This window comes from Thermobia domestica, chromosome 4 (assembly GCF_964235325.1).
Source record: "Thermobia domestica chromosome 4, izTheDome1.hap1.1, whole genome shotgun sequence".
Lineage (NCBI taxonomy): Eukaryota > Metazoa > Arthropoda > Insecta > Zygentoma > Lepismatidae > Thermobia > Thermobia domestica.
In genome coordinates this window covers 34,085,802-34,157,890 of record NC_137457.1, presented here as the reverse complement: position 1 = coordinate 34,157,890, position 72,089 = coordinate 34,085,802, and the positions used below count along the sequence as shown (strand labels likewise).

General features: G+C 36.9%; 4 protein-coding genes across 4 annotated transcripts; all 4 read left to right on the top strand.

The window, feature by feature from the left end:
* Positions 1-24,700: 24,700 nt before the first annotated feature.
* On the top strand, positions 24,701-25,732 carry LOC145682727 (uncharacterized). Its single transcript, XM_081754113.1, has one exon. The coding sequence runs from the start codon at positions 24,701-24,703 to the stop codon at positions 25,730-25,732; it is 1,032 nt and encodes a 343-aa protein (XP_081610239.1).
* A 2,997-nt stretch (positions 25,733-28,729) lies between these two features.
* LOC145682726 (uncharacterized) lies at positions 28,730-29,380 on the top strand. The gene has a single exon (XM_081754112.1). It carries the CDS (start codon positions 28,730-28,732, stop codon positions 29,378-29,380), a length of 651 nt encoding a protein of 216 aa, XP_081610238.1.
* Positions 29,381-43,489: 14,109 nt separating this feature from the next.
* Positions 43,490-44,773, top strand: LOC145682725 (uncharacterized). The gene has a single exon (XM_081754111.1). It carries the CDS (start codon positions 43,490-43,492, stop codon positions 44,771-44,773), a length of 1,284 nt encoding a protein of 427 aa, XP_081610237.1.
* Positions 44,774-45,049: 276 nt separating this feature from the next.
* Positions 45,050-46,393, top strand: LOC145682724 (uncharacterized). Its single transcript, XM_081754110.1, has one exon. The coding sequence runs from the start codon at positions 45,050-45,052 to the stop codon at positions 46,391-46,393; it is 1,344 nt and encodes a 447-aa protein (XP_081610236.1).
* Positions 46,394-72,089: the final 25,696 nt, after the last annotated feature.

Genomic DNA, 72,089 nt, shown 5'->3' with positions numbered 1-72,089 from the left:
GGAAATGGTTCAAATTTACAAAAAACTTTTGTAGCCAGGGTCGTGCACGTTCACTAGTGGGTCAGGACCCATGCGATCATCATCCTTTTATTTACTATACCAAAATTTGTGCTGTAAAATGTTGTGGTATCAATACCACAAGACATAAACGAAATGGTTCACATTATCAAAAACTTTTGTGGCCAGGGCGTGCACGTTCACTAGCGTGTCAGAACCCATGCGTTTACCATCCCTATCATAACTTTAGTTACTATACAAAAATTTGTGCTGTAAAATGTCGTGGTATCAATACCACAAGACAAAGGAAATGGTTCAAATTTAAAAAAAACTTTTGTGGCCAGGGTCATGCACGTTTACTAGCGGGTCATGACCCATGCGATCATCATCCCTATCGTCCCTTTACTTACTATACAAACATTTATGCTGTAAAATGTCATGGTAACAATATCACAACACGTAAACGAAATGGTTCAAATTTACAAAAACTTTTCTGGCCAGGGTCTTGCACGTTCACTAGCGGGCAAGGAACCATGCGATCATCGTCCCTATCGTCCCTTTATTTACTATACAAAAATTTGTACTGTAAAATGTTGTGGTATCTTACCACAAGACATAAAGGAAATGGTTCACATTTTCAAAAACTTTTGTGGCTAGGGTCGTGCACGTTCACTAGCGGGCAAGGACCCATGCGATCCTCATTCTTATCATCCCTTTACTTACTATAGAAAAATTTGTGCTGTAAAATGTTGTGGTATCAATACCACAAGACAAAAGAAATGGTTCACATTTTCAAAAAAATTTGTGGCCAGGGTCGTGCACGTTCACTAGCGGGTCAGGACCCATGCGATTATCATCCTTTCATTTACTATACAAAAATTTGTGCTGTAAAATGTCGTGGTATCAATACCACAAGACATAAAAGAAATGGTTCAAATTTAGAAAACTTTTCTGGCCAGGGTCGTGCACGTTCACTAGCGGGCAAGGACCCATGCGATCATCATTCCTATCATTCCTTTACTTAGTATACAAAAATTTGTGCTGTAAATTTTTTTGTATTAATACCAGAAGCCATAAATGAAGTGGTTCAAATTTAAAAAAAACTTTTGTGGCCAGGGTCGTGCACGTTCACTAGCTATTCAGGACAAATGCGATCATCATCTTTATCATCCCTTTACTTACTATACAAAAATTTGTGCTGTAAAATGTCGTGGTATTAATACCACAAGACATAAAGGAAATGGTTCAAATTAACAAAAAATTTGTAACCAGGGTCGTGCACGTCCACTAGCGTGACAGGTCCCATGTGACCATCATCCCTATCATCCCTTTACTTACTATGCAAAAAATTGTGCTGTAAAATATTGGGGTATGAATACCACAAAACAAAAAGGAAATGGTTCAAATTTACAAAAACTTTTGTGGCCAGGGTCGTGCACGTTCACTAGCCGGACAGGACACATGCGAACATCATACCTATCACACCTTTACTTACTATACAAAAATTTCTGCTGTAAAATGTGGTATCAATACCACTAGGGATAAACGAAACGGTTCACATTTTCAAAAAAATTTTGTGGCCAGGGTCGTGCACGTTCACTTGCGGGTCAGGACCCACGCGATCATCATCCCTATCATCCTTTTACTTACTATACAAAAATTTGTGCTGTAAAATATTGTGGTGTCAATACCACAAGACATAAATTAAATAGTTCAAATTTAAAAATACTTTTGTGGCCAGGGTCGTGCACGTTCACTAATGGTTCAGGAAACATGCGATCATCATCCCTATCATCCGTTTATTTACTATACAAAAAATTGTGCTGTAAAAGTCGTGGTATCAATACCACAAGACATAAAGGAAATGGTTCAAATTTACAAAAACTTTTGTGGCCAGGGTCGTGCAACTTCACTAGCGGAACAGGACCCATGCGATCATAATCCCTATCATCTTTTTACTTACTATACAAAAATTTGTGCTGTAAAATGTCGTGGTATCAATACCACAAGATATAAAGGAAATGGTTCAAATTTACAAAACTTTTGTAGCCAGGGTCGTGCACGTTCACTAGCGGGACAGGACCCATGCGATCATCATCCCTATCATCCCTTTACTTACTATACAAAAATTTGTGCTGTAAAATGTCGTGGTATGAATACCACAAGACATAAAGGAAATGGTTGAAATTTACAAAAACTTTTGTGGCCAGGGTCGTGCACGTTTACTAGTGGGACAGGACTTATGCGATCATCATCCGCATCATTACTTTTTCTTACTATACAAAAATTTGTGCTGTAAAATGTCGTTATATCAATACCAGAAGACAAACGAAATGGTTCACCTTTTCAAAAACTTTTGTGTCCAGGGTCGTGCACGTTCACTAGCGGGTCACGACCCATGCGATCATCATCCCTATCATCCCTTTATTTAATATACAAAAATTTATGCCGTAAAATGTTGTGCTGTCAATACCACAAGACATAAGGGAAATGGTTAAAATTTACAAAAACATTTGTGGCCAGGGACGTGCACGTTCACTAGCGGGACAGGACCCATGCGATCATCATCCCTATCATCTTTTTACTTACTATACAAAAATTTGTACTTTGAAATGTTGTGGTATCAATACCACAGGACTTAAAGTAAATGGTTCAAATTTACAAAATTTTTTGTGGCCAGGGTCGTGCACGTTCACTATTGGTTCAGGAAACATGCGATCATCATCCCTATCATCCCTTTACTTACTATAGAAAAATTTGTGCTGTAAAATGTTGGGGTATCAATACCACAAGACAAAAGAAATGGTTCACATTTTCAAAAAAAATTGTGGCCAGGGTCGTGCACGTTCACTAGCGGGTCAGGAACCATGCGATTATCATCCTTTCATTTACTATACAAAAATTTGTGCTGTAAAATGTCGTGGTATGAATACCACAATACATAAAAGAAATGGTTCAAATTTAAAAAACTTTTCTGGCCAGGGTCGTGCACGTTCACTAACGGGCAAGGACCCATGCGATCATCATCCCTATCATCTTTTTACTTACTATACAAAAAGTTGTGCTGTAAAATGTCGTGGTATCAATACCACAAGACATAAAGGAAATGGTTCAAATTTACAAAAACTTTTGTAGCCAGGGTCGTGCACGTTCACTAGCGGGTCAGGACCCATGCGATCATCATTCCTATCATCCCTTTACTTAGTATACAAAAATTTGTGCTGTAAATTTTTTTGGTATTAATACCAGAAGCCATAAAAGAAATGGTTCAAATTTAAAAAAAAAACTTTTGTGGCCAGGGTCGTGCACGTTCACTAGCGGGAAAGGACCCATGCGATCATTATCCCTATCATCTTTTACTTACTATACAAAAATTTGTGCTGTAAAATGTCGTGGTATCAATACCACAAGACATAAATTAAATGGTTCACATTTTCAAAAACTTTTGTGGCCAGGTTCATGCACGTTCACCACCGGTTGAGGACCCATGCGATCAGCATCCCTATCATCCCTTTACTTACTATACAAAAATTTGTGCTGTAAAATGTCGTGGTATCAATACCACAAAACATAAAGGAAATGGTTCAAATTTACAAAAACTTTTGTAGCCAGGGTCGTGCACGTTCACTAGCTATTCAGGACAAATGCGATCATCATCTTTATCATCCCTACTTACTATACAAAAATTTGTGCTGTAAAATGTCGTGGTATCAATACCACAAGACATAAAGGAAATGGTTCAAATTAACAAAAAAATTGTAGCCAGGGTCGTGCATGTCCACTAGCGTGACAGGTCCCATGCGACCATCATCCCTATCATCCCTTTACTTACTATACAAAAATTTGTGCTGTAAAATATTGGGGTATGAATACCACAAAACAAAAAGAAATGGTTCAAATTTCCAAAACTTTTGTGGCCAGGGTCGTGCACGTTCACTAGCGGGACAGGACCCATGCAATCATCATCCCCGTCATCCCTTTACTTACTATACAAAAATTTTTACTGTAAAATGTCGTTATATCAATACCACAAGACAAACGAAATGGTTCACCTTCTCAAAGACTTTTGTGTCCAGGGTCGTGCAAGTCCACTAGCGTGACAGGTCCCATGCGACCATCATCCCTATCATCCCTTTACTTACTATACAAAAATTTGTGCTGTAAAATGTTGTGCTATAAATACCACAAGACACAAATAAAATGGTTCAAATTTACAAAATCTTTTGTGGCCAGGGTCGTGCACGTTCACTAGTGGTTCAGTAAACATGCGATCATTATCCCTAACATCCCTTTACTTTCTATACAAAAATTTGTGCTGTAAAATGTCGTGGTATCAATACCACAAGACATAAAGGAAATGGTTAAAATTTACAAAAACTTTTGTGGCCAGGGTCGTGCACGTTTACTAGCCGTCAGGACACATGCGAACATCATACCTATCATCCCTTTACTTACTATACAAAAATTTCTGCTGTAAAATGTGGTATGAATACCACTAGGGATAAACGAAACGGTTCACATTTTCAAAAAATTTTGTGGCCAGGGGCGTGCACGTTCACTAGCGGGTCAGGACCCACGCGATAATCATCCCTATCATCCTTTTACTTACTATACAAAAATTTGTGCTGTAAAATGTTGTGGTATCAATACCACAAGACATAAATTAAATGGTTCAAATTTAAAAATACTTTTGTGGCCAGGGTCGTGCACGTTCACTAATGGTTCAGGAAACATGCGATCATCATCCCTATCATCCCTTTACTTACTATACAAAAAATTGTGCTGTAAAAGTCGTGGTATCAATACCACAAGACATAAAGGAAATGGTTCAAATTTACAAAAACTTTTGTGGCCAGGGTCGTGCAACTTCACTAGCGGAACAGGACCCATGCGATCATCATCCCTATCATCTTTTTACTTACTATACAAAAATTTGTACTTTAAAATGTTGTGGTATCAATACCACAAGACTTAAAGTAAATGGTTCAAATTTACAAAATTTTTTGTGGCCAGGGTCGTGCACGTTCACTAATGGTTCAGGAAACATGCGATCATCATCCCCATCATCCCTTTACTTACTATAGAAAAATTTGTGCTGTAAAATGTTGGGGTATCAATACCACAAGAAAAAAAAAATGGTTCACATTTTCAAAAAAAATTTGTGGCCAGGGTCGTGCACGTTCACTAGCGGGTCAGGACCCATGCGATTATCATCCTTTCATTTACTATACAAAAATTTGTGCTGTAAAATGTCGTGGTATCAATACCACAATACATAAAAGAAATGGTTCAAATTTTAAAAACTTTTCTGGCCAGGGTCGTGCACGTTCACTAGCGGGCAAGGACCCATGCGATCATCATCCCTATCATCTTTTTACTTACTATACAAAAATTTGTGCTGTAAAATGTCGTGGTATCAATACCACAAGACATAAAAAAATGGTTCAAATTTACAAAAACTTGTAGCCAGGGTCGTGCACGTTCACTAGCGGGACAGGACCCATGCGATCATCACACCTATCATCCCTTTACATAATATAGAAAAATTTGTGTTGTAAAAATTCGTGGTATGAATACCACTAGACATAAAGTAAATGGTTTAAATTTACGAAAACTTTTGTGGCCAAGTTCGTGCACGTTCACTAGCAAGACAGGACCCACGCGATCATCATCTTTATCATCCCTTTACTTACTATACAAAAATTTGTGCTGTAAAATGTCGTGGTATCAATACCACAAGCCATAAATAAATGGTTCAAATTTACAAAAACTTTTGTAGCCAGGGTCGTGCACGTTCACTATCGGAGCACTACCCATGCGATCATCATCCCTATCATCCCTTTACTTACTATACAAAAATTTGTGCTGTAAAATGTCGTGGTATCAATACCACAAGACATAAATTAAATGGTTCAAATTTAAAAAAAACTTTTGTGGCCAGGGTCGTGCACGTTCACTAGCGGGAAAGGACCCATGTGATCATTATCCCTATCATCTTTTTACTTACTATACAAAAATTTGTGCTGTAAAATGTCGTGGTATCAATACCACAAGACATAAATTAAATGGTTCACATTTTCAAAAACTTTTGTGGCCAGGGTCATGCACGTTCACCACCGGTTGAGGACCCATGCAATCATCATCCCTATCATCCCTTTACTTACTATACAAAAATTTGTGCTGTAAAATGTCGTGGTATCAATACCACAAAACATAAAGGAAATGGTTCAAATTTACAAAAACTTTTGTAGCCAGGGTCGTGCACGTTCACTAGCTATTCAGGACAAATGCGATCATCATCTTTATCATCCCTTTACTTACTATACAAAAATTTGTGGTGTAAAATGTCGTGGTATCAATACCACAAGACATAAAGGAAATGGTACAAATTAACAAAAAATTTGTAGCCAGGGTCTTGCACGTCCACTAGCGTGACAGGTCCCATGCGACCATCATCCCTATCATCCCTTTACTTACTATACAAAAATTTGTGCTGTAAAATATTGGGGTATGAATACCACAAAACAAAAAGGAAATGGTTCAAATTTACAAAAACTTTTGTGGCCAGGGTCGTGCACGTTCACTAGCGGGACAGGAAACATGCGATCATCATCCCTATTATCCCTTTACTTACTATGCAAAAATTTTTACTGTAAAATGTCGTTATATCAATACCACAAGACAAACGAAATGGTTCACCTCCTCAAAAACTTTTGTGTCCAGGGTCGTGCACGTTCACTAGCGGGACAAGACCCATGCGATCATCATCCTTATCATCTTTTTTCTTACTCTACAAAAATTTGTACTGTAAAATGTTGTGGTATAAATACCACAAGACATAAAGGAAACGGTTCACATTTTCAAAAAATTTTCTGGCCAGGGTCTTGCACGTTCACTAGCGGGTCAGGACCCACGTGATCATCATCCCTATCATCCCTTTACTTACTATACAAAAATTTGTGCTGTAAAATGTTGTGGTATCAATACCACAAGACACAAATTAAATGGTTCAAATTTACAAATACTTTTGTGGCCACGGTCGTGCACGTTCACTAGCGGGACAGGACCCACGCGATCATCATCCCTATCATCCCTTTACTTACTATACAAAAATTTGTGCTGTAAAATGTTGTGGTATCAATACCACAAGACATAAAGGAAATGGTTCAAATTTACAAAATCTTTTGTGGCCAGGGTCGTGCACGATCACTAATGGTTCAGGAAACATGCGATCATCATCCCTATCATCCCTTTACTTACTATACAAAAATTTGTGCTGTAAAAGTCGTGGTATCAATACCACAAGACAAAAAGGAAATGGTTCAAATTTACAAAAACATTTGTGGCCAGGGTCGTGCACGATCACTAATGGTTCAGGAAACATGCGATCATCATCCCTATCATCCCTTTACTTACTATACAAAAATTTGTGCTGTAAAAGTCGTGGTATCAATACCACAAGACATAAAGAAATGCTTCAAATTTACAAAAACTTTTGTAGCCAGGGTCGTGCACGTTCACTAACGGGACAGGACCCATGCGATCATCATCCCAATCATACCTTTACTTACTATACAAAAATTTGTGTTGTAAAATGTTGTGGTATCAATACCACACGGCATAAACGAAACGGTTCACATTTTCAAAAAATTTTGTGGCCATGGTCGTGCACGTTCACTAACGGGTCAGGACCCACGCGATCATCATCCCTATCATCCCTTTACTTACTATACAAAAATTTGTGCTCTAAAATGTTGTGGTATCAATACCACAAGAGATAAATTAAATGGTTCAAATTTACAAATACTTTTGTGGCCACGGTCGTGCACGTTCACTAGCGGGACAGGACCCATGCGATAATCATGCCTATCATCTTATTACTTACTATACAAAAATTTGTGTTGTAAAATGTCGTGGTATCAATACCACAAGCCATAAAGGAAATGGTTCAAATTTACAAAAACTTTTTAGCCAGGGTCATGCACGTTCACTAGCGGGACAGGACCCATGCGATCATCATCCCTATCATCCCTTTTCTTACTATAAAAGTATTTGTGCTGTAAAATGTCGTGGTATGAATACCACAAGACATAAAGGAAATGGTTCAAATTTAAAAAAAACTTTTGTGGCCAGGGTCGTGCACGTTTACTAGTGGGACAGGACTTATGCGATCATCATCCCCATCATCCCTTTACTTACTATACAAAAATTTGTGCTGTAAAATGTCGTTATATCAATACCACAAGACAAACGAAATGGTTCACCTTTTCAAAAACTTTTTTGTCCAGGGTCGTGCACGTTCACTAGTGGGTCAGGACCCATGCGATCATCATCCCAATCATCCCTTTATTTAATATACAAATTTTTGTGCCGTAATATGTTGTGCTATCAATACCACAAGACATAAAGGAAATGCTTCAAATTTACAAAAAACTTTTGTGGCCAGGGTCGTGCACGTTCACTAGCGGGACAGAACCCATGCGATCATCATCCCAATCATACCTTTACTTACTATACAAAAGTTTCTGCTGTAAAATGTTGTGGTATCAATACCACACGGCATAAACGAAACAGTTCACATTTTCAAAAAATTTTCTGGCCAGGGTCTTGCACGTTCACTAGCGGGTCAGGACCCACGCGATCATCATCCCTATCATCCCTTTACTTACTATACAAAAATTTGTGCTGTAAAATGTTGTGGTATCAATACCACAAGACACAAATTAAATGGTTCAAATTTACAAATACTTTTGTGGCCACGGTCGTGCACGTTCACTAGCGGGACAGGACCCACGCGATCATCATCCCTATCATCCCTTTACTTACTATACAAAAATTTGTGCTGTAAAATATTGTGGTATCAATACCACAAGACATAAAGGAAATGGTTCAAATTTACAAAATCTTTTGTGGCCAGGGTCGTGCACGATCACTAATGATTCAGGAAACATGCGATCATCATCCCTATCATCCCTTTACTTACTATACAAAAATTTGTGCTGTAAAAGTCGTGGTATCAATTCCACAAGACAAAAAGGAAATGGTTCAAATTTACAAAAACATTTGTGGCCAGGGTCGTGCACGATCACTAATGGTTCGGGAAACATGCGATCATCATCCCTATCATCCCTTTACTTACTATACAAAAATTTGTGCTGTAAAAGTCGTGGTATCAATACCACAAGACAAAAAGGAAATGGTTCAAACTTACAGAAAAATTTGTGGCCAGGGTCGTGCACGTTCACTAGCGGGACAGGACCCATGCGATCATCATCCCTATCATCTTTTTACTTACTATACAAAAATTTGTACTGTAAAATGTTGTGGTATCAATACCACAAGACATAAAGGAAATGGTTCAAATTTACAAAAACTATTGTAGCCAGGGTCGTGCACGTTCACTAGCGGGACAGGACCCATGCGATCATCATACCTATCATCCCCATACTTAATATACAAAGATTTGTGCTGTTAAAATTGGTGGTATGAATACAACAAGACATAAAGTAAATGGTTCAAATTTACAAAAACTTTTGTGGCCAAGTTCGTGCACGTTCACTAGCAAGACAGGACATACGCGATCATCATCTTTATCATCCCTTTACTTACTATACAAAAATTTGTGCTGTAAAATATCGTGGTATCAATACCACAAGACATAAAGGAAATGCTTCAAATTTACAAAAAATTTTGTGGTCAGGGTCGTGCACGTTCACTAGCCGGACAGGACCCATGCGATCATCATCCCAATTATACCTTTACTTACTATACAAAAATTTGTGCTGTAAAATGTTGTGGTATCAATACCACACGGCATAAACGAAACGGTTCACATTTTCAAAAAATTTTGTGGCCAGGGTTGTGCACGTTCACTAGCCGGTCAGGACCCACGCGATCATCATCCCTATCATCCCTTTACTTACTATACAAAAATTTGTGCTCTAAAATGTTGTGGTATCAATGCCACAAGACATAAATTAAATGGTTCAAATTTACAAATACTTTTGTGGCCACGGTCGTGCACGTTCACTAGCGGGACATGACCCATGCTATAATCATGCCTATCATCTTTTTACTTACTATACAAAAATTTGTGCTGTAAAATGTCGTGGTATCAATACCACAAGACGTAAAGGAAATGGTTCAAATTTACAAAAACTTTTGTATCCAGGGTCGTGCACGTTTACTAGCGGGACAGGACCCATGCGATCATCATACCTATCATCCCTTTACTTAATATACAAAAATTTGTGCTGTAAATTTTTTTGGTATTAATACCAGAAGCCATAAATGAAATGGTTCAAATTTAAAAAAACTTTTGTGGCCAGGGTCGGGCACGTTCACTAGCGGGAAAGGACCCATGCGATCATTATCCCTATCATCTTTTTACTTACTATACAAAAATTTGTGCTGTAAAATGTCGTGGTATCAATACCACAAGACGTAAATTAAATGGTTCACATTTTCAAAAACTTTTGTGGCCAGGGTTATGCACGTTCACCACCGGTAGAGGACCCATGCGATCATCATCCCTATCATCCCTCTACTTACTATACAAAAATTTGTGCTGTAAAATGTCGTGGTATCAATACCACAAAACATAAAGGAAATGGTTCAAATTTAAAAAAAACTTTTGTAGCCAGGGTCGTGCACGTTCACTAGCTATTCAGGACAAATGCGATCATCATCTTTATCACCCCTTTACTTACTATACAAAAATTTGTGCTGTAAAATGTCGTGGTATCAATACCACAAGACATAAATTAAACGGTTCAAATTTACAAATACTTTTGTGGCCACGGTCGTGCACGTTCACTAGCGGGACAGGCCCCAAGCGATAATCATGCCTATCATCCCTTTACTTACTATACAAAAATTTGTGCTGTAAAATGTTATGGTATCAATACCACAAGACATAAAGGAAATGGTTCAAATTTACAAAATCTTTTGTGGCCAGGGTCGTGCACGATCACTAATGGTTCAGGAAACATGCGATCATCATCCCTATCATCCCTTTACTTACTATACAAAAATTTGTGCTGTAAAAGTCGTGGTATCAATACCACAAGACAAAAAGGAAATGGTTCAAATTTACAAAAAAAATTGTAGCCAGGGTCGTGCAACTTCACTAGCGGAACAGTACCCATGCGATCATCATCCCTATCATGTTTTTACTTACTATACCAAAATTTGGGCTTTAAAATTTCGTGGTATCAATACCACAAGACATAAAAGAAATGGTTCAAATTTACAAAAACTTTTCTAGCCAGGGTCGTGCACGTTCACTAGCGGGACAGGACCCATGCGATCATCATCCCTATCATCTTTTTACTTACTATACAAAAATTTGTACTGTAAAATGTTGTGGTATCAATACCACAAGACATAAAGGAAATGGTTCAATTTTAATAAATCTTTTGTGGCCAGGGTCGTGCACGTTCACTAATGGTTCAGGAAACATGCGATCATCATCCCTATCATCCCTTTACTTACTATACAAAAATTTGTGCTGTGAAAGTCGTGGTATCAATACAACCAGACATAAAGGAAATGGTTCAAATTTACAAAAACTTTTGTAGCCAGGGTCGTGCACGTTCACAAGCGGGACAGGACCCATGCGATCATCATACCTATCATCCCTTTACTTAATATACAAAAATTTGTGCTGCAAAAATTCGTGGTACGAATACCACAAGACAAAGTAAATGGTTCAAATTTACAAAAACTTTTGTAGCCAGGGTCGTGCTCGTTCACTAGCGGGACAGTACCCATGCGATCATCATCCCTATCATTCGTTTACTTACTATATAAAAATTTGTGCTGTAAAATATCGTGGTATGAATACCACAAGACATAAAGGAAATGGTTCAAATTTACAAATACTTTTGTGGCCAGGGTCGTGCACGTTTACTAGCCGGACAGGACCCATGCGATCATCATCCCCATCATCCCTTTACTTACTATACAAAAATTTGTGCTGTAAAATGTCGTTATATCAATACCACAAGGCGAACGAAATGGTTCACCTTTTCAAAAACTTTTGTGTCCAGGGTCGTGCACGTTCACTAGCGGGTCAGGACCCATGCGATCATCATCCCTATCATCCCATTATTTAATATACAAAAATTTGGGCCGTAAAATGTTGTGGTATCAATACCACAAGACATAAAGAAAATGGTTCACATTTACAAATACATTTGTGGCCAGGGTTGTGCACGTTCACTAGCGGGACAGGACCCATGCAATCATCATCCCTATCATCTTTTTACGTACTACACAAAAATTTGTACTGTAAAATGTTGTGGTATCAATACCACAAGACATAAAGGAAATGGTTCAAATTTAAAAAATCTTTTGTGGCCAGGGTCGTGCACGTTCGCTAATGGTTCAGCCAAAATGCGTTCATCATCCCTATCATCCTATAACCTACTATACAAAAATTTGTGCTGTAAAAGTCGTGGTATCAATACCACAAGACATAAAAGGAATGGTTAAAATTTACCAAAACTTTTGTGGCCAGGGTCGTGCACGTTCACTAGCCTGACAGGACACATGCGATCATCATACCTATCATCCCTTTACTTACTATACAAAAATTTGTGCTGTAAAAGTCGTGGTATCAATACCACAAGACACAAATTAAATGGTTCAAATTTACAAATACTTTTGTGGCCAGGGTCGTGCACGTTCGCTAGTGAGTCAGGACCCATGCGATAATCATGCCTATCATCTTTTTACTTACTATACAAAAATTTGTGCTGTAAAATGTCGTGGTATCAATACCACAAGCCATAAAGGAAATGGTTCAAATTTACAAAAACTTTTTAGCCAGGGTCGTGCACGTTCACTAGCGGGACAGGACCCATGCGATCATCATCCCTATCATCCCTTTTCTTACTATAAAAATATTTGTGCTGTAAAATGTCGTGGTATGAATACCACAAGACATATAGGAAATGGTTCAAATTTGCAAAAACTTTTGTGGCCAGGGTCGTGCACGTTTACTAGTGGGACAGGACTTATGCGATCATCATCCCCATCATCCCTTTACTTACTATACAAAAATTTGTGCTGTAAAATGTCGTTATATCAATACCACAAGACAAACGAAATGGATCACCTTTTCAAAAACTTTTTTGTCCAGGGTCGTGCACGTTCACTAGTGAGTCAGGACCCATGCGATCATCATCCCAATCATCCCTTTATTTAATATACAAAAATTTGTGCCGTAATATGTTGTGCTATCAATACCACAAGACATAAAGGAAATGCTTCAAATTTACAAAAAACTTTTGTGGCCAGGGTCGTGCACGTTCACTAGCGGGACAGGACCCATGCGATCATCATCCCAATCATACCTTTACTTACTATACAAAAGTTTCTGCTGTAAAATGTTGTGGTATCAATACCACACGGCATAAACGAAACGGTTCACATTTTCAAAAAATTTTCTGGCCAGGGTCTTGCACGTTCACTAGCGGGTCAGGACCCACGCGATCATCATCCCTATCATCCCTTTACTTACTATACAAAAATTTGTGCTGTAAAATGTTGTGGTATCAATACCACAAGACACAAATTAAATGGTTCAAATTTACAAATACTTTTGTGGCCACGGTCGTGCACGTTCACTAGCGGGACAGGACCCACGCGATCATCATCCCTATCATCCCTTTACTTACTATACAAAAATTTGTGCTGTAAAATGTTGTGGTATCAATACCACAAGACATAAATGAAATGGTTCAAATTTACAAAATCTTTTGTGGCCAGGGTCGTGCACGATCACTAATGGTTCAGGAAACATGCGATCATCATCCCTATCATCCCTTTACTTACAATACAAAAATTTGTGCTGTAAAAGTCGTGGTATCAATACCACAAGACAAAAAGGAAATGGTTCAAATTTACAAAAACATTTGTGGCCAGGGTCGTGCACGATCACTAATGGTTCAGGAAACATGCGATCATCATACCTATCATCCCTTTACTTACTATACAAAAATTTGTGCTGTAAAAGTCGTGGTATCAATACCACAAGACACAAATTAAATGGTTCAAATTTACAAATATTTTTGTGGCCAGGGTCGTGCACGTTCACTAACGGGACAGGACCCATGCGATCATCATCCCAATCATACCTTTACTTACTATACAAAAATTTGTGTTGTAAAATGTTGTGGTATCAATACCACACGGCATAAACGAAACGGTTCACATTTTCAAAAAATTTTGTGGCCATGGTCGTGCACGTTCACTAACGGGTCAGGACCCACGCGATCATCATCCCTATCATCCCTTTACTTACTATACAAAAATTTGTGCTCTAAAATGTTGTGGTATCAATACCACAAGAGATAAATTAAATGGTTCAAATTTACAAATACTTTTGTGGCCACGGTCGTGCACGTTCACTAGCGGGACAGGACCCATGCGATAATCATGCCTATCATCTTATTACTTACTATACAAAAATTTGTGTTGTAAAATGTCGTGGTATCAATACCACAAGCCATAAAGGAAATGGTTCAAATTTACAAAAACTTTTTAGCCAGGGTCATGCACGTTCACTAGCGGGACAGGACCCATGCGATCATCATCCCTATCATCCCTTTACTTACTATAAAAATATTTGTGCTGTAAAATGTCGTGGTATGAATACCACAAGACATAAAGGAAATGGATCAAATTTACAAAAACTTTTGTGGCCAGGGTCGTGCACGTTTACTAGTGGGACAGGACTTATGCGATCATCATCCCCATCATCCCTTTACTTACTATACAAAAATTTGTGCTGTAAAATGTCGTTATATCAATACCACAAGACAAACGAAATGGTTCACCTTTTCAGAAACTTTTTTGTCCAGGGTCGTGCACGTTCACTAGTGGGTCAGGACCCATGCGATCATCATCCCAATCATCCCTTTATTTAATATACAAATTTTTGTGCCGTAATATGTTGTGCTATGAATACCACAAGGCATAAAGGAAATGCTTCAAATTTACAAAAAACTTTTGTGGCCAGGGTCGTGCACGTTCACTAGCGGGACAGAACCCATGCGTTCATCATCCCAATCATACCTTTACTTACTATACAAAAGTTTCTGCTGTAAAATGTTGTGGTATCAATACCACACGGCATAAACGAAACGGTTCACATTTTCAAAAAATTTTCTGGCCAGGGTCTTGCACGTTCACTAGCGGGTCAGGACCCACGCGATCATCATCCCTATCATCCCTTTACTTACTATACAAAAATTTGTGCTGTAAAATGTTGTGGTATCAATACCACAAGACACAAATTAAATGGTTCAAATTTACAAATACTTTTGTGGCCACGGTCGTGCACGTTCACTAGCGGGACAGGACCCACGCGATCATCATCCCTATCATCCCTTTACTTACTATACAAAAATTTGTGCTGTAAAATATTGTGGTATCAATACCACAAGACATAAAGGAAATGGTTCAAATTTACAAAATCTTTTGTGGCCAGGGTCGTGCACGATCACTAATGATTCAGGAAACATGCGATCATCATCCCTATCATCCCTTTACTTACTATACAAAAATTTGTGCTGTAAAAGTCGTGGTATCAATTCCACAAGACAAAAAGGAAATGGTTCAAATTTACAAAAACATTTGTGGCCAGGGTCGTGCACGATCACTAATGGTTCAGGAAACATGCGATCATCATCCCTATCATCCCTTTACTTACTATACAAAAATTTGTGCTGTAAAAGTCGTGGTATCAATACCACAAGACAAAAAGGAAATGGTTCAAACTTACAAAAACATTTGTGGCCAGGGTCGTGCACGTTCACTAGCGGGACAGGACCCATGCGATCATCATCCCTATCATCTTTTTACTTACTATACTAAAATTTGTACTGTAAAATGTTGTGGTATCAACACCACAAGACATAAAGGAAATGGTTCAAATTTACAAAAACTATTGTAGCCAGGGTCGTGCACGTTCACTAGCGGGACAGGACCCATGCGATCATCATACCTATCATCCCCATACTTAATATACAAAGATTTGTGCTGTTAAAATTGGTGGTATGAATACAACAAGACATAAAGTAAATGGTTCAAATTTACAAAAACTTTTGTGGCCAAGTTCGTGCACGTTCACTAGCAAGACAGGACATACGCGATCATCATCTTTATCATCCCTTTACTTACTATACAAAAATTTGTGCTGTAAAATATCGTGGTATCAATACCACAAGACATAAAGGAAATGCTTCAAATTTACAAAAAATTTTGTGGTCAGGGTCGTGCACGTTCACTAGCGGGACAGGACCCATGCGATCATCATCCCAATTATACCTTTACTTACTATACAAAAATTTGTGCTGTAAAATGTTGTGGTATCAATACCACACGGCATAAACGAAACGGTTCACATTATCAAAAAATTTTGTGGCCAGTGTTGTGCACGTTCACTAGCCGGTCAGGACCCACGCGATCATCATCCCTATCACCCCTTTACTTACTATACAAAAATTTGTGCTCTAAAATGTTGTGGTATCAATACCACAAGACATAAATTAAATGGTTCAAATTTACAAATACTTTTGTGGCCACGGTCGTGCACGTTCACTAGCAGGACATGACCCATGCGATAATCATGCCTATCATCTTTTTACTTACTATACAAAAATTTGTGCTGTAAAATGTCGTGGTATCAATACCACAAGACGTAAAGGAAATGGTTCAAATTTACAAAAACTTTTGTATCCAGGGTCGTGCACGTTTACTAGCGGGACAGGACCCATCCGATCATCATACCTATCATCCCTTTACTTAATATACAAAAATTTGTGCTGTAAATTTTTTTGGTATTAATACCAGAAGCCATAAATGAAATGGTTCAAATTTAAAAAAACTTTTGTGGCCAGGGTCGTGCACGTTCACTAGCGGGAAAGGACCCATGCGATCATTATCCCTATCATCTTTTTACTTACTATACAAAAATTTGTGCTGTAAAATGTCGTGGTATCAATACCACAAGACGTAAATTAAATGGTTCACATTTTCAAAAACTTTTGTGGCCAGGGTTATGCACGTTCACCACCGGTAGAGGACCCATGCGATCATCATCCCTATCATCCCTCTACTTACTATACAAAAATTTGTGCTGTAAAATGTCGTGGTATCAATACCACAAAACATAAAAGAAATGGTTCAAATTTAAAAAAACTTTTGTAGCCACTGTCGTGCACGTTCACTAGCTATTCAGGACAAATGCGATCATCATCTTTATCACCCCTTTACTTACTATACAAAAATTTGTGCTGTAAAATGTCGTGGTATCAATACCACAAGACATAAATGAAATGGTTCAAATTAACAAAAAATTGTAGCCAGGGTCATGTACGTCCACTAGCGTGACAGGTCCCATGCGACCATCATCCCTATCATCCCTTTACTTACTATACAAAAATTTGTGCTGTAAAATATTGGGGTATGAATACCACAAAACAAAAAGGAAATGGCTCAAATTTACAAAATCTTTTGTAGCCAGGGTCGTGCACGTTTACTAGCGGGACAGGACTTTTGCGATCATCATCGACATCATCACTTTACTTACTATACAAAAATTTGTGCTGTAAAATGTCGTGGTATCAATACCACAAGCCATAAAGGAAATGGTTCAAATTTACAAAAACTTTTGTAGCCAGGGTCGTGCACGTTTACTAGCGGGACAGGACCCATGCGATCATCATCCCTATCATCTTTTTACTTACTATACAAAAAATTGTACTTTAAAATGTTGTGGTATCAATACCACAAGACATAAAGTAAATGGTTCAAATTTACAAAATTTTTTGCGGCCAGGGTCGTGCACGTTCACTAATGGTTCAGGAAACAAGCGATCATCATCCCTTTACTTACTATACAAAAATTTGTGCTGTAAAAGTCGTGGTATCAATAACACAAGACCTTACAGGAAATGGTTCAAATTTACCAAAACTTTTGTGGCCAGAGTCCTGCAACTTCACTAGCGGTACAGGACCCATGCGATCATCATCCCTATCATCTTTTTACTTACTATACAAAAATTTGTGCTGTAAAATGTCGTGGTATCAATACCACAAGACATAAAGGAAATGGTTCAAATTTACAAAAACTATTGTAGCCAGGGTCGTGCACGTTCACTAGTGGGACAGGACCCATGCGATCATCATACCTATCATCCCCATACTTAATATACAAAGATTTGTGCTGTAAAAATTCGTGGTATGAATACCACAAGACATAAAGTAAATGGTTCAAATTTACAAAAAACTTTTATGGCCAAGTTCGTGCACGTTCACTAGCAAGACAGGACATACGGAATCATCATCTTTATCATCTTTTTACTTACTATACAAAAATTTGTGCTGTAAAATGTCGTGGTATCAATACCACAAGCCATAAAGGAAATGCTTCAAATTTACAAAAAACATTTGTGGCCAGGGTCGTGCACGTTCACTAGCGGGACAGGACCCATGCGATCATCATCCCAATCATACTTTACTTACTATACAAAAGTTTCTGCTGTAAAATGTTGTGGTATCAATACCACACGGCATAAACGAAACGGTTCACATTTTCAAAAAATTTTCTGGCCAGGGTCGTGCACGTTCACTAGCGGGTCAGGACCCACGCGATCATCATCCCTATCATCCCTTTACTTACTATACAAAAATTTGTGCTGTAAAATGTTGTGGTATCAATACCACAAGACATAAATTAAATGGTTCAAATTTACAAATACTTTTGTGGCCACGGTCGTACACGTTCACTAGCGGGACAGGAACCAATCGATAATCATGCCTATCATCCCTTTACTTACTATACAAAAATTTGTGCTGTAAAATGTTGTGGTATCAATACCACAAGACATAAAGGAAATGGTTCAAATTTACAAAATCTTTTGTGGCCAGGGTCGTGCACGATCACTAATGGTTCAGGAAACATGCGATCATCATCCCTATCATCCCTTTACTTACTATAGAAAAATTTGTGCTGTAAAAGTCGTGGTATCAATACCACAAGACAAAAAGGAAATGGTTCAAATTTACAAAAAAAATTGTGGCCAGGGTCGTGCAACTTCACTAGCGGAACAGGACCCATGCGATCATCATCCCTATCATCTTTTTACTTACTATACCAAAATTTGGGCTGTAAAATTTCGTGGTATCAATACCACAAGACATAAAATAAATGGTTCAAATTTACAAAAACTTTTCTAGCCAGGGTCGTGCACGTTCACTAGCGGGACAGGACCCATGCGATCATCATCCCTATCATCTTTTTACTTACTATACAAAAATTTGTACTGTAAAATGTTGTGGTATCACAAGACATAAAGGAAATGGTTCAAATTTAATAAATCTTTTGTGGCCAGGGTCGTGCACGTTCACTAATGGTTCAGGAAACATGCGATCATCATCCCTATCATCCCTTTACTTACTATACAAAAATTTGTGCTGTGAAAGTCGTGGTATCAATACAACCAGACATAAAGGAAATGGTTCAAATTTACAAAAACTTTTGTAGCCAGGGTCGTGCACGTTCACAAGCGGGACAGGACCCATGCGATCATCATACCTATCATCCCTTTACTTAATATACAAAAATTTGTGCTGCAAAAATTCGTGGTACGAATACCACAAGACAAAGTAAATGGTTCAAATTTACAAAAACTTTTGTAGCCAGGGTCGTGCTCGTTCACTAGCGGGACAGTACCCATGCGATCATCATCCCTATCATTCGTTTACTTACTATATAAAAATTTGTGCTGTAAAATATCGTGGTATTAATACCACAAGACATAAAGGAAATGGTTCAAATTTACAAATACTTTTGTGGCCAGGGTCGTGCACGTTTACTAGCCGGACAGGACCCATGCGATCATCCCCATCATCCCTTTACTTACTATACAAAAATTTGTGCTGTAAAATGTCGTTATATCAATACCACAAGGCGAACGAAATGGTTCACCTTTTCAAAAACTTTTGTGTCCAGGGTCGTGCACGTTCACTAGCGGTTCAGGACCCATGCGATCATCATCCCTATCATCCCATTATTTAATATACAAAAATTTGGGCCGTAAAATGTTGTGGTATCAATACCACAAGACATAAAGAAAATGGTTCACATTTACAAAAACATTTGTGGCCAGGGTTGTGCACGTTCACTAGCGGGACAGGATCCATGCGATCATCATCCCTATCATCTTTTTACGTACTACACAAAAATTTGTACTGTAAAATGTTGTGGTATCAATACCACAAGACATAAAGGAAATGGTTCAAATTTAAAAAATCTTTTGTGGCCAGGGTCGTGCACGTTCGCTAATGGTTCAGCAAAAATGCAATCATCATCCCTATCATCCTATAACCTACTATACAAAAATTTGTGCTGTAAAAGTCGTGGTATCAATACCACAAGACATAAAAGGAATGGTTAAAATTTACCAAAACTTTTGTGGCCAGGGTCGTGCACGTTCACTAGCCTGACAGGACACATGCGATCATCATACCTATCATCCCTTTACTTACTATACAAAAATTTGTGCTGTAAAAGTCGTGGTATCAATACCACAAGACACAAATTAAATGGTTCAAATTTACAAATACTTTTGTGGCCAGGGTCGTGCACGTTCACTAGCGGGACAGGACCCATGCGATAATCATGCCTATCATCCCTTTATTTACTATACAAAATTTGTGCTGTAAAATGTTGTGGTATCAATACCACAAAACATAAAGGAAATGGTTCAAATTTACAAAATCTTTTGTGGCCAGGGTCCTGCACGTTCGCTAATGGTTCAGGAAACATGCGATCATCATCCCTATCATCCCTTTACTTACTATACAAAAATTTGTGCTGTGAAAGTCGTGGTATCAATACAACAAGACATAAAGAAGATGATTCAAATTAGAGAAACTTTTGTGGCAAGGGTCATGCACCTTCACTAGCGGAACAGTACCCATGCGATCATCATCCCTATCATCTTTTTACTTACTATACAAAAATTTGTGCTGTAAAATGTCGTTTATTTCTTGTGGTATTGATACCACGACATTTTACAGCACAAATTTTTGAGCAGTAAGTATACGGATGATAGGGATGATGATCGCATGGGTCCTGACACGCTAGTGAACGTGCACGACCCTAGCCACAAAAGTTTTTTTAAATTTGAACCATTTAGTTTATGTGTTGTGGTATTGTAACCACGACATTTTACAGCACAAATTTTTGTATATTAAATAAGGGATGATAGGAATGATGATCGCATGGGTACCGACCCATTAGCGAATGTGCACGACCCTGGCCAAAAAAGTTTTTGTAAATTTGAACCATTTTGTTTGTCTTGTGATATTGATACCACGACATTTTACAGCGCAAATTTTTGTATAGTAAGTAAAGGGATGATAGGAATGATGATCGCGTGGGTCCTGACCCGCTAGTGAACGTGCACGACCCTGGCCAAAAAAGTTTTTGTAAATTTGAACCATTTTGTTTGTCTTGTGATATTGATACCACGACATTTTACAGCACAAATTTTTGTATAGTAAGTAAAGGGATGATAGGAATGATGATCGCGTGGGTCCTGACCCGCTAGTGAACGTGCACGACCCTGGCCACAAAAGTCTTTGTAGATTCGAACTATTTCGTTTATGTGTTGTGGTATTGATACCACGACATTTTACAGCACAAATTTTTGTATGGTAAGTAAAGGGATGATAGGGTAGATGATCGCATGGGTCCTGACCCGCTAGTAAACGTGCACGACCCTGGCCACAAAATTTTATTTTAAATTTGAACCATTTCGTTTATGTCTTGTGATATTGATACCACGACATTTTACAGCACAAATTTTTGTATAGTATTTAAACGGATGATAGGGATGATGATCGCATGGGTCCTGACCCGCTAGTGAACGTGCACGACCCTGGCCACAAAAGTTTGTGTAAATTTGAACCATTTCCTTTATGTTTTGTGGTATTGATACCACGACATTTTACAGCACAAATTTTTGTATAGTAAGTAAACGGATGATAGGGATGATGATCGCATGGGTCCTGACCAGGTAGTGAACGTTCATGACCCTGTCCACAAAAGTTTTTGGAAATTTGAACCATTTCGTTTATGTCTTGTGGTATTGATACAACGACATTTTACAGCACAAATTTTTGTATAGTAAGTAAACGGATGATAGGGGTGATGATCGCATGGGTACTGACCCGCTAGTGAACGTGCACGACCATGGCCAAAAAGTTTTTGTAAATTTGAACCATTTCCTTTATGTCTTTTGGTATTGATACCACGAAATTTTACAGCACAAATTTTTGTATAGTAAGTAAACGGATGATAGGGATGATGATTGCGTGGGTCCTGACCCGCTAGAGAACGTGCACGACCCTTGCTATAATAGTATTTTTTAAAATTTGAATCATTTCGTTTATGTGTTGTGGTATTGATACCACGACATTTTACAGCACAAACTTTTGTATAGTAAGTAAAGGGATGATAGGGATGATGATCGCATGGGTCCTGACCCCCTAGTGAACGTGCACTACCCTGGCCAAAAAAAATTTTGTAATTTTGAACCAATTCGTTTATGTCCCTTGGTATTGATACCACGACATTTTACAGCACAAATTTTTGTATAGTAAGTAAAGGGATGATAGGGATGATGATCGCATGGGTCCTGACCCGCTAGTGAACGTGCACGACCCTGGCCACAATAGTTTTTTTTAAATTTGAACCATTTACTTTATGTCTTGTGGTATTGATACCACGACATTTTACAGCACAGATTTTTGTATAGTATTTAAACGGATGATAGGGATGATGATGGCATGGGTCCTGACCTGCTAGTGAACGTGCACGACCCTGGCCACAAAAGTTTTTGTAAATTTGAACCATTTCGTTTGTCTTGTGGTATTGATACCACGACATTTTACAGCACAATTTTTTGTATAGTAAGTAAACGGATGATAGGAATGATGATCGCATGGGTCCTGACCCGCTAGTGAACGTGCAGGACCCTGGCTACAATAGTTTTTTTTAAATTTGAACCATTTCGTTTGTGTCTTGTTGTATTGATACCACGACATTTTACAGCACAAATTTTTGTATAGTAAGTAAAGGGATGATAGGGAGGATGATCGCATGGGTCCTGACCCGCTAGTGAACGTGCACGACCCTGGCTACAAAAGTTTTTGTAAATTTGAACCATTTCCTTTATGTCTTGTGGTATTGATACCACGACATTTTACAGCACATTTTTTTATAGTAAGTAAACGGATGATAGTGATGATGATCGCATGGGTACTGACCCGCTAGTGAACGTGCACGACCCTGGCCACAAAAGTTTTTTGTAAATTTGAACCATTTCGTTTATGTGTTGTGGTATTGATACCACGACACTTTACAGCACAAACTTTTGTATAGTAATTAAAGGGATGATAGGGATGATGATCGCATGGGTCCTGACCCGCTAGTGAAAGTGCACTACCCTGGCGACAAAAGTTTTTGTAAATTTGAACCAATTCGTTTATGTCTTGTTGTATTGATACCACGACATTTTACAGCACAAATTTTTGTATAGTAAGTAAAGGGATGATAGGGATGATGATCGCATGGGTCCTGACCCGCTAGTGAACGTGCACGACCCTGGCCACAAAAGTTTTTGTAAATTTGAACCATTTCGTTTATATGTTGTGGTATTGATACCACGACATTTTAAAGAACTAATTTTTGTATAATAAGTAAAGGGATGATAGGGATGATGATCGCATGGGTCCTGACCCGCTAGTGAACGTGCTCGACCCTGGCCACAAAAGTTTTTGTAAATTTGAACCATTTCGTTTATGTGTTGTGATATTCATACCACATTTTACAGCACACATTTTTGTATAGTAAGTAAAGAGATGGTGATCGCATGGGTCCTGACCCGCTAATGAACGTGCACGACCCTGGCCACAAATTTTTTTGTAAATTTAAACCATTTCGTTTATGTGTTGTGGTATTGATACCAAGACATTTTACAGCACAATTTTTTGTATAGTAAGTAAACGTATGATAGGGATGTTGATCGCATGGGTCCTGACCCGCTAGTGAACGTGCACGACCCTGGCCACAGAAGTTTTTGTAAATTTGAACAATTTCGTTTATATGTTGTGGTATTGATACCACGACATTTAGCACACAAAACCTGCTGGCAGCATTACGCAAACCATCCCCAAATTAAAGGCACGATGCAGCGAGGTTGTCAATATTATGTAAAGGGATGATAGTGATCATGATTGCATGGGTCCTTTTGAGCGTGGAGTAATCTTGGTATTGGATTTTATTTTTCTACGTTTTAACTTTGTAGTGCTTGCAACCTTGTGTATTGTGTGGATGACCTTGAACGTCCTTAGTATTGTGGCTGGATTTTGTGGCTAAGATGGGCGAGGTGAATGTTTATGCGTTTCAAGTCTAGCTAGACGACGTGTTGAAGTTAATGCATTTGGGCCTAGCAAGAAGCTCAAAACTTATACTTTGATATCAATGCATGAATGTCATGCTTGCATTCGTCATCGCAAAGTAACAGGGTTGCCAACTCCAAGTTAAAATTTACTGTGTGTGTAACTTTATTTTGTTTCATTTGCTTCTATTATTTTGTTTATTTTAATTGTAAGTAGCTGGCATCATGGCTGAATTATCTCAGATTGTAAAACAAAGAGCAGTTTACAAAGGTCAGTTAACACGAATATGCTCGTTTGTCAATCAATTTGACAGTCAAAAACATAGTATTGAAACAATTAGCACTCGCCTAGAACTGCTGCAAACTGTGTGGTCTAAATTAGAAATTATTTTAAATGACATTGAGTTACTATCAGGTGATAGTGAACAGGAAGATGCGCGTGCAGCTATTGAAGAAACTTATTTCGATGTAAAATCTCGCATGCAAGGTATCATTAATGCTCATAATACTACCAAACCTAAAGATCCGAAAAATAATTCACGTATCGCATCCAGTGTAAAGTTACCGACTATTGATTTACCAGTATTTCACGGTGATTATACAAAGTGGATATCATTTAGGGACACCTTTCTTTCATTGATTCACAATAATTCTGATATATCAGCTATTCAAAAATATCAATACTTACGTGCTTCACTTCGTAATGAAGCGTTAAACCTTATCCAAAGCTTACCAATTACTGAAGCTAATTACTCTATAGCTTGGGAACAATTAAATGAAAGGTATGATAATAAAAGGTTATTAGCTGCATCTCATGTTAATGAAATGCTTCACATTCGTTCAGTAACGAAAGAAAATGCTCACCAGTTGCGTAATTTCTTGAATACAGCTATGACGTCAGTGTCAGCGCTTAATGCACTTGTTGAAAATGTTAATCTGAGTGACGTAATATTAGTACAACATTTCTTAGGTAATCTTGATCAGGAAACTAGGAGAGCATTTGAGTTACAGTGCAAGGGTTCAGATTTTAGTACTGTTAGTGAGTTATTCAATTTTCTAGAACATAGACTTCAAGCGCTCGAGAAAGCTAAACCGTTACCAAGTGAAAGTAATAAACAGACCAAATTATCTGTTAGTGTTAAAAAGCATAGTGACAAGCATTCACCTGTGTTCAAATCTTACTTAGCCACCGTTAAGACTGATTGTAAATTTTGTAAAGCTGGTAAACATCCTCTGTTTACTTGTGAGCAGTGTTGAATTCAGACATTTTCACCCGGGGGGGAATGTCAACTCCTCGGGGGGAAAGGTTGTTTTTCTGTATTTTTGCAAGAAAGCAGCATATTTAACAATTCCATTCACATGCACATCTTACCTAATATTGACAAGGTACATTCGCGAAGTGTCCCCTCGGGAATCGTCTAAAATTAACTTAAATTCAAATTTTTCCGCGGCCCAAAGTATATTGTACTAATTTTAGCGGCCCATACGGGTAATTTGCATATTTATGGACCTTCATATATCCGGAATTCATACACTACTATAACGCTTGGTCACAAAATTGCTTTTACTTTCTTTAGATGTAACTCAATATGAATGTGGGCATATGCAAAACAAATAGGATCAACTACTGCTTCTCTGGCACGTGTTACCCACACCGGCCGCCATCTTGGATCCGCAATATCGAGTTCAACTTTCGGTTTTTCAAATTGGAACAGGTGCATGTGATACATTAAGTTCATACAAAATTTTCTCGGAAATTCATTGGTGTAGTGAGATTTACGGTAGCTTGTACCACTTGCAAGATATTGCATGTTAAATGTGAGGCACTTCACAAATTCAAACATTAAAAAGTTGTGCAGTACCTCGTATGAATATGTGACCTTTTACGTGATTCACTGTTGACGAAATGTCTTCTGAACGTACATACATACAGACACACAGACTTAAATAGGATATGGTAGATCTTCACGAAAATCTGGTCGTATCTAGATTTACATTAGGCATTATGTTCGTAATACAATACTTCTTTGTTCGTAGAATAACTTGGAAGTAATAACAATCACTCACAGAAATGTTGTAAGATTATGACACCAATATTGTAGAGAGTTTGTTTATACCTACATTATTTTCCAGTTAGAAATTGTTTCAATTTGTCAACATCAAAAATGTAAGCGTAATTCACATTACCCTGTAATGTCGATTCGCGAAGTGCCTAGAGGAATTTAACATGTAATATCTCGCAAATGGTACTGTACAAGCTACCATAAAACTCACTACACCAATGAATTTTCCGAGAAAATTTTATATGAATTTGATGTATCACATGCACCTATTCCCATTTGAAAAACCGAAAGTTGAACTCGATATTGCGGATCCAAGATGGCGGCCGGTGTGGGTAACACGTGCCAGAGAAGCAGTACTTGATCCTATTTGTTTTCCATATGCGCACATTCATGTTCAGTTACATCTAAAGAAACTAAAAGCAATTTTGTGACCGAGCGTTATAGTAGTGTGTGATTGAATTCCGGGTATATGAAGGCTCATAAATATGCAAATTATCCATATGGGCTGCTAAAATTAGTAGAATACACATTAGGCCATGGAGAACTTTGCATTTAAATCAGTTTTATATGAATCCCGAGAGGACACTTCGCGAATGTACCTTGTGAGACTAATTGCTGATAAATATTCTATGTGAGATTACAATTGAAAAAACAATCCTTTAATTTTATCTAGAACATTAAATAAAGACTGGCAAAAATATTTTAGACTAAACTTTAACTGCTATTTACAGTTGCTATTTTTGTTATTATTTCCTATATTCAGTAGTTACTGTTTGTTACTAATGTAGAAGTTTTTAAAAAGATTTAAATTAACTCAAATATTTTTGTCCTAAAACAAAGATAGGAATGTCTTAACAAAAAGTTATCACTCTTTCTCACACTTCTGATTCTAAATTAAGCATATTGGCCTTGGTTTCTTTACTGCATACACATCAATAGTTTAGTTTACGAAATCTTAAGTAGCATTAGTGCCGTGTCGTTGAAAATCAGCGCTTGGCGCGAGTGTATACGAAGGCACCCCCGTATATATGAGTGAGGTCGACGGACCAGCCGCGAAAGGTGAGAAAATTTTAAAAAGTAAACCCTGCTTTTCCTTGATTTTGAGCACTTTTCATTACTTTTTTCCATTCATTTTATATATGTGCACATGTCCACATCGCACTTATTTCGGCGCCCGGGGCCGTCGCCCCGCTTGCCTCCCCCACATGGAACAGGATCTTCATCACCTTCAATAGCAATCTTTCACTTATATTGATAAATATATATTGATACTATTATATTGATAAATTCTATATAAATTTGTAACCCAGGAAGGATAACTGTTCCTCCCTGATCCCTCTAAATGACGCCCTCTGAATCTCACCCTTTAACTGACTTATTTTTAATTAAAGAAAGGTGTGTTTACTTTAACAGTCGTAAAACACATTACGTCTGTTACTTCCGACGCGAGAAATGGGATTTAGGCGCTCTATTTCAGATAATGCAAGAACTGTACAATTTCAAGAACTGAAGTCTGCTGACATCAGAGATCATATAGAATGATCGAAAGATCTTCTCTATCTTTCCTTTCCTATCTCAATCTGTGCTAATGCTACCTACTAATATATAATATAGGGCGAGAGTATAGTACCTACTAAAATACAAAACTTTCTTCAACAGTTAACAATTTCATGTTCTGCCAAACTCGGTCATAGCGTTAAGAAATACAAGTTTAATTCACTATTTGGTATCCTATCTTAGATGTTACATGTTTAATATTTATATAGGATGAGTCTGCGTCATTTATATGTATATTGACAGATCGAATTTCGTCTGCACGTGCACGGAAAGAAAAGCAAATAATTGGGTGAAGTAATTTCTACATTTTGTGACTGAAATGTTTTGAGTTTCTCCGGGGGGGAATAAATTTTCTTCGGGAGGGGAGATTCCCCCCGTGCTACCCACTGAATTCATCCCTGCTTGTGAGTTATTCAAAAGTGCTCCAATCAATCAGAAGTATAAATATTTGCGTAAAGAAAACATTTGTTTTAACTGTTTTCGTAGTGAAAATCATAATTCATCTCAGTGCAAGTCTGGAACATGTAGACACTGCAATGCTAAACATAATACTTTGCTTCATACAGACAGAACTGTATCGAAGGGTGACGAAGCGTCAGTACATACTCAGCATTCAAATAGTACCAACAGTGGTATGGTGTCTCCAGATACCGGAATTTCATCCCTTAGCAATGGTTACGGTACGCCTCAAGCATCGTATTGTTCGGTCAAGCAACAGAGTTCGTCACAGACTTTAGTTGCTACGGCAATTGTGAAGGTCAAGGACAGTGCGGGAAATTGGGTCAACTGTCGGGCACTTTTAGATGCAGCTTCCCAAACGAGTTTTATTACTGAAGATTTTGTTCAGCGTCATCGTTTGAAGAAAATCAAGCATCACGTGCCAATACAAGGAGTAAATAACTCAACATCAGCAGCAAACTTTTGTGTTAACATTCAGATGAAATCAACAATAAATGACTTTACCATTCAAGTTACGTGTTCGGTTCTTCCAAACATAACTAACTTGATGCCAACAGAGATGATTGATTGCAAGGCATGGGGCATCCCTACAGATATCAATCTAGCAGATCCAAGCTTCAATACACCTTCAAAAATAGATCTTTTGTTAGGGTGTGATGTGTTTTTTAACATTCTAAAACCAGAAAGAAGGACTAGACCTGGCTCTTATCCAGTACTTCAGAACACTGAACTAGGAGGGGTGATAGCAGGAAAAATTCCCAGTACACAAGCCAGTAACTCAGCGTTAACGTTCTTCATCAGATCCGAAGACAATCTCAGCCAATAACTTCAGCGTTTTTGGGAATCGGAGGAATTCCATACGAAGTTATTGTCCCCTGAAGAAGTAGCTTGTGAACAGCATTTTAAGAATAACACTACTCGTGACTCAAGCGAATGTTATGTGGTTCGTCTCCCGTTAAAGAAGGACAAGGCCACGCTTGGTGATTCATTACATTCAGCTCAGACACGGTTTCGTCAACTTGAACGCAAATTGAATCGTGAACCTCAACTGAAACAGGACTACATAGCCTTTATGGATGAGTATGAACAATTAGGACATATGCATCCTATTGGTACGTTAAGTGAAGTGGTTAAGGACAGTGTACACTGTAAAAAAAGTTTCTCTAGGTTTCCGGAAAAATGCGGGCAGCTCCGGGGGCAGAGACGTTTCCGAGGAATTTCGGAAACTGTAGTTTTCCGACTAACTAAGAAACTTGTAGGTTTCCGAAAACGATCGGAAAAGTTTTCTGACTTGGGTCGGAAAAGTTTCCAAACGTCTTTCCCATAGTTTTCGGAAACATACGTGTTTCTTAGCGAATTGGAAAAATGTAGTTTCCGATATTCTTCGGAAACGTCTCTGCCTCCGGAGCTGCCCGCATTTTCCCGGAAAGGTTCAATAGTAAAGCTTTTCCGATTTCTTTCGGAAACATCCTATTTTTTCTTTCTGATTTTAAATTCTATACGCCATAGATACCTTCTGAATATTATATTATGAACCATAAAAGATGCTAATACAATTATATTATATATGTTTTTTTTAAAAAAAAATCTTCGATGTTGAGTTGAGTTGATTTTGAGTTTAACGTCCCTTCAGCAGCGAGGATATATGAGATGAGACCTAATGTGGAATCCGATCCACATAAGCTCCGGCCGGGAATCGAACCCGAGTCTCGCACGCCAAAGGCACGTACGCTTACCGCTTTGCCACAAAACTCTTGATTGTTTTCAATTCTGCAAGTCAAACCTATATATCTCCCTAGGAGAACATTGAAACTTTTAAGTTGATTGAAAGAAGAAAATAGAAATTGCCAGCTATAAGTGCATCTTCAATGTTTTTAATCAGTTTAAATAGTTCATGGTATCCGAGGGAAACAGCTGGATTTGTGGAATTGAAGACAAAAAAAAAAAAAAAAAAAAAAAAAAACACGAATTACATTGCACTATCATCTTTGACGGATCAAACAAAATTCAGAAGGACTCTGTGCTGTATAAAATTAAAAATCAGGCATCATTTCGTAAGAAAAGATGGTGAGATAATACGAAACGGGTAAAATACCACAGGATGCAAAAAGCAGAGGATTGAACTTAAATAGTTTATTTGTTCCAAAATCACTGTTCCCTTTAATGTAGTCTTATATTATTAAAAAAAATGTAGTTTTATAGTTAAACTTTAAGACCAAAACTATACCGTATGTTTACCATCATTCAACTATAGCATATACATTACCGTCATTCAACCCATTCTACCCCAAATTTTAAACAAAAAGAAGGAAGACATTGCAAAACCACGCTCAGGAATTGTAACTATTATTCTACTCATAGAGTTGAGTTGATTTTGAGTTTAACGTCCCGTTCAGCAGCGAGGTTATATGAGTCGTGGGCCTATTGATTTACGCTGAATTCGAACCACATGAGCTTCCGCCGGGAATCGAACCTGGGTCTCCCACGTCAAAGGCGTGTACGCTAACCGCTTAGCCACAAAGGAGCTCCTTCCTACTTACAGAGGTTTCTGTAATTCCTGAATCTTTAAAATTCCAAGATTTCGACTCTCCCCTGGAGTCTTGTACACGGAGGTTAAAAAAGAGGAAGAAACAGAACAGAAACATTAAGTAATCAGAAGGAACGGACTTACCAAGAAGGAGAACTTTGTGAAATACGTGCACACACACACAAAGGGACGGCAGTTCCATACCTAGACCTGGAAGGTTGCCAACTCATGTTATTTTTATTGTCATGCCAATGCTGTGAAAATATTACGATAACCGCCTCCCATTCGTCACTCAGTTAGCCCTTGTCTAGATTTATTATTATTATTATTATTTTTTTTTTAATGAATAAATACATTTTCAAAAACCAGTCTCTCTACTTCATTTCTAGCTCCAAATAAAATTTTTGAATCTTCTACCCTGTGCTGCGTTTCTTTTAAATGTTTCGAAAAACCTCACACCGGATTTTCCGCTTTCGAATCTCTAATGTATTCCTTTACTCGGACTTTTAAATTTATTTTCATTTTGCCTATAACTCTCTTAGAAACTGAATTTTATTTCATAAATACCATATTTTTCATTGAAATCAGTGTAATAACTTAAATCGGGTGATGTTCTTTTGTAAAGTTTTAGGTGGCTATAAAGCTGTAAGAAAACCATATTGTGTGCAAATCCTATTTACTGCAGTTGTCAATCTGGGAAAAATAGGCAATCCACTTCATTTTTTCATCCTTTATGTTGGTTTCAGTTTTATCGGGACTTAAATTCCTTTTCACCCGATTATAACAATTATCTATAATAATGAAGCTGGATACCCCTTGAGAGTATCCGGTTTCATCAGGAATTCAATCTCTGTCTGTTAGTCTGTTTTTAAGGAAATAAGAGGTATGGCTTGCAAAAAAAAAAAAATCCAAATATTTGCTTTGGCACTTGCTGAATGTGCAGATTTATAATGAATGTACTGTGTACCTGCTGTTGGCTTGTGGTGCACACTGGTAATGAATTTGCTCTTTTGTCTTCCTACATTAAGGTCTAGGTACGTAAGACTGACGTCCTTTTTTTGGGTGTTGCACACAGCTCTTCCCCTTGGTAAATCCGTTCCTTTTTATTACTTGATGTTTCTATTCATTTTCTTCCTGCTTTTAACACCCGTGCAAGACTCCAGGGGAGAGTCGACAGCTTGTTTCATGATTGCTAGGACCCGGATGTTGAAGACCTAAAAATTATCTAAAAAGGACCTATAAAATATCTAAAAATATCTTTAAAAGGATCTAGAAACTGGAAATAAGCACGTAAAAATAAGACCTAGTTTAATTAGAATTACATATTTAATGAAAGTAATGCTCAAGAAATACAAACTTCAGGAAGCTTAACAGTCTGTCCTTCTTCCACAAACTGAAGTACAAACTAAAATAAGAAAACTTCCCCTCTCACCCCTTTTGGTCGAGGACATTGTTGCGCCACCTTTTCGGATTTGTGATTGATACAGATCTGGTTTTATCAATCCAGTCGTTGAAGAATGTCTTATGATTGGAAATTTTTTTTTACTAAAGAAAAGATGTTTAAGAGATGGTGGTGATTCGTGTTAATGGCCAGTAATTTTTTTGTTGAAAGAGGAAGTGCAAAAATTGACGTTAAGACTCATAAAAAGCTTTTAAAATGACCAATATATAAAAAACAAAACGCCGAAAAAGGCAAAAAGGGACAAATAAAATCTACAATTTTCTGGCCTATAATGAACCAAAATAAAATATATATATCCGTCATTCAGAACTATGTTGTTGTTGTATACTTTAACATAAAAGCATCTAACTCGCCCAAGGAAAGTCCAAAATCTGATAAAAATCACTTTCAATGTGATCACCTTAGTTGTACCAATAATACATTAACTAAAAGCTCAAAAACCCGGGTGTGGTTTTCAGGTGCGTCCAATCCAAACCGGTTTTTTATCGGGCTGGGCCCACTTGGGTAAACCCTGTTACGTCCTGGGCACTGGAAGATATCACTCGAAACACATTTAAGCACATTAAGTTGAACCAAAGAACATTCGTTTGGTAAACATATTCCAAGAAATTGCGAAGCAAAGGGAGAAAAAGTAAAATAAAATCATTGTAGTAAGCCCGAAGTCTAGTCGCTCTGAATCGAACCTCGCTTGTTGGGTCAAAATTTTCCCATATGTACCGAAGGTGTAGAGAAAAACGCCATTTCCCAAGATGTCGGCCGAAAGTGCTCATACACTAAAACCTTTTGGTAAGACGCTCATAGTGGAACTTCGTTTGTCTTAACCCAGGCAGGTTTTCAAGTGGGTCAAACCCGAAAAAAACAACTTCTTTTGGGGTGGGCCCACTTGGACATACCCTCGATCTACCGCGCTCTATCATAACAATAGGTGATTTAAGATAAGCTAACCTAACCAATTTGTCAGAATTGCATTAAGTACAAGGATAAAAACGATACCAAAACTTATTTATGATTTGAGGAATGATTAGTACAGTTTTGCCTCTTGTACTTAATACAATTAGTTTCAGGTGTATACGTGCCTACCATTGTTGTGTGTGTGTGCCTACTATTGACATCCATAATGTTAAAACATACGGTAGAAAAAGGATCTGTACAAGCCTACAAACACACTTTGCGTAACATTCCCTTGTGCTCAAACAATCCTATGTTATCTATCCTATCTGTCTCTATGATTTACCATTTTATGTATGATCAATAAAAAGAATATACCCATCGCGGGTAATGTGCCGAAGAAGCTCATTACGCAGTAAGTACTGGAAGATCGATCGAATATTGAGTTGAGTTGATTTTGAGTTTAGCGTCCCTTTCAGTAGCGAGGCTATATGTGACGGGAACTACTGATTAACGTGGAATCCGAACCACATGAGTATCCGCCGGGAATCGAACCCGGTTCTCCCACGGAGAAGCTCACGAGCAAATTTTGTAGAAACGACTAAATACTACACTGATGTCCTGCGTTCTAATATGTCCCGTTGCACATTATTTACAAAAAAAAAAAAAAAAAAAAAAAGTCAGAAGAAACTGTTTAGATTTCAAAATATGTCATAGTCTTACGATTAGTCCGCCAGATTTAGTGGCCACTTGCGTCTGCCGCTGACAAAGTAAAACGCGCGAAAATACTGATTGATTGCGTCTCCAGTGACATATGTTAGTTAGTTAGGTTCTGAACCTTTGCGTTCCCACTGACGTAGGTTAGGTAAACTTAGGCGCTGTTGTCTTGGTATTATTGATACTATTGCGCCAAGTATCCCTTTCGCCTATATATACAGTCCAAAATTTTCTAAAGTTGATGAGCTCGTTCGCACATAATCCCCCCCCCCCCGTGCCCGCAGCCATTAAGCTTAAGAAAGACACTTCTCGTTAATTATACGGTAATGGTATACGACGTCTACTCCATGTATGGGACGTTTGTGAAAAATAAGGCTTTAGTCGAGAAGACGGATCTACCAAATTTTAACACATTTCTTACAATTACAGATTAGGGTCAAGCTTTTTTTTTTTTTTTAGCAGCGCATGCACTATATGAGGAGCTCTATTACCACTTCCAGATTGATTTCGTGTGGGCTTAGTAAGGCTTAAAAACCAAAGTGCATAAAGTACAACCCAACTTGTGCTAGGTGGCCACTAAAAAGCAAAAATGCTATCCAACTCTCTTAGAATTTTACATTTTTGAGATAAATTTTAGACTTTCACTCAAAGAGTTACTCCTTTCTTTACTATTTTCGTAGAATCATGACTCATATCTATCTCTTTTTTTTTTTACGATAGAGCATCCTTTCCAACGTTATCACTCGCCAACGGTGTTCGTATTAAACTGAAACGGGATAAACCGGGAGATTTATCGAAAACAATCTAGATTTTTTCGCCCCTCTGGTCCGGCCCTGAGTTCACGTAGGGATCTGATTTCTTTTTCTAAAAAAGTTATATAAATAATGTGCGTATATAATACTTTACTGCGTCAAAATTTTACTGCGTCAAAATTTTACTGCGTCATTACTGTTTGGCCTAAAGTCCTGGTTCAAACGTCATCTTGCTTAGAATAACGAGCGCTTTTCAACGGTATCACTCACGTATCCGTACAATACATCTGAACCCGGAAAATCGGGAATTTTTTAGAAAAAGTCATTTCTGGGAACACTTGCGCGCCTCGGGCCCGGTCCCAGTTTCACGTAAGGATCTAAAAAAATATGATACATACACAAAAGTACACACAATCATGTGCAAAGTTTCAATTAGTTATCTTGAAAATTAAGAGCGTGAGAAATCTGCCTTCGGAAAAAAAAAAGTCATGCCCCTCCGCGTCAGTAAGTTGACCATCCGCTTCCAAGACGAACCTGGGTTGTTTTTTGGTCCATCCTTGAATTGACCAATAAAAAATGACTTAAATACCTGGTATAGAACCTAAATAAGTTGTGAAACACGATACTCCGCCATGGTATATAAACATACCATAAATCCTAAAAGGGCTCAACGTGTCAGGGCAGGAGCGCAGCAGGAAGGCTAGGTAGCGAGGTGGTTAGTCCGTAGCGATTAGACGCGTGAGCGACGGGGGTATACGCATAAATGAGGATAGTGGAAGAGCACTCTCACTCAGAAAATTTATAGGTAAAATACGATGTGAAGCATTTTTCATGAATAAACGACAGTGTGAATATAAGTAATTACTGTCAGTCTACAGCATATTGAAATGAATTTTATTTGGTAGATCCGTCGTCAGTGGCGGATCTAGGCCGGGGCCGTTGAAACCTAGGATCCCCTTTTTTGTGACAAACATCATTTTAGTTACTATTTATATATTTTTGGAAGCTTCTAGTCATATCATGATATACCTACCATAGTCTGGGATTCTGGCTGCCCCCCCCCCCCCCAGATTTCACCTTCTACATCCTCTCTTGACCATCGGCTTATATTTAGCAGAAAGAGTTCAGGAATTGTTTGTAAAAATATTACAATTTTAGTAATTTGTCTTTACATTAGGTTAGTTTAGATTAGGTTATATTATGTTAGATTATGGTAGTGTAGAGGTCTAGCAAAATTTTCGAAAAAATGATAGAATTCCGGGTAAGATTGTGGGTATATTTTAATTTTTCTCCCTATGTTGCAAATATAAGATCTGAAGTGTTACTTATTTCACAAAACATAATTGAGCGAGCAAAGGAGGTTAGAAGCCCCGTAGGGTTGTTTAGCTATCCTAACGGGTTAAGTTCCAAAGTTAGGCGTCCGTTTCCAGCAAAATTTTTAAAATTTACGTGAAAGATATGGATAATTTGATCGTTTGTGCACTTCATAATATATGAGGGTCTCGAAAAATATGTTTATTTGTTATATATAAGCGGCTATAAACATGGGACTATACGGCGAGTGGAGGGAAGTACTTGGCGCAAGGTAACCGAACAGTTGCATTGTGGGAAAGAAACGAGCATTTATGTTATCAACATGGCGAATGTACAAGGGCAATTAACTAACAGTTTTAACATTTGTGAAGCAATACGTTGATAACGAGCAAAATCTTTTAAAAGTTTGTTAAGAGCACGGATTAATGAACCTAATAACAAATTGCAGAAAGTGTGCAAAGGAGATAACAGCGAAAAAACAATGCGAAAGCGGACGCCCAACTTCGGAATAAATGCTGTTCCTATGAACCTTCTGTACAAAGTGCACTCTTACCGAATTTTGCTTACTTCTACTAACGTTAGGTTAATATCAGCTAGTTCACGTTAGGTTAGATTAGATTTGAGGCATTACTCGAGCAGACGGTTCTACCAAATTTAGACATATTTCTTACCTTTTCAGGTTAGGTCAAATCTTTATATTTATTTTAGCAGAGCATGCACGAAATGAGGAACTCCATCATCACTTACAAACTGACTGCAGGAGGGAATAGTATAAATCAGGGTTTGAAAAAACCCGGGCTTTTTTGAAAAAGCCCAACCCACCTGGGCCCATATGGGTTTTTTCGGGTATTTTCGGGTTAGTTAGGTTTTTCTCGGGTTTAATCGGGTTTTTTCGAAATATTTCAATGTCTTTGGCGTAAAAGTGTTAAAATGTGATTTATATTTTAAGATTGTCATTGTCACAACTTGCAACAATTTTCTACTTACTGCTGTTTTGAAAAAAAAAATGGCCGCCATTTTGAAATTTTACATTCGATCGCCGAAAAAATCTATACAGCAAATTTAACATATCTCGTGCTTCCACTGTCAAAATTTCAACTTAAAAGAAAATTGCGCTTCGTGGCGTAGATACTCGCTGTTTTCAAATATTGGCAGCCATTTTGAAATTTTACGTTGGTATGACGCCAAAATCTATACAGGAAATTTAGAGTGTCTCGTGCTTGTATTCTGAAAATTTGAACTTAAAAGGCCGAAATTTGTACCCTGTAGTGTCTGTGGTAGAGGCAGACAAACGAGTTGAGTTGATTTTGTGTTTAACGTCCCTTTCAGCAGCGAGGCTATATGAGACGGGACCTACTGATTAACGTGGAATCCGAACCACATGAGCTCCCTCCGGGAAGCAAACCCGGGTCCCACGCCGAAGACGCGTACACTAACCGCGTAGCCATGAAGGAGCTCGGCAGACAAACGAACAAATGTAAACCAAGTCATCCAGAAGCCTGACTGACGTTCGCCAGATATGAATACCAAAAGGGGTCTATTAAATTAAAACAAAGATAGAATTCATGTTGTATGTAATAAATAAATGTTTTAAAATGTCTTATATGAAATTAAGATCTTCCAGCGTAAATGAACCTGTCATATTCTCTCCATGAGAATACGGGACACCTCAGATCCCCCCCCCCTTCCTCAACTTTCCAACACAATGCAATGAACTGTAATCTGCTTATGGACAAAAGTAGGGGAAACTGTTGTACCATGGAACACTTTTTGCGTTTTTCAAGATATAATATTACCAACAGTTATTTCTGCAATTCTATTGCAGTGCATTTAAACTTTGATGTTTTCTGAATGAAATTGTGTCATTATTTAGGTTCTTATTTCTGTTCTTCGTTATGATTTTAAGTTTTCAAAAATTCCCAAGAAAGTGTTCCATGGTACAAATACTCATGTACCTTGGAACACAGCCTCATGTACCTTGGAACATATATTTCTAATATGGTAATTCACAGAAATAAAGTCACAAATAATTATTCTAAGATTTATTTTCTATATCCAGATTTGTTGTTTAAATATATAAAAGCGTGTGAAAGAAAAGAATGGAAATTTTAATACTTACTCTAATCAGGCAAGCTTTTACCTTCATATTGAACCTAATATTAATCGGAAGGTTAACCTTATTTGTTTATTGAAAGATTCGTAATCCTAGCAATAACTAAAGTTTGTTAGTCTATTCTTAAAATCCTGTAGAAAAAACAAGGAACAAAGGCTCTAAAACAGTTACAAAATTGATTATATGTTGGGCATACTATGTTCTAATTCTAATCAGGGCCTATCAGAAGATAACATAAGGAATTAATAAATTAGGAAATATTGACTTATTCGTGGAAATGGTCTCGGCCTACGTGTTCTATTACTTATGTACCTCAATGTTACTCAATTATAAAAACCAAATCCACTTGAAACCACAATTGTTCAGACACACTACTGGAGCCTATTGGCCGAACGGATGGTGGCAGTTTCACTATAATATCAGATGCATTCACTTCAGACTGTCCTGCAAACTCTTCATAAAATTTATTTGCAGTACCTGAAATATGCTTAAATAACTTAATTTTAAATTCGTTGTAATTAGATTCAACTCAACAAATCTTTCCTCCATAAAATTCAATGCTTCGTTTTTCTTAAACTGCTCCAACACATAGTCATCCGGATTGACGTTATGGCTTCAATGTTTTAGTCTAATTCAACTTCTGTGTCCATAAGCTTAACATCACTATCATAATTTTCATACAGGCTTATGTTCTCAGATTCTTCATCAGATGTTTCGAAACTATCTTTTCTATTGGATTTGTTCTTTCATTTTCTTTGCTGTTCTTGCTTCTTATTTCCTTTCTGTGTGGCTCTGTGCTCTTTCTTATCTTTCAATTGTTGCTTTGCAAGTGTGTCTCTTACTACTCTACTTCTACCTGTGATAGTCTTTCTTCGACATTTTGTACTTTACGAAATTTGTGCTTTCTGGTTGACTGTACTTCCTCTTTAAAGACTGATGTAGAAGGCAAAACTTGCACGAGTTGCACAATTATTTCGTTTCGTTCACGCACCAGAGTGTTATCCTTTTCACGTATATCATTTAGATGACAATCCGGCCGATGGTCTGTTAGTGAAGCTGGTAAAAAGTGTAACTCCAAGGAAATTATTTTATCTATAGGATAAATCCCTGAACAGCGAAAACCACTGGTGATATTTGATGTGCTGAAGGCACGCCCGGGTAGATAATTCCCAACACTTCGGCCACAGCATAAATATCAAAATGTTTCTCCTGATTATTATGTAAACATTCTTCCACAACTTAGTTATAAAAACATTTAAAAGAACCGTAAACAGCCACATCCGGTGATTGTAGTCCTGAAGTATGCGAATGGGGAGTCAGCATGACAGCTCCAGCTTCAGCAACCATCTCAACAGCCTCGACAGATAAGTGCGTTTAATGGTTATCGATGTGGTCATTAGCCACATTTGTTATGTATGTAGTTAATCTCTCCCCTCCGTCCTCACATTTCAAACTATACTCAAATGTTTTTTCTCTAACTGTCTAAAATATTTCAGATGTCGAGATAAAGTAGCTAAAGACAGGTGGCAAACTTTGCAAACTTCACGAATTGAAATACGCTACCCAGGCTCGGGAATGACTGCTTTAATTGCGTTCTTGATTGAATTTGGGTTAATGGCAGGTCTTTTGTTTCCTATCTTGCCTCTTGGCATTTCGGTTCCTGCAACGATAATAAAAGAATGTTCAAAAAATACACTTGAAAATGAGTTCATGTACCTTGGAACATGTTCCAAGGTACAAGATATGTCTCTGTTTCATGGTACAAGAGGCTGTAGACAATTACTAAAATGGCGCAATAATGATAACGCTACATTCAGAGTAGAAAAGCAAGTCACAAAAATGCGCACCTAATCCCCCTGAACTAATTGATTATTACAGATTATACAAACAACAAACAGTAATGGCACTAAAAAACAATATTTGAATTTCTAAATAGTTCGTTTTATCCCTAAAAAAGAGTTTTTCACTTTCATAAATCACATACGCTTCTGAGCACAACGAAAGCCACGATGGCACTGTCTGACAATGTCAAAGCATCATATAGTTCATTGAATCACCTCTAGATAGTATAGGAGCTCAGAAACATGCGAGTGTTCCAAGGTACACTATGCTCAAGGTACAACGGTTTCCCCTATAATAGGCCGCGGTGGCTCAGTGGTAGAGCGTTCACCTCTAGTGCATGGGGTTCCTAGTTCGATCCCAGCTCGCGCCAAGTGAGCTTTGTGGTGGACAAACACCTTGTGCGTGAGTTTTCTCGGGATTCTCACATTTCCTCCTACTTTCTTCATTCCGTCATTTCAATCATTTCTCATCATCACCGTTACCTTGAGCATAGCACGCATAACCGTGAGACTAAAACTAAAAGATTTCATTTTATTTTATTTTTTTTTCAATAATATAATAGGCGAAAGTTCACTAAGCAACAGCTGCTTTTCTCTGTTCGTACCCTGCAATTAATGGTATAGACTGAAGATGCCTAAAAACTTAAGATGTGTTATAAAAATGCTTTACAGGAAAGTAATATGCAAATTATTTAAATCAGTGGTACAATCTACTTTCAATATTTTTCGCGCGTTTAGCAATATTTATTTACATGGCTGTATCTGCCAAAATTACGTTCGTCAGTTTAATCTGATGAAAAGCTGATTTTTCTCCTTGTGTCGTGTGTGATTCAGGACCAGATTTACATTTTTCTAAGACCTGGACCAAACCACAATTCTGTGCCCCTAGCATCTGAAAAAGATTATAGTTCTTGTTAACTTATCTAATGTGTTGCTGAAGAAAAGGTTAAGTCATCTTTCCTATATTTGTAAATGTAGAAACACTCAAAGCCATCTTTTTTTTATTACTTTATTTATTTATTTTTATTTTTTATTTATTTATTTTTTTTATTTATTCTTTTTTTTATGTTCCGGAGAGTACCCGAGCTTCCGTCAAGTGCAATGGAAAAAGTAGCATTGCAAATTTCGCTCGCTATCAAGTCGGAGAGGGTGGTGTTATAACCTCCTCGAAACTGTTACATACAACAGCGCACTGTTCATTCACTAATTAGAGGATTTCCAGCCAATGTCAGAATTTTTTGTTTTTCACTTTTCGAATAAGCTGATACTGATAGCAGAAATGGAACGGAGTTAAAATACGGGATCCGTATGGCAGGCTTAAGCGTAAAATAAATAGTTTTATTGTTGAAGTATTCATTTCCAATCCTTCTGCGTTTAATTTGGGAATTTTCCGAGCACTTCTTTCACGGCGTGTACATCAAAACTTCCACTAGTACGGAAATTTGAACTCAGCACTTGAAATAGTAAGCGTTACATAGTCTTCGGAATCCCAAGCATTAAGCTTCTTAAATTTGACAAGAATTTTTACGCTATTGCTGTTTTTGATTCTACAGAATGCTTATTTTAAGAGTAGCAACAAATGACTGAATTAAACTGTTATTGTTGGAAAACCAAATTTTAGTTGAAGAACCTTGTGTTTTACATCAAAGGTGAGAAATAATACTAATAGTTTTACATATGCACTATTAGTACCGGCACCTATGACCTTAAACCAGTCAAACATATGAGTGATAATGTCCCTCGGTGTCGCCAAGTAGATGAGCATACTATTCATGGAAAATATTTTCTAAAGTACAAAATTGGTTATTTTACTTTAAATAGGTTATAAGCATAATTCATACATTAATTTGCTCTATAACTATCGCAAGCTAAGGTAAGTTTCTTTTTCTTTTTTATAAATTCATTCAGTGCATTCAGAATTTTATAAAGGTCTTATGTTGAATGTTGTTGTATACCTTAACGTGAAAACCTCTAATCCACACAAGGAAAGTCTAAAATGTGATAAAAATCACTTACAATGTGATCACCTTAGTTGTATCAATAATATACTAAAAAATTGATCAAAAACCCAGGTTGGTTTTAAGTGGATTTTTTCGGGCTGGGCCCACATGGGCATACCCTGGTATAAATACAGTTTGGACATGTAACATAAAAACTACAGTGCATAAAACACGTACCAATATGTGCTAGATGGCCATTAAAAAGCACAAATGCTATCTAACTGAGTCAGGGCAGGAGCGCAGTAAGGAGGCACGAGCGTCAGCGAGGGTGCATCCGTAGGGAGCAGGCGCGTCAGCGATGGAGAGTATACGCGTAAACGAGGATAGTGGTAAAGCATATGCCTATTTGTCTTTTCAGTATGCTGTGCACTAACACTAACTACTTATATTCACACTCTCATTTATTCACAAAAGTGTTTCACATCGTATTTTACCTATAGATTTTCTATCTTGTAGAACCATCTGCTCGATTGAACCCAGATTTGGTAACCTTATTTTGGTCTAAATACTTGCATCATCCATTTCTCCTGTAAATGTTGTGTTTTTTTTACGTGCTTCTTGACTCTTCTGCTAAACATAACCCGAACTGCGTGTTCGAGTGAACCCAAAACTAATAATATTATGAGTGTTTACGCGCATTATGCTGAAAATATGCATTATGTACAAGGCCGCATTACTGTTTACGCTCATTCATTATGCTAAAAACACGAATTAAATAATCACAACTGTAACCACAAATAAGAAAAACTAATAAAACTGTTTATTACATTATACCCTACCATTTACTCGACGCTCTTATTATTTATTTCCAAATTAATCGACAAAAAGGCGTAATATAAATAATAGCACTACTCATTAAATAAACATGGATGTTATTACTCCCATGATGCATCACCAAAAAAGTTTCCGAGTAGCCTGGTAAAGCCAGTTTACCGTGAAATAAAGGAAAAGTAACATCAAATTATGGGAAATGTATGAGAAAATTCCTTAAAAATAAAGAAAACTTGTTTCCGATGATAAAAGGATTGTACATATTTCTGACCACATCGAATCCTTTCTGATTTCTTACGGAAAATGTCTTTTTTTTTTTTTTTTTTTGTTAAAATGGAGAAACGTTCTGTTAATTTATCCGGAAACCTAGACTTTTCTTTGCAAAAAGGTTCCCCGAAGGTGAGAAACCTTCCCGATATTTTTTATAGTGTAGTTAGAAACTTCATACCTCATCATTGTGTATTTAAGGATTCAAGCACAACTAAATTACGTGAAGTATTTGATGGATCTTGCCCCCTCTACAAGTGGAGAATCACTGAATAGCATACAAATGGTAGGTCCTACAGTACAAGAAGATTTGGTTTCCATTGTACTTCGATTTCGTACTCATCAAGTGGCTCTAGTTGCTGATATTGCTAAAATGTATCGGGCAGTAGCTATGCATCCAAATGATCAACCTCTTCAATCCATTTTGTGGAGGAAATCTTATCAGGATCCCATATTCGTTTACAGTCTTGAAACAGTAACGTATGGATTATCTTCAAGTTCGTTTCTTGCTACAAGGTGCTTGCGGCAGTTAGCACAAGGTGAAGCAGTTAACTTTCCCAGAGCTTGTGAAGCACTAGAACGTGATTTCTATATTGACGATTATGTAGGGGGATCTAATAGTGTTCAAGGTGCACTTCAGATGTATAGTGACTTGACAAGATTACTACAAAGGGAAGGATTCGTTTTAAGGAAATGGTGTTCCAATGATGTCTCAGTGTTAAACTCCATTCCTGAAACGTTAAAAGAAACTCAGAGACTTATTCACTTTCACACGGAAGGTATCAAGACGTTAGGAATTTCATGGAATCCCACCTCTGACACATTTTTTATTAATGTTAACTTAGTTAATGTAAATAAGAATTCATCTCAACAAACTACGGAACGCAGTGTTGCCAGTATCATTGCAAAAATATTTGACCCTGCTGGATGGTTGTCTCCAGTAGTGATTAAGTATAAATTATTTCTTCAGCAGTTATGGTTAGTAAACATAGCATGGGACGACCTTCTTCCCATGGAATTAACTTATCAGTGGAACAAACTTTATTTGCAACTGCCAATGATCAATGATGTGCAAATTCCAAGATTTGTATTAGTGCCAGGAAACGTTAAAGAAATTCAAATCCATGGTTTTGCAGATTCCTCAGAAAAGGCTTATGGGTGTTGTGTGTATGTTAGATCTACTAATACCAACGGATCCACCGTCAGTCATCTGTTATGTTCAAAGTCAAAGGTTGCACCTATTAAAAGGACTACTTTGCCAAGATTAGAGTTATGTGCTGCAGTTCTTCTTGCGAAACTTATAAACAAAACTTTAGCAGCATTGAGACTAACAGTATCTAGCATTCATCTGTGGACAGATTCTCAAATAGTTCTAGCTTGGTTAGCATCGCCAGCCCATCGTTGGAAACCGTTTGTAGCAAACCGTGTATCACAGATTCAGGAACTAACACATGTAAGCGATGGGAAACATGTTCTATCGCGAGATAATCCCGCAGATCTCATTTCAAGAGGAATTGACTCTAAAGCCATTCAGCAGAATCAACTTTGGTGGCATGGACCAGTTTAGTTGCAGCAAGAAGCTACTCATTGGCCTTCTTCGTTGCCAGACGACACTCAGGATTTTGAAGATATTCCAGAAGAATGTCAAAAATCATTTACTAATACATTACTCTCTCAAGTTGAAACTGAAGAAATCCTCTTAAGATTTTCAAAACTCACTCGACTGTTAAGAGTTATCGCATTATGTAAAAGATTTATTCACAACGCAAGAAATCCCAAAAACAAACACTGTGGATCACTCTTAGCGTCTGATATTCAACATGCTACACAGACCTGTGTTAGGATGACACAGCAGTCATACTTTTTACAAGATATCAAGGATCTTCAACGTGAGAAGCAAGTTTCTAAGCAGAGTTCGTTGCGAACATTGCATCCTTTTTTAGATAAGGAAAATATTGTTCGAGTAAGTGGTAGATTAGAAAATAGTGATCTTGAATTTAATAATAAGCTTCAAATAATTTTACATCCTAAAAGCCAATTCATTCGTCTTTTAATTGAACACGAGCACAGAAGATTAATGCACGCCGGTCCTCAATTGCTTATGTCTTCAATTCGAGAAAGATATTGGATATCTAAAATCCGACAAACTATAAAGCATGTAATACATCATTGCAATACATGCTACCGTTTTAAGGTCTCAGTAGCACAACAGTTAATGGGACAATTACCATCCACAAGAGTGTGTTCAAGTAAGGCATTTACTCATATTGACGTTGACTATGCCGGACCTTTCCACATTAAATTGGGCTCTTCAAGAAGCAAGAACACAAGAAAATGCTACGTCGCAGTTTTCACATGTTTGTCTACGAGAGCCATTCATTTGGAATTAGTTTCTGATCTCACATCAGAGGCTTTCATAGTAGCTCTTCGTCGATTCACATCCAGAAGAGGAAAATGGGTGACAATCACCAGTGACAATGCCACTACATTTCAGGGAGCGAAAAATGAGCTCAAAGAATTATACCTTCTATTCCAAGTTAAGGAGTTCAGCGACAGGATTCAGGCTTTTGCAGCAGAGGAAAATTTCGAATGGAAGTTTTCGCCTCCGTGCAGTCCTTCATTTGGAGGAGTATGGGAGAGTGCTGTCAAATCTATGAAGTACCATCTTCGAAGAGTAGCTGGCAATGCCGTTTTAACATACGAAGAATTATTAACGCTTCTTTGTCAGATAGAAGCTTGTCTTAATTCTCGCCCTCTCATAGCTTTACCAGATTCGTACGAGACTTTCAGTTACCTTACTCCAGGCCATTTTTTAGTTGGTGGCCCTATTACATCTTTCCCTGAACCAGATTTAACTAGTGCTGTTGAAAATCGCTTGAGTCATTGGCAACGAATCCAGAGGTACCAACAGCATATTTGGAAGAAATGGTCACAAGATTATCTTCATAGTTTACAGCAGCGTCAAAAATGGACACCAGTTCAACTCAATATTAAACCTGAAACTCTCGTCCTGTTGAAAGAAGACAACTTTCCTCCACTTTCTTGGAAGTTAGGAATTGTTGAAGAAGTATTTCCAGGCAAGGATGGATTAGTGCGTGTAGTATCAGTTCGTACAAAGACTGGGACTTATAAGAGGTCATTATCAAAGTTAGTTCCTCTTCCGAATGAAGACACTGTGAACAGTTAATTTTCTTTATAATTCATGCTTGGTTGGATACTTTGTATTCCAACGGGAGGGAGTATGTTTGATAGTCATTTAATGCTTATATATTTCATTTTTATTGCATTATTATCTTCATTTGTTTTTGCTTACGTCATAGCAGAATTTGTGTTTCTCAGATAGATGGCAGTGTTGTTGGACAAGTCGAACATGAACTACCTGATGTAGTTCCTTCCGTGTGCTTCTTTTTACTCATTAAATAGTAGTGTTTAATATACATTTCAAGATACATTAACCTATAATATTCATGCTAATACGCCAGTGTTGTGGTATATCTGTTTTGTGACTCTTTCAAAGGCAGAAGTTAGTTTTATGTGTGTTTGTAGAAGTGGTGAAGATACTTGTAAGTAATTGCAGTTTAAATACAAATTTCAACACAGCTTTATTCACTTGTTATCAATCAGCGTCTATGGTAAACAAAAAAAAATTTCTGTACAAGCAGCAGATGGTCCTCCAAAACCATTTAATAATCTTATAATCTAGCATATACGTACCTCAAATTTATGATAGAACGAACATATACTGGGTAAATACATGCTATATTTTCGAACACAATCGAGCTTATACTCACGGGAATTTATAGTACAATACTCCTTAACGAGTTTTCTATTAACAATTTTGTTGCAGAAGAGTTAAAGAACTGGATTAGCTCAAATGCCAAAGCACAAGATTGATAGGTAGCTGTGATCAGTATCTCCAAGGAAAGATTTATAAATGTAACAGTCCTCTTAAAAATAGTCAAGTTTTGTCTCTGCATTGTAGGGTCAATGCTAAGGGGACGCAATGGGTTAAACAAAGGGATGATCGTGATGATGATCGCATGTGTTCTAACTCGCTAGTGAAGGTGAACGAGCCTGACCATTAAAGTTTTCGTAAATTGGAACCACTTTTTAATGTGATGTGGTTTTGATACCACGACATTTAAGAAAAAAATGTATGTTAAATCAAGGGATGATAATGATAGTGATCGTATGAGTTGTGACCCTCTTCTAAACGTGCACAACCACGGCTAGAAAATATTTTGTAAATTGGATCCATTTCGTTTATGTGCTGTGATATCGTTACCACGTCGTTTAACAGAGGAAACTTTGTATATTAAGTTAACTGATGATAATGAAGAGGATAGTATAAGTTGTGCCCCGCTAGTGAACGTGCACGCCACTGGCAACAGAAGTTTTTGTAAATTGGATCCATTGCGTTTATGTTGTGTGCTATTGATACCACGACATTTAACTTAGCAATATTTTGCATATTAAAAAAGGTTCATAATGATGATCATCGCATGAGTTCTATCACGTTGATGAACGTGCAGCACCCTGGCCAAAAAGTTTTTTTTTTAATTGGAACCACTTCATGTATGCGCTCTGGTCCTATACCACGACATTTTAGCAGAATAAAATCTGGTATATTAAATGATGGGAAGATAATGATGGTGATCGTACGAGTTCTGATCCGCTAGTGAACGTGCTCGACCCTGGCCACGAAAGAAATTGTAAATTGGATTCATTTCATTTATGTGCTGTAGTATTGACATTTAGCAAAAAAATATTTTGTAAACTAAATAAAGGGATGACAGTGATGATGATCGCATGAGCTTTGACACGGTGGACACATGCTGTGGGTAACGTCCACCTCCACCTAGCTTCCTGAGCTCGAATCCAAATCGAGAGGTTTCAAAATTAATTACAATAAAAATAACACTAACAATAATAATAAGAAGAACAATAATAAAACTCTCGATTTGAACTTCCTTAGACAAGACGTGGCAGATGGGACTTGCGGATAAGATCCTCCTCATGCCGTATTGATCGAAACGCTGACAACATGATCCAATATTCTACAACAAATTAAATAAATTAGGATAAACGTATAAACATACAAAGTAAACACAAGATTTCAATTTTTGTAGAATTTTATTTAAACAAGGTAATATTCGTGTATATATACTATTAAGTTAGAATGACATATATACACGAAATGATTATCACATATAATAATAAGAATAATAACGCAAAGAAGAAAAGCTAAGTTTTTATGTTATTCAGTTATACAATAATGGAAATATCCAAACAATATGTAATATCAATTAATACTACGCTTTGATACTCAAAAAGATCATTAAGGGAATTTCGTCAGTATATTTCAATTAATTTTAATTAAATTCTCAACTTCTAAAAAAGAGTAGATGTATTCCTGCACGACAAGTCCTGAATAATACTTATTAATAATTTTAATCTAAATTCTGAATACTCTATAGTTAGAACAAAATCAAGCATGAAAATGTCTCTCGAAATTACTCAGTTTATCAATAAAATCTTTCAAAATTCAGATAATTTCTAATATCTAAACTAGCTATAATTTCTCCTACATATTTCTGAATAACAAAGCAGAAGACAAAATCACAAGCTTACAATACAATTATGGAACGTGACACAACTTCTTTTCATTTATTTCTTCAAGTAATTCACACTCTCCTTGATTTTATGTATCTTATTTTACCTTCATTCAATGTAAGAAAATATGGTAACCTCTGGCTTTTCAAGTCTGCACTTTCTAAAATCTTAGAAAACGACAATTTGGTAGCTTTACTGCCAGCCAATGAAATATCACCGTAATTCGGCCAAGAATCAAGCAAATCAAAGCAAGGCTAATCGAAGAGTAATATTGCAAAATGCGACAAAATATCGAATTAAGCTCGGAATTCCAAAAACAATCAACCAGCCACAATTTGACTTCAATCTTACACTACACAAATACAATTCTTCAAATTGTGAATAATGCCATATTAACTCGCAACCGGGCACTACTTCACAAGTCGCTGAGCCTACTAATTCAATAAAAGAAAGCACTGAGAACAAAAAGCATCACTTCACTATTGACATTTAAAGTTCCCCGGAAAAAGCTAACTGGTCCGGCTCCAGTCTCATTCTTAAAGATTGCCATTTTCTCTTTAATCACTAATATCACTCTTTGGCATTAAACAACAAAGAAAACAACAAGAAATATACTAAACATATTAAAAATACTCCTTTCATTTCACTGGCACAAACTTCCAAACTGCCCCTAGTTTTCCGCTTAGACACTCAATAAGCGAAACACATCGACAACGAACCAAACGTACAACACAGGAAAGGAAGTTCTACAACGGCTGATGGTCAGGGAACTAGTTAGCGAACATACCGTGTTACGCTGGCTCGAAACCCTCGTCGCGTGATAAGCCACGCCCCCTCTTACGCAATTCATTCATTTTTTCCTCCAGCAGCGAAACCAAAGAGGCGAATCTATCGTTCTTTTACAACCTTACTTTTCTTCTTTTCTTTTTAAGGCAACAATAAAAGTGATTTTTATACAGAATGCAATTTCAATGAATGACTAATCATATCTTTCAAAAATCACAATCTGAGATATTATAATTAGAGATGCAAAAAAGCCGGCTTTTTTGAATCGATGGTTTTTTGCACATAAAAAGCCTGCTTTTTCGGGAAAAAACGAGAAATTTTTAAATTTTGGCTTTTTTCATTTTCATGATTTTTCTATTTAAATAGCTTTCTTATAGTATATTCTAAAGTTAAATAAGATTTCATGACGTAAATGCTATATTTCGCTCTGGAATTCACCATCCTGATGGATGGAACATGTTTTATGAATTAAAGTAAACATAAAGTACGTAGTATTTGAGGGCAACTGTAGAAGACATTTAACTTTATTTTAAAATCTGAGTTATCGACATTTTTTCTTTTCTACATCATTTCATTTTAGTCTTCCATGTTTCATTTCCTGGAGATTAGTAGGCCTACTCTAGCTTCTAGTACATAAGTTAAACTTCTGTTTTTCAATATATCCGTCAGAGCGTACGTTTGTCAGTATATCTGTCAAGGCGTACTTCCACATTTTTGTTATACTGTAGCTGTGCAATGATTTAGCAATAATCATCCGGAAACAAACTTGAATACCATTTTATACAAATAATCAGTAGCGGATTCAGAAAAGTATTTTAGGAGGTGTTTCTCTGCTTAATGTTTGTTTTTTCTAAAATTTCCTAATTTTTATTTAGGAGTTTGTGAGTACAAGCATAAGTAATATTTCGTTTCTTTTTTTGTATATTCAGCAATAACCTTCCGGATACAACCTTGAAGACCATTTTATACTGATAATTAGTGTTGGATTTAGAAAAGTATTTAGGGAGGGGGTTTTTCTTATTAATGTTTAGTTTTCTAAAAATACCTAATTTTTATTTGAGAAGAGGTTGAAGTTTATGAGTAAAGGCATAACAAATATTTCGTTTGTTTTAGAAATTCTGTAATTTCGGGGTACAGCCTTCACCTGTAAAACATCCCTACCCTAACCCCCTTCGCAAATCAGTCACTGCTGGTAATTAGTAATAACAACGATTTAAAAACGATAAGAAAGGAAGTCGGCCAGAACTCATAGTACACGCATTATCTCTACATTCACGCACACAATTAAGAAAAATGTTTGTCAAAATGGTCGAATGCGGGGTTGAATCCCGGACATTACGATAGAAGCGCATAAGCTAACCACTCACTCATGGTTGTTGTGCAGTTGTGCTTAACTTAAATATATTCTCTCTCTATGGCCTATGGAATCCGAAGGTTCAATGCCGCGTTCACAAAAGCTCTCCACTGACTTCAATCCTTAGCCAACTGGATCCAGTTTTTACTTTGTATTCCTATTTCTGCGAGATCCACTTTAATATTGTCCTCCCAGTCTTCCTAATGTACGTTTTCTGATTGCATTTCCAGTTAAAACTTTGAAACCGTTCCTACCTTCTTCCATTCTGGCTGCATGACCTGCCCACCTGAGCCTCCTAGACTTGATGCCCGTAACGATGTTTGGTAAACCGTATAAATTATGCGTTCTTCGTTATGAAGTTTCCCTCATTCCCGTTTCTCTTGGATCCGAATATTCCTCTCAGGATTTTATTTTCAAATACTTTCAGTCTGTATTCTTCCCTCAAGCGACCATGTTTCGCAACCATTAAACACAACAGGCATGAATATCGTTTTATATATTTTAAGCTTTAAATTCCTCGACAGAATTCGAGACGACAAAATACTTTGAACTAAATAATAACATGAATTTACTGGTTTCAGTCGACACTTAATTTCTTTGTGGATATGATTTTGGTCTGGTAATATTGATCCCAGATATTTGACAGTATCCACTTTGTCGAAAGTATTATTTGATATTTTAACGCATCCATAATTTGCCATATTACGATCCTGGTGAACTTCCATATATTTAGTTTTCTCTGCATTTACTTCTAAACCAATGTTGCTGCAAGCGTTTAGTAAGGTCTATGCATTTCTTTCTATTGTTCTCCCATCACCCCCTATTAAAATTACATCATCAGCATAAGCCGTGACCTGGTGAATACAATTCAGCTCTAGGGCCTGGTTGCTATCTTTAATATTCCTTATAGCGTACTCCGGAACAAAGCTGGACAATAATGACGATAACGCACCTCCTTGTTTCAAACCATTCTCAACGTGGAAGCTCATGGACAAGAATTTTCTACTCGGACTTTACTTTGGGATTCATTTATACACATTTTAATTAATCTAACTAGCTTTTCCGAATTCTGTAAGAATGTTGTACAATGTTTCCCTCCTATCCGAGTCGTAAGCCTTTATTAAAACCAATGAACAGCTAATGTACTGGGTAATATATTTCCATTTCATTTCGAGTATTTATCGAATAGTAAATAACTGGTCGATAGTTGATCGATTTCCCTAAATTCACACTGATAATCTCCAATTATTTCATCTGCGTGTGGAATCAATCTTGTTAATAGAATGTTAAGAGAAATGCCTTGATAATTATTACATTCAGTTTTGTCGCCTTTCTTGTGAATTGGAACAGTGATTGATTCTTTCGACTCTTCTTTAACGTTTTCCATAGTTTTTCTCTTTTTTTAAAAAAAGTTTTATTAATGATGTGTCGTTAAAAATTCAGAAACATTCAGGACTGGGTAAACCGTGATGGTAATTAAAAGCCTAGGAAACCGCACGATCAGATGAACAGTCTATTACGCATATGATCCATTAACAGAAAATTTGGTACTTTTCCGATTCTGAACAAGCTTAAGAAACAGTCAGTGCATTACAGAATTCGGAATTTTACCGATTTTGCAGATTCCAAGCACCTAATAGGTAGTAACATTATTACGTATGTGATCAATGAATGAAAAATTTGTTCGAAATATTCATACAATGTATATGAAGTTAAAACTTTAAAAATTCAAGAATGTACAGAACCACCCGAAACCAAGCTCTTGATGTGCAGCTTTTAAGATTATCATATAAATATATTTCTCTCATGTTTTATTTGTTGTTTCAAAAAGAGGGTGTGTGATATTTTGACGTAAAAATACTTCAAACAATTCAATACTTCAAACAAACATACTTCAAACTAAATACAATTTTGCTAGTTATTTGTGTATCTTTTTTTAAAAAAAATACTTATTTTTGTGTATAAGAAGTTAAAAATTATTATATTTATATTGGTGAATCCTTTGGAATTCATAATGTAAATATGTTAAGAGTTTTAAAAAATCTTTTCGAAATTCATTGTTTATTTTAGAGGTTCTATATTATTATCTACCTCAACCACTAATCAAATGAGTTCTTGTGCTGTAGAGAAGCGAAAGAAAGTATGCTTTGTCAATTTAAAGCAACATTTTTTTTAAAAAAGACCAAAATTTCCCAAGCAAAAAAGCGAAGAAGAAAAAAACGAGTTTTTTTCAAAAAAGCCGGTTTTCTCCGAGCCCTTGCATCTCTAATTATAATCAACCATGTTTTTTACCACTTCGTTTTCTCACTATTTTTGGTTTAAATTATTCTTGGACGACTCAATTTTTCGTAGGTCCTGGAATATCGAGACAGATGGCTCGTTACATGTGGTACTGATACCACGGCATTTAACACAACAAAATTTTGTGTATTAAGTCAAGGGATGATAGTAATGATGTACACATGAGTACTGACCCGCTATTTGAACTTGCACGAACCTGGCCACAAAAGTGTTTTTAAAAATGGAACCATTTCGTTTATGTGCTTCGTATTGATACCACGACATTTAACAGAAAACCATTTTGTAAATTGTCTTGTCAATACTACTATTATATAGTTTAAAACAATTATTAGTAATATTTAAAAAAATTATAAAAACGTATTTTATAACCAGAAAGAAAATATGTAAAGTGAAAAACAGACCGGAATATTGAATGATGACAACAACAGGTGATGTATAGAAATGCAAACTGAAAATGCATATCCGTATTATGTAAATACTGTGCTTAGAAATAACAAAAGAAGGAAAAAAAGGTATTTCGAATAGCTTGCATTTCAAATATCGACGCACTTCAACCACCATAATGTACTTTTCACCTGGTATAACGGTAATTATCCTTTAATATTCTTGGATTGATACTTTGGACTTAGACATGACTGATAGTGATTAGAATGGTTTTCAAGTGACACGTTAAATTACTCAAATACTCAACTATCACTACCGATCATTAGATATATTAATTTCGTTCTTTTTATCATTAGTGTTGTAATGGTTCCCATTAATTTGTTGTGTCTATTGTTAAATATTGTATATTATTTTCTGCACAAGCTATTGGAACCTATAGTACTAATAGGAATAAATATTTCCTTACTTAGTGCCTTGAAATAGCTACACTCAGAATGTGATATTATTTGTTGTTATAATTGTAATGCAATGAAACATGTTAGCTAACAATCCACCACTCCTTTCATTTTTATATTAACATACAGATATGTTCTCAGTAGTAATAATAATGTTCAGTATGCACATATAATGTTTATTAATGATATTCATATTTAATATTCTTTGAATAGCTTAGTATAATAACATTTAAGAAAACAGTATCTTTCTTTTAGAAGGTACAAAACATGGCTTCCCAGATACAAAAGAATCACGTAATATCAGCCTGTATAATCGAAACTATCTAATTTCTCCTGCCAATATTTAGTTTATCAAAAAAAATTTTTTTGTTCTTCTTGCTCATAACTCTTATTGTAATACTAGCTTAATATACCCATTCTTCGCATGGGGGCTGTATTTGGAAGTCAACACCTGTGGAAGTATCACCATTCATTTCAGTGACCGCGAAAACTATGGATTTGACACTAGTATCAATCAATATGGGCTATTTATACATGTCTCGGTATTCCTCACCCGCTGACACCCGGCCCGTATACAGTAGTAGCTGAATTTGCAAGTCATCGCTGATGGAAGTGTCACCATTGATCTCAGCGACCGTGAAAACTATGGATTTGACACTAATGTCGATCAATTTGGATTACTTTTACTACATGTCTCGCTAAACGCCCCCCTGAGACCCCCTGGTCCCAATTTTGACAAAAACGCTTCGCCTTAGACTGGGACCTGGACCAAGGTATCCGTGACCAAAATTTGGTAACTCTCGGTCAACTTGTCTGGTCCCCAGATCGGTCCCAGTAAACGTCCCCCCCGAGACCCCCCTGGTTCGAAATTAAAAGAAACGCTTCGTCTTGATCTGGGGCCTCGACTAAGGTACCCGTGACCAAATTTTGGGAACTCTCGGTCCACTCGTCTGGTCCCCAGGTCGCACAGACAGACAGACAAACACAAACAAACTCTTTATTTTATTTATATTAGATAAGATATACTATGTAAAATAGTCTCGTATCATAATATGTGATGTACAACAAATGTTACATTATATATTATCCGTAGCTCGTGATATGCTGCAACATATTAAAGCCTCAGAATAGTTGGGCAAGTGAATAATCCAGAAGTTACGTAACCCTATTGCGTTCATGGGAACGAAAACACAATAATTATAACTATGCTAAATTACTATAGACTACCAACTGCTCATTCAGAGAATTTATGAAGTTCACTCTTTCGCAATAGTTTTATACAAACTAGATTTAGACTACGGATAATAGTTTTATACAAACTAGATAATCAATTATTATTATTATTATCATTATATTTGCAGTACAACCAAATACAACGACATTAACTATTAGTTCTAATTAACTAAATTGAGCTGAAAATTAAATCTTGATCTTTAAAGATTAACTATTAATTTTATGCGTTCTGTACCTTTCTAAAGGAATAAAAGCTGGAATTGGTTTCAAGGCTGTTTCTGAGTGAATACTTTTTTCAAAATAATATTAAAAATTATAGAAAGATTTTCGAGACATTCGAGTCGAGTCGAGATTTTTAAGAGCCGTCTCGACTCGACTCGTGTCTCGGCTCGAAAATTCGAGTCGAGAAATACGTTTGTCTCGACTCGTCTCGAATTTTACAAAGTGTGTCTCGACTCGAATCTCGAGTCGAGTCGAGTCGAGATTCGAGACATGTCTCGACTCGAGCGCATCCCTACTTTAGCTTATTTGCAACATCTTAGTGTATGATGCACATTGATTTTTGATGTCAAGAGTGAAAGTTTGATTCTTTTGGGTATAATAAGAGTATATTGAAATACTTGATTTATCCTATCACGATAATCCTTTAATCAGGCATTTTATAATTATTGAATTGTTATTTATAGCGGTATATGGGATTTTAAATAGATCAATGTTATATTATGGTGACTAGATTTAGGAGTATTATATGTAAATAATAATTAAAACTTGAAAATCTATTAAATCCTCTTAATTAACCTGTGATACCGGCTGAAGTTATATTAATAAGCTTAACGTATCCATTAAGTGCTAGTTTTTACCGCATATGTGTAGAGAGAAAATAAATATACTTGCAAAGGATACAATTTGTTTGGAGGGGGAAAAACCAAATTGTATCTTTACAAGGGGGAAAATAGGGTTCATTTAATACTAATTCCTATCAATTAAAGATAAAGATATAACTAATAACTATTTCCTTTAGCATTATGAGTTTTTAATAAAGTATTATCCTGGCTTTTCTTCCCTTATTTATCAGGTTGTACATGTAACCTTTTGGGTGAAAGAGTAAGTTGTTGACCTTGAGGGTGAATAATGAAACTAATTGGTCGCAGTACTTGTTTTTGTTTATTAATGAGTGTTTGAAGCAGTTAAGGTTTAAGAAGATTCAGCGAAATACGTGCCAGCTGCCGCGGTGAGACAAGGGGGTCGGAGGGAAGGTAAATGGTTAAGGTGTAGTTATAAATATGAATTGAAGGGCTTGATATTTTTATTTTTAGGTGAAATTATCATCTGGAGTAATACGTTCTGTGTTTGAGGCTATGAAATTATTTGTTAGACTAGAATTAGATACCCTATTATTTTTAATGTAAAATGGAATACCTGGGTAATAGTAGTTATGTTCTTGAAACTCAAAGGATTTGATGGTATTTTAGACTATTCAGACGAATCTGTCCGGTAATCGACAATCCACCATATATTTTACTTGCTGTTGTATTGCAGTTTGTATACCGCCGTAGTTGATGGTATTAGGGAGAAATTAAGTACCTTCAGTGTCTTTATTGAGAGAGACTTCAGGTCAAGATGCAGCTTATCAGTAAGAGGAGATGGATTACAATAAAGTGTTTATACGGATTTTAATATGGAAATTATTTAAGTGAGGGTGGATTTGAATGTAATGTTAGTTATGTTGCTAACACGAGTAGGGCTCTAAGATATGTACACATCGCCCGTCACTCTCATTTGCTTAGGTAGGATAAGTAGTAACATAGTGGATGTACCGGAAGCTGTGCCTAGATTGGATAATTACAAAATAGAGCTTGTTAGTTGAGCTATTCGTTTGCATCGAAGGGGTTTCTGTGCAATTCAGATTATTTTGATTGAAAAAAGTACTTATTATTGTTGTTATTATCAATTATGTTAAGTGAATCAACTTGAAATTGATGTTATTGTATAGGGTATAGAATTAATTTTTTAGTATTATAGTTAATTAGTACCGTAAAGGAATGTTTAAATAAGTGAAATCTTTTTTAGGGAAGAAGACACGGAGTGTTGTACCTTTTTTATCATTGAACACTGAATAATATTGTTATGTAATTATTTCCCGAAACGGAAAGAACTAAGATAATGTGGTGTTATAGGTAGCATATTGTTTATTAATTATATTTTAGTGGTGAAATGCCTTTCACTTTCCGTTTAATCTGGTTGTACAAGAATTGATTTTAATTCAACTGCGGCTAGCTTGTTATGAATTTAATTTTGTTGTTGTTTGGTCGTAAGTAATAGTAAGGAGGATTTGCTTCTTACTTTTGTTATTTATAATGTGTTATCGTACTTAATGAAATATGTAGGGCTTAGAAGTAGCTATCATTTGTAATTTTGTTATAACTTATTTGAGCTATTTATTATATTTTGTCACATTTAATTTATTATTATATTTTTGTATTAAATTAGTTAAGATAATTTACAATGGTGTTATTAGTATACCAGGGAGAATAAGTAAAGGAATTCGGCAAAATTTTCCTCCGCCTTCTTGTCAAAAACATGTTCTTTTGTTAAAATATGAGGTCTGACCTGCCCAGTGAGAGTTTAAACGGCCGTGGTATCTTGACCGCGCAAAGGTAGCATAATCATTAGTCCCTTAATTGTGGGCTTGTATGAAAGGTGGGGCGAGTGAAAGACTGTATTTATTTGTAATGTTGAATTTTACTTTTGAGTGAAAAGGCTTAAATGATTTAAGTGGACGATAAGACCCTGTAGATCTTTATATTTAAGTAGTAATTTCTGTAGTTGGTAATAAATATATTTACTATTTAACTATTGCGTTGGGGCGACGAGAAGATAAATAAACTCTTTTTGAGATGATTACTTTTGAGTATTTTTATGATCTTTTATTAATGATTATTAGACTAAGTTACCTCAGGGATAACCGCGTAATTTTTTTTGAGAGTTCGTATCGACAAAAGAGATTGCGACCTCGATATGGACCTGAATGCTATAACTAGGAAGTGAATGACGTTACTTGTACACAACCGATTTGTCTGGGGTCCGGATATGTGTTACGGGAGACCAAAGTAGGAGATAATTATTTTGGCGTTTGGGTCCATACGCAGAAATTTCCAAAATACGGGCCCCCGAAGTGGCCCTACATGCTATAACTAGGAAGCGAATGACGTTACTTGTATACAACCGATTTGGCTGGGGTCCGGATATGTGTTACGGAAGACCAAAGTAGGAGATACGTATTTTGACGTTTGGGTCCATACACAAATTTCCAAAATGGGGTACCCCAAAATGGTCCTACACGCCATATCTAGGATGCGAATGACGTTACTTGTACACAACCGATTTTGCTGTGGTCCGGATATGTGTTACGGAAGACCAAAGTAGGAGATACGTATTTTGACGTTTGGGCCCATACGCAGAAATTTCCGAAATATGGGGCCGTAAAGTGGCCCTACATGCCATAACTAGGAAGTGAATGACGTTACTGTTACAGAATGTTGGCCTGGGTTGGAATATGTTATAATGTATCCAAAGGTATGAGACTTGTGTTTGTTGTCAAGTCCCACAAAAAGGAGTGTCAAGTGTACAGGTTCCCATATTAATAGATTTTCAATAAAGCCATGAATTTGGCGTATGTGGTACCGATGCACTTCTGAACAGATGTTCAGCTGGAACGAGCCGTCGAGGGGGATACGCTGACCACGAGGGTGTCAACGGAGCGAAAGAATGTTTGCGTTTTTCGCTTGTATTTCTATGGCTAGGATGTGTGTGTACCGGGCGGCACACTTTTGTGCAAGAGAGTGAACATTAATATTTAATCGATACGGCGTGTGCTGTCAGGAAACCGGGCACAGTGGCGGAACTAAAGTTTGCCACTCTGTCAGGTTTTGTCGGAAGATAATAATAGCCATATCCGGATCACAGCCAAACCGGTTGTGTACAAGTAACGTCATTCGCTTCATAGTTATAGCATGTAGGGCCACTTTGGGGTCCCATATTTCGGAAATTTCTGCGTATGGGTCCAAACGCCAAAATAGTGTCTCCTACTCTGGGCTCCTGTAACATATATCCGGACCCAAGCCAAATCGGTTGTGTACACGTAACGTCATTCGCTTCCTAGTTATGGCATGTAGGGCCACTTTGGGGTCACATATTTTGGAAATTTCTGCGTATGTTCCCAAACGCCAAAATACGTGTCTCCTACTTTGGTCTCCCGTAACACATATTCGGACCCCAGCCAAATCGTTTGTATACAAGTAACGTCTTTCGCTTCATAGTTACAGCATGTAGGACTACTTTGGGGCCTCGTATTTCGGAAATTTCTGTGTATGGGCCAAAACGCCACAATACGTGTCTCCTACTTTGGTCTCCCGTAACAAATATACGGACCCCAGCCATATCGGTTGTGTACAAGTAACATCGTTCGCTTCATAGTTATAGCATGTAGGGCCACTTTGTGGCCCCGTATTTCGGAAATTTCTGCATATGGTCCCAAACGCCAAAATACGTGTCTCCTACTTTGGTCCCCCGTAACACATATCCCGACCCCAGCCAAATCGGTTGTGTACAAGTAACGTCATTCGCTTCCTAGGAAATAGAGGTATGGCACAAATAAAAAATAAGCGAAGCAGATAACTGTTAGAATTTGGCCTGTTAGGATGAAAGGATCTTCGACTAGGTGGGCACCAATTCATGTTAGGATGATTACTGTGCCGACTATAATTCAAAACATAATTTGTTTAATAGAATAGAATTGTAGACCTCGTATTTTTCTAGTGTGAAAGAATGGCGTAATTATTAAAATGAGGATTGATATTACTAAGACAATAACTCCTCCTAATTTATTGGGAATAGAAAGGAGAATAGCGTAAGCAAATAGGAAGTACCATTCTGGTTGAATGTGTACAGGTGTAACTAGGGGATTGGGTGGACTGAACTTTTCCAGATCCCCTAATATATAAGGATTCCATAGAGTAAGTAGTATTAAAGCTGTTATTGTTGTTAAGAACCAATGGCGTCCGTCCTTTGTTGAGACATAAGGGTGGAAAGGGATTTTATCCTGGTTTCTGTTAATTCCTATAGGGTTGTTAGTTTCTCTCTGATGGAGGAATAGTAGGTGTACTATTGATATGGCAGCAACAATGAAAGGTAAGAGGAAGTGGAAGTCAATGAATCGATTTAGGGTTGCATTATCTAAGGCGACCCCCCCCCTCAAATTCATTGTACTAATATTGTTCCTAAGTAGGGAATAGCTGAGAATAGATTTGTAATAACTGTTGCCCCTCAGAAATACATTTGACCTCATGGTAAGAAATATCCTACAAAAGCTGTTGCTATGACTAAAAGTAGAATGGCAACTTCTACTCTTCAGGTGTGAAGGTAGAGTAAGAGCCGTAATATATACCTCGACCAACGTGTAAGTAAAGGCAAATGAAGAAGAAAGATGCACCGTTGGTATGTAAGGTACGCAGGAGCCAACCATAATTCACATCTCTACAGATTTGAATTACTCTGTTAAAGGCTAATTCAATTCTTGATAAATAGTGTATTGCTAAAAATAGACCGGTGGCAATTTGAATAATTAAGCATAGACCAAGCAGGGATCCAAAGTTTCATCAAACTGAGATATTAATTGGCACGGGTTGATCAACTAAGGCATTATCAGCAATTTTGAAAAGAGGGTGACGTAGGCGAATTGGTGTTGACATATGTTTCTGAGGGACGAAGGGGTCCTTGATATAGAGAAGTAATTTTTGCTACTGTAATGTAATAAGTAAGTATGTAGCTAATATAATAGTGTTTATTAAGATTGATGTTATGCAAAATTTTATACCATTAATTTCTTGGTAATTAGTTACACAAACGTGGGGGTTTGGCATTGAAATTATGTTTGGTAGAAGGATGGGGTCAATAATTATAATCAGGACTAAGAAGAAGGGAATAAGAAAAGCTAATAAGAGGAGGTTAGGGGTTAAGGTGAATATTTCATTTGATGCTAGTCTTGTAACGTAAATAAATAGGACTAATGTGCCCCCTAGAAAAACTAGAAAAAGAATATAAGAGAATCAAGGAGATTCTCTTATGGCTGAAAGAGTTAGACAAGTAGTGATAGTGTTGACAATAAGTATTAGCCCTATTGATAGGGGTTGGGATAGTTGAATTAAAATGAATCTTAAAAGTGCTAAGGTCATAAGTAGTATTCAGGTTACTTTAATTTCAAGAGGTAGTTTATTAAAATATTGGTTTTGGAGACTAAAGATAAGTTTGTACTTTCTCTTGATGCCTTTAGAATATGATTCATTAATGGTTTACAAGACCAACGTTTTCATTAAACTATAAAAGCTTATGAAAATATTATTTGTTTTGTCTTCCTGTTTTTTAGTTATTTTAGGTATAACTTGCTTTGTTATCCAAAGTAAACACTTGTTGGTGTTTTTGTTAAGACTTGAATTAATTGTGTTCATAAGTTGTTTACTATTCTTATTCTTTAGGTAGTTTGTATGTTGAGAGCTATTTTTGTTTATTATTTTTCACTTTTAGAGTTTGTGAGGGTAGCTTAGGCCTATCAATTTTAGTATCTATTGTTCGAAATCATGGAGGAGATTATTTGAATTCTTTAGTTGTACTGCGATGTTAAAATATTTATTGTTTATATTGTTTTTAATTCCTTTAGGCTTTAATTTTAAATGATGATGAGTTGTTCAGTTTTCTCTTATTAGAGTTTGTTTTTTATTTATAATGGGAAATAGTATAGGACTAATCCCGTGAGAGGTAGGTTATTATTTATGAAGAGATAGTTTGAGATATTCGTTATTTTGCTGAGTATTTGAATTGTCATACTTATAATTATGGCTAGAGAAGGTGTCTTGAATAGTACATTTTATAATACGAGTTTTATTACTTTAGTTTTAATGTTGCTTGTAGTACTTTATTTAAGATTTTCTTCTTTTAGATTGTTTATGTTCTATTTTTTTGAAGGCTCGCTAATTCCTACGTTATTTTTTATTTTGGGCTGGGGATATCAGCCCGAGCGAGTGCAGGCGGAAATATATTATTGTTCTATACCTTATTTGCTTCATTGCTGCTTTTATTTGGCATTTTTTATTTAGAATGTATCAAGGGCAGTTTATTAATGGTTAATATGAGAAGTGTAATGGATCTTGGTATTACATATTACGTATGGTATTTTACTTTAGTTGTTGCCTTTTTAATTAAAATGCCCATGTTTTTAGTTCATCTTTGGTTGCCTAGGGCATATGTTGATGCGCCTGTGAGAGACTCCATAATTTTGGCGGGAGTCTTATTGAAGTCAGGAGGTTATGGTTTATTACGTATTATGTATTTTATGGGAAAAAAAGTAGCTATAAATATAAATTTAATTTGATTTGGTATCAGTGTTGCAGGTATTTGGTCGGTTAGATTAATATGTTTACGCAGGTTGACGTCTTTGATTGCTTATTCCTCTGTCGCTCATATGCGCTTAGTACTTATAGGGCTAATAACGATAGGACTATGGGGATTTAGAGGTGCTCTTACGTTAATGATTGCACACGGCCTCTGTTCTTCAGGGTTATTCTGTCTTGCAAATATTTCTTATGAACGTCTGGGGAGCCGAAACAGGGGCATGTTATCTTTTGTGCCAAGCATAGCGTTGTGATGGTTTTTACTAAGAATTGCTAATATAGCTCCACCCCCTACACTAAATTTATTAGGAGAAATTAGTCTATTAAATAGAGTTGTTGGTTGATCGTGGTTGAGCATATTAGGATTAGCTTTACTTTCCTTTTACAGAGCTGCTTACAGATTGTATTTATATTCATATACACAACACGGCATGCCTTATTCTAATTTATATTCTTGTTGGGGCGGGAGTGTACGGGAATATTTATTATTAATATTACATTGATTACCCTTAAATTTATTGATCTTGCAAGTAGTTTAGAGGACAAAAATTAGTTTGTGGTGCTAAAGAAGGTTTAATTGCCCTCAGGTCGTGGTTTGACCTTTTTTAATTTGTGTGACTAGATGTTTTTTTAATATAATGAGTGTTTTCTTATTTGTGATGGGCCTGAATGTTTTAATTAATAGTTATAGTGTATTTATTGAGTGAAAAGTTATTTCTTTTGATAGAAATAAGATTACTATAACTCTTTTATTTTACTGAATATCATTTATATTTATAAAATTTTTATTTTATATTTCTAGATTAGTGATTTATTATAGTGAACAATATATAGGTTCTGAGCGCTGCCTTAATCGATTTTTTATACTTGTGCTAATGTTTGTTCTTTCAATAGTTTTACTTTTATTTCTCCTAATTTAGTTAGAATTCTCCTTTGGTGGGATGGACTAGGATTAGTATCATATTGTTTGGTTATTTATTATGAAATGTTCGATCTTATAACGCCGGCATATAACGGCTTTTTCTAATCGAATGGGGGACGTAGCAATTTTTTAGCTATTGCTTGAAAATTGAATACAGTAGCTGAAGTTACGTCTTTTATTTACATAGAGTTTTAAGTAACAATGAAATACTAATTATTTCCAGTTTAGTTATTTTAGCAGCAATAACAAAAAGTGCACAAATTCCTTTTTCCGCATGATTGCCGGCGGCTATGGCTGCGCTAATACCGGTATCTGCATTGGTTCATTCTTCTACTCTTGTAACAGCCGGGGTTTATTTGTTGATTCGCTTTAGAGATGTTTTATTAAATGTATATGCAGGAGATGTGTTCCTTTTATTGTGGGGCCTAACAATATTTATAGCAGGGATTGGCGCTAATTATGAATATGATTTAAAGAAGATTATTGCACTGTCTGCACTAAGTGAGCTTGGTCTTATAACAATGATTCTATCTATAGGGTTCCTTGTATTAGCTTTTTCCCATCTACTAACGCATGCTTTGTTTAAGGCATTACTTTTTTGTATGCAGGAGCTATTATTTATGGTGTGGGAGATACGCAAGATATTCCCTGAGTAGGAGCACTTGTAGGTCAAATGCCTCTTACTTTATCTTGCTTGCTAACCTGGCATTATGTGGGATACCATTTTCAGCATGCTTTTATTCTAAGGACTTAAATTTGGAGGTTTCTTCTTTATCTTTAATTAATGTAGTTAGTTTTTTTCTTATTATTTTTTTTCTACGGGCCTAACTGTATGCTATTTTGTACGTTTAAGATTTCATTTGACAGACCGGGGCTTTGGGGAAGCCAATATTCATTCTAGGAGTGATAATGAGGGCTGGACTACATATAAGGGGATATTAGGCCTAGTGGTAATAGCAATTTTGGGGTGAGCGGCCTTGAGTTCATTAATTTTTCCGAGTGTTAATTGTATCGTGTTGCCCTTACCTTTAAAGGTAGGTGCTTTACTCGTTAGAGCTGTCGGCCTCTGGGTCGGCATTTTATTATCTAGTTATTCTATTGGTCAACCCTTAATGTGTGTGAAGTTCTATTTTAGTTCTACAATAATAGGAAGTATATGATTTTGCCCTATCTCTCAACAAATTATATCATTAAGTTGCCTTTACATATAGGAGGTACATATTATAACAATATTGATCAAGGATGAAGTAAATATGTTGGTGGTCAGGGTATATATGACAGCTTTAAGGATGGTTCAACATTGATTCTACAATCACAGGACAATTTATTTAAAATGTATTTACTAATCTTTTTAATCTTTACCATTTTTCTTTGTTTTTTTTTTGTTTGTATATTTAGGTAGCTTATCTTGGAAAGCATAGTATTGAAGATACTAAGAAGAGTATAGCTCTCTGAATATTTATCCCTGAGAAGAGCACTCTCCTCCTTACCTCGAAAAGGTAATGTAATACTATTATACTAAGGGGGCTATGGTGATTTAATGTTAGGAGATGGTACGGTCTAATGCGCTAAAGGCAGAAGTAAGCAGCTTCTTCTTGAATATTCACATCTCCTTAGTTGGGAAAGAAAGGTCCCAGTAATATCATTAACAGTGAAATGCCTCTTTTTGGCTTCAACTAAGCAAATTGGGGTCAAAGGGACCAAAAGTTCAGGTCAAAACTGAGTGCAATTTTTGCTTCCTATTTGAGATAAGTTGCCAACAACACCTTTTGGATGCAACCCAAATATTATAATTAACTATTATCCCTATTGTTTAGTCAGCTCACGTTAATGATCCTTGGTTTCATTCGTGATAAAGTCCTATGAGAAGAATTACTAAAAATGTTAGTCTACGAGGGATCAGGGTAATGTATTAGTGTTATTGATGGTGATTGTTATTGGTAGGAGAAGGGCGATTTCTACATCAAAGATGAGAAAAAGTACTGCAATAAGGAAGAACCATTGGGAAAAGGGAATTCGAGCAGATGATTTAGGATCAAATCCACATTCAAAGGGGGAAGTCTTTTTTCGGTCATTAATAGCCTTCATGGAAAGGAGAGTTGAAATGGCTATAACAATTAAACAAATGGTAATAGTTAGTAGAGCGGCAGTTATAATCGTATGAATTGCCTATTTCATTAGGATGATCATTTTTATTGGAAGTCAAATATACTTTATGTATTAAATAGGCTATCCTCCTCATCAATAAATGGAAATATAAAGGAATAATCATACTACATCGACAAAGTGTCAATATCAGGCAGCGGCTCCAAATCCAAAATGGTGAGTAGGAGAGAAATGTGATAGAAGATGGCGTAATAAGCAGGTGCTAGAAATGTAGAGCCAATAATAACATGCAGGCCATGGAAGCCCGTTGTCATGAAAGACGTTGATCAATATACAGCATCTGCGATGATGAATGGGGCTTCATAATATTCATATGCTTGTAAGGCAGTAAAGTATAGGCCTAAAAGGATTGTAAGTAGTAGGCCTTGTGTAGCTTGAGTGTGATTGACTTCTATTAGTCTGTGATGGGCCCATGTTACAGTGAACCCTGAGGCTAGTAAAATTGCGGTATTATGTAGGGGGATGTATATTGGATTAAATGGTACACTTCCGGCTGGAGGTCAGAATGACCCAATTTCTACAGTTGGAGCTAGTCTACTATGGAAAAAAGCTCAAAAGAACGAAACAAAGAAGAATACTTCGGAAATAATAATTAAAATTATACCTCATCGACGACCTAATGTAACTTGAATAGTGTGTAATCCTTGATATGTTCCTTCACGGGTTACGTCTCGTCATCATTGAATTATAGTTAGTAATGTGATTAGTATGCCGAGGAAGAACAAGGATGGATCGTATTGGTGTAATCATGTAGTAAGGCCTTTAGTTGTAATTAAGGCTCCTAGGGCCCCAGTAAATGGTCAGGGGCTCTGATCAAGGTGGTAGGGGTGATTTTGTGGTGCTGACATAAGTACCTTCTCTTGAGCATAGGATAACTAAGACTGCGAATACATAAGATTGAATTACAACAACAGCAGATTGTAGTATTTACTGGCTGTAATCAAACTATATGAAATCAGCACGACAGAACTATTCACCACATATAACCTATAACCCTAACTAACATATAACTTCTTCTTATGTTCATCTTCTTTCTTCTTAAATCTTGTCCTCTTCGGGCATCGAATGCTGGACATCAATGATGGCATCGAATCCTGGACATCTAAAAGAATTTAGCATGGTTCTTGCAATCTTAACTTCAATTTTCTTAATGTGTCCATCAAAATATCTATCCATATGTGTGTCGTTGATTTTCTTCATTCTTCACATACTCACATTCAAAAAAATAAAAATAAAAAAGTTTTGTAGTCATACGTTGTCCAATGAAATGAAATGGTACAATTCTTGAAGATACCAACGTGTTCCAAATTTCGAAGTATTCGAAGTTTCAAAGTGTTCTAAATTTCAAAGTGTTCTAAGTTTTCGAAGTGTTCCACCGGTGGATTTGGATGCGCTATTAAAAACCAAGATAAACTAACATCTAAGCGTGGCCAGTGCTAAAAGAATGTTCATCATCCATCTACAAGATGTTCCTATTCATTATCCAATCTTCAAGGAAAGTAATCCACATACAAGTTACTTGCGGACAGACGGACTAGCAGGTTCTTCATCAATGGGAAAATATATGGGGAGTCATCATCATCATCATCATAGGTATTCTGCCTTTATTGGCAGGTCACTTGCCGCAGCTGAGAAGCTTCCATGCTCCACGATCCTCCGCTAACCTTTTCGTCTTCGCGTATGATCTTTCTGTTTTAATATCATCCATTAATTGTAGTCTCTTTCGCCCCCTCCCTCTCTTTCCCGCCACCATACCCTCTAGGACGTCCCTCATGATACAATCTCTTCTTAGGCAATGTCCCAACCAGTTTCTCTTCCTCTTCCTAATAATATCTAAAAGTGTTCTTTTCTCACCCACCATTTCTAACACTCTCTCATTCGTTTTCCGCTCGACCCAACTAACTCTTTCCATTCTTCTCCACACCCACATTTCGAAGGCTTCCAGTCGATTTTCGTCACCCTTACGCAATGTCCACGTTTCCGCCCCATACAGCACAACACTCCACACGAAGCATTTTATGAGTCTTTTTCTCAACTCTTTGTTCAAGGTCCCACAAAACAGACTTTTCTTTCTTTTAAAGGCTTCTTTCGCCATTCCTATCCTTGCTTTTATTTCACGTTCGCATTTCATGTCATTACTAAGAACACTACCCAGGTATCGAAAACTATTCACTTGTTCTATTTTCTCCCCTCCTATTTTTATATTTGACACAGACCCCTTCGTTCCAATCACCATGGCTTTTGTCTTCCTAACATTTATTTTCATCCCATATTCTTCAAAGCCCCTTCTCATTTTTTCTAACATTTTATTTATTTTCTTTTCAGATTCTGCAACAAGGGCCATATCGTCTGCAAATCACTTGCATCTAATCATTCTACCTCCTACCGAAATGCCATCATCATCATGTAGGCTCTTTTTTACTATCTCTTCTAGATAGACATTAAATAGTGTTGGCGAGACGCAGCATCCTTGTCGAACTCCCCTTCCAATTGTACTCTCTTCCGTCAGTTCTTCCCCTATTCTAACACTTACTTGTTGGTTCATGTATAAGTTTCTTATGAGTCTTCTATCTTTCCATTCCAACCCTATCTTTGTTAGAACTCCCAACAATAATTCCCAATTCACGCGGTCAAAAGCCTTTTCTAGATCAATAAATACAACATACACCTCTTTCCCTTTTTCTATAAATCTTTCACCGATCACCCTTAATAATCCAATAGCATCTCTTGTGCCCTTGCCTCTTCTGAACCCGAACTGCTCTTCCTCAACATCTTTATTTGTTCTTCCATATAACCTTCTGTTCAGTATTCGGAGCAGAATTTTAGGTGCATGAGATATGAGACTAATAGTTCTATAATCCTCACATCTCTTTGGGTTCGATTTCTTAGCCATCGGTATCATGATCGTTTTCAGAAAGTCTCTTGGCCATTCTCCTGTTTCATATATTTCATTGCATAGTCGCCACAATTCTTTCTTTCCCTTGTCTCCTATATTTTTAATGAATTCAATTGGTATGTTATCTATTCCTGTTGCCTTTCCATTCCTAATCTCAGATATAGCCTTTTCAAACTCATTCCGAAGAATACTAAATCCTTTATCATCCTCGCCTACTTCATTTTCCACTTCAACATTTAGGCTACACGGTCTATCCCTACTCTCATATAAGTCTTCCACGTATTCTTTCCACCTTCCTATGACCTCATTTCTCTCGCTGACTACCTTCCCATTCTTATTTTCTACTGCCATCATGATACTCCCTTGTTTCCTCCGAAATTCCATAGATTTCACCTCCTTGTACATTTCCTCATATTTCGCAACTCTTTCTAATTCTTCTATGTCTTCGCATTTTCTTTTGTAAAACTCTTCCCTCGCTTTGTCTGTTTCTCTTCGTAATTCATTATTTAACTTTCTGTACATCTTTCTGCCCTCTTCTGTATCAACCTGTTTCCACATCTTCCTCTCCCTCATTTTCTGCAACATCTGCTCTGTAACCCATGGTTTCTTAGCAGTTTTGTGTTCGCGGTAACCTACTGTTTCTTCTGCAGCCTGCTGTAAGCAACGTTTAATATGTTCCCACCGTGCCTTACTACCTGCGCCTATCCTTTCCTCGTTTGAACATTTTTCTTCGAATTTTTCAGCGAAAAGATTTCTAATTTCCTCGTTTTTCAACTTTTCAGTATTCAACACTTTGTTACCTACTTTTCTTCTGCCTACATTTTTTAGTTGAATATCTACTTCGGCCAGCACAAGATTATGATCAGAGAAAATATCAGCCCCGGGAAGGGTCTTCGCGTTCTTTAAGCTATTCCCAGTGGCGTAGCAGCTGCCCCCGCAACCCCCGCAGTGCGGGGGGCCCCTATGTATAGGGGCCCCGAAGTCTTGCGATGAATAAAGTTTAAAAGAAGTAGAACTTCCACCTTACTTGTGTCGGCTTTACAAGTGGGGCCCCTTCTCTATACTTTGCGGGGGGGCCCGCAAAAGTGTGCTACGCCACTGGCTATTCCGATACCTGTCCTGAATCATAACGTAGTCTATCTGATATCTTCCGCCGTCTATTGGTGATTTCCATGTATATCTTCTTCTCTTGTGCTGATTGAACCAAGTGTTCCCAATTACTAGTGAATTCTGTCTACAAAAATTCACCAGTTCCTCTCCCCTTTCATTTCTTTCGCCTAAACCATATTTGCCTACGATACTACCTTCCCGTTTTTTCTCCCACAACTGCATTGAAATCTCCCATTAGAATTATGCATGCACCCTTCTTCTCCCTATCTATAATTTCTTCTATTTTCTCATAATTTTCCTCTACTTCTTCATTTGCATGCGAAGTCGTCGGTGCATATGTCTGTATCACCACTAGATCCTTCGTTTTCCCTTTAAGTCTTAACATCATAACTCTATCATCAATAAATTCTACTTTCACTACCTTCTCCTTTAAGCGCTTTCCAAGAATTATTCCTACGCCATTATGACCGCCCTTTTCATTACCTGAGTAAAACATTCTATATCCTTCGCTGTTCAATACCCCATTACCTTCCCATCTAACTTCACAAACTCCTACCAAATCTAAATTATTTTGTTTCATTTCTTCTTTAAGATTTTCTAATTTTCCTCCCTGTAACATAGTACGTACGTTCCATGTCCCTATCCTAAATCTTTTGCTCTTCCTTGTCTTTCTTTCTCTGTTTGTCTTCCCCCCATTATTACTTTCTCGTCCAATAGTCCTTCCCAAGCCATCCCCCTCCCGGAGATCCGAATGGGGGGATATTTTACCTCCGGAACTACATTTTGACCTGCGAAAGACCATTGTTCATATCGCTGATAAATGTTGCAATTCTCTCTATCGTGAACACCCAATACGACACGGTCTACATCATCAAGATGTTCCCCTAAAAATATTCTTGTTGTAGCCAAAGCACTTTTGGCAGCTTCTAACTTCGGAAATTTAAATGCTCCAGTCGAAATGTTGGGTAGTACAATTGTAGAAAGATCATTCTCCAACATCACTTTAAAACAATTTTTGTACGCCTCTCGTAAAATCTTCTTGTCTGAATTCCGTGGTCCACATGTCATAATTACATAATTAGCTGGTAAACAATAACCATTGGCAATCTTCGCTTCTCCTGGCTTCAATGATGATATGGTCAAACATTCTACTAAAGTTTCAGGTCTAGCTGCGTCTTGAATAGGTTTATCTGCACCACCTAAGGAGTTAGGGTTTCATTCGTCGGATTCACTAAGGCATCTGCTTTATGTCCACTATGTTACCTTTCTAAATACTAATCTTCTGATTGATGTCAGTATTACAAGCAAATTTCTGTTTTTCTTCTGTGGAATTCTTCCCTATAGTTGCCCATGTTAGTAAATTTTCGGCAATCACAACATCCTTAATATGAAGAAAAGGGATGAAAATTTCTTCTTCCAAACATTGTCTCTTGGAGTTGAAAATCTCTTCAGTTGGTGGTTCTTGATAGTCTTCGCGTCTCGTCTTCTTTTTCGTCGTATGGTCTTGCGTGCAGACGTTGATAGGCATCTCTTCGTCAGAGTCTTCAAGGTCGTCTTCCTCTTCCGAGTTTTCCTTCTCATAAAACTTCTTCAATTTCTGAACTGCTATGCTGTCTATCTTGTAAGATCCTCGGGCGGTCTTATACTTAACAAAATACGAATTTGAATTTTCCATACGTTCAATTATGCCTGGACCAATAAACTTTCCGCTAAATGCTTTGGCGTGACCTTTTTTCTTGTGGTGTCTAAAATCCAAACTTTTTCTCCTTCTTTAAAAACAGGTTTCGTATGTCTCTTGTCAAAATATTTTGTCGCCGTTTTGTGACGTTTATAAAGATTTTCTTGCGCTTTGTCTCTAATCTCTTGTAGTTGTTGTAAACAAGTGGCAGTATCTTCATATTGACACGGGGTATTTAATATTGCCTGATGAAGTAACCTAGGTTTGAAGCCAAAAAGACATTCAAATGGTGAAATTTGAGACGATAAATTCCTGGTGACGTTAATCGAAAAAACTATAGATTGTAATAAGTCAATTCATTCTCCTAAATCTTTGTCACATAAAGCTGATTTCAAACGTTGTTCTATGTTCCTAATACTAATTTCACAAACGCCATTACTATTATGAACATGTACATTTACAAAACGCATGTTACCACCAATCATAGCATATAATCCAATTAATAGTCCACTAGAGAATGCACTGCCTTTGTCTAAGACA

Coding starts and splice junctions, on each gene's coding strand:
- LOC145682727 (XM_081754113.1), top strand. CDS start 24,701: ATGGCTGAATTATCTCAGATTGTAAAACAAAGAGCAGTTTACAAAGGT.
- LOC145682726 (XM_081754112.1), top strand. CDS start 28,730: ATGGTGTCTCCAGATACCGGAATTTCATCCCTTAGCAATGGTTACGGT.
- LOC145682725 (XM_081754111.1), top strand. CDS start 43,490: ATGGTAGGTCCTACAGTACAAGAAGATTTGGTTTCCATTGTACTTCGA.
- LOC145682724 (XM_081754110.1), top strand. CDS start 45,050: ATGACACAGCAGTCATACTTTTTACAAGATATCAAGGATCTTCAACGT.